The sequence below is a fragment of the Mirounga leonina genome, unplaced genomic scaffold (genome assembly GCF_011800145.1).
Source record: "Mirounga leonina isolate KUSES-001 unplaced genomic scaffold, KU_Mleo_1.0 Mir_366, whole genome shotgun sequence".
In the NCBI taxonomy this organism is placed as follows: Eukaryota; Metazoa; Chordata; class Mammalia; order Carnivora; family Phocidae; genus Mirounga; species Mirounga leonina.
Window position 1 is genome coordinate 9,218,461 of NW_023270709.1, and position 60,948 is coordinate 9,279,408.

General features: G+C 46.3%; 1 long non-coding RNA gene across 1 annotated transcript; it reads right to left on the minus strand.

Annotated features, from left to right (window-relative positions):
* Positions 1-25,012: 25,012 nt before the first annotated feature.
* On the minus strand, positions 25,013-60,707 carry LOC118027430. The gene is made up of 3 exons (XR_004683822.1): positions 60,520-60,707; positions 53,902-54,016; positions 25,013-25,506 (listed from the first exon to the last, which is right to left on the minus strand). It is a non-coding gene; the product is annotated as an uncharacterized LOC118027430 (long non-coding RNA).
* Positions 60,708-60,948: the final 241 nt, after the last annotated feature.

The following is a 60,948-nucleotide window of genomic DNA, read 5'->3' on the forward strand; positions in this document are numbered from 1 at the left end:
CCCTCATCTCTTTCAGATAAAACATCAGATATCACACGGTTTGTGGATTTGAATGCATCCTTTTAGGAATACTTCCCGGTGAAAGGGACACACTCTGGCAGGCATTCAGTCCTGACAAATGGCAGGTACTTTTCCCCTTTGGACAATATGCCCAGCTCTGAGAGCCACGGGTCATGTTACCCGGGGACATCCACAGCAGCAATTTCCCTGTGGCTTGTTCTCAGAGGGACCACTATGTGAAATAAAGGCTGCCAGGCCACATGAGAAGGGGTAAAAAACATGCCCTCTTTGTTTGTTTTCTTGTTTTGTTTCTTGGTTGATTCACAGAAGTGGTGATGACCAAATGTATAGGCGAGCTGCCACGGCACATGTTCTCACGAATGTGAATAAGAAATAAAGCAATAATTCTGGGAACGTGGTTTGTATTATGCCTATTGTGCTTGGCTTCACATGATCACCACTGGGCATTGGCACGACTCGAGGAGGAGAAGAAGCTGGCCGGGGTGGGGGAGAAGGTCCCAGGCACACTTGGTTTGAGTGGCCCAATGCCCAGGCGCTGGTAGCCATGAGCTGTGCTAGGATTCCTTGTCCTTGTTTGTGAATCCATAGATTTTATTTTCAATCTTGTATGCCATCTAGCCTTTCCTCTGTGATATTTAGGATTGCTTTTGTCGGTCTTAGTTAAATAGTTCGGAGTTTAAATTTTCAATAACGAAAGATATTTTTGAAATGCCTTTATTACTGAAAATCCTGCAAGAAAAATAATTTAGTTACGGTGAGTAAGACAGCTTCTAGCTTTTTTTTTTTAACCATCAAAACAATTCTTTTTTAATTTTGTTTTTGATGACCTGAGGCTTCTTAGGAATGCTGTTATAGCTTTGTTGCAAAATAAAGTGTACCGTGAAATCTCAGTTAACCAGATATCATTTTCTTTTTTTTTTTTTTAATTTATTTATTTGAGACAGAGAGAATGAGAGAGAGAGAGCACATGAGAGGGGGGAGGGTCAGAGAGAGAAGCAGGCTCCCCGCCGAGCAGGGAGCCTGATGCGGGACTCGATCCAGGGACTCCAGGATCATGACCTGAGCCGAAAGCAGTCGCTTAACCAACTGAGCCACCCAGGCGCCCATCATTTTCTTTTTAAGCAAGTGTTCAATGTACTATATGTACAGAGGACTGGGCTAAGGGTCAGGACACCTGACAATTAGGGCACCACTGCTGATGGAAATATTCCTTGCAGAGACTCTGTCCCTTTTGTTCTAATTCTCTGTACATCAAGTCACCACCTGCCCTTCTCTTTAGCAGACCAGGATCCGCCCACTGGGAGGAAGGGCCTTGGGCAAATGACTGGCCCTGATTTTTAAGCCATGTTCCTTCAGTGAGAAATAATTAATTTCATGGAGAGATAGTCCCAATATATTGTCAACTAAAATATCAGTTTGGAAAACAGTAAAAAAAAAAAAATTGTAACAGGTACACCCCAGCCCCAGGATTGGATCAGGGAAGGAGGCTTGGTGACGAAAGGAGAAAGTACAATTGATAGTCACAATTATCCAGAGATGAAGGTGGCTGGGACCAGCACACTGAAGAGAGTGGGAAGTACACAAATTAATTGGATTTTGATTAGTTGGCTTACAGGTCATTGAGATTTTAATGAAGGTTTTAGTAAAAACCCTATTTGGCCTCAAGCACCCCACCTATTCCCATGCATGGACTAGATTCTATCCATCAGTATAAGAAGGGGGGGGAGTCGGAGGGGGAGATGAACCATGAGAGATGATGGACTCTGAAAAACAAACTGAGGGTTCTAGAGGGGAGGGGGGTGGGAGGATGGGTTAGCCTGGTGATGGGTATTAAAGAGGGCACGTTCTGCATGGAGCACTGGGTGTTATGCACAAACAATGAATCATGGAACACTACATCAAAAACTAAAGATGTACTGTATGGTGATTAACATAACATAATAAGATAAAATTAAAAAAAAAAAGGAGTGGCCAGTTTATTGTATCAGTCAGAATAGGCAAGGCTATATACCTAACAACCAAGCCCATCACCTCTGTTGATTCAAGAGCAAGCTTATTTCCCTCTTCTGCTCCTGCCCAGTCCGGGTCAGCTCAAGAAGAGTCACCCAGGAACCCAGCTGATGGAGGCTCCCCAGCAACACATGCCTCCATGATCGCTACCGTGCTGGGAAGGAAACTTGGTGAATTGTATCACTTTTGTTCACATTTAATTGCCAAAGCAATACCTGTTGTATCAATCAGTTTGGTTGGCGTGAGTCAGTCCCCTAGATAACATTTCACTGATACAATCTATTTTCAGAACCTAAGAATTTGATGACTCCATTAAGGGAATGCCTCTAGCAAGGTTCTGCCTGCAGTAGGCAATGTCAAGGAACCCCTTAACATTCCATGCCACCTGTGCGTAAAAATAGATGTGTGTGTGTGTAGACACATAGGTACACCTGTAAAAACCATAGAAGATTCAGTTAAAATGTTTATGGACAACGGACGGACTCTATAAGAGAGTTTTCTGAGGCAGAGTTGAGCAAAAAGAAACAGGGGCTTTGGAATCAGATAGTCTTGGCTGTTACTAGCTCTACGACTCCTCAAGAAAAGTTACTCAGCCTTAGCATCCTCATATGCAAAATGGATACAATACCTACCATGTGGTTATTGTAAAACTAAGTACGTAGAAGCATAATGGGCAGTCAGCAAATGGTAGACGCTGTTTAGTTCATTTTGTTTCCAAAAAAAAAAAAAAAATAGTTTTGGGATTCTTTGCCTTGTCTTCTAAAACATGGCATATGTAAACATTCCAACTAATCCACATTTCTGATTAAATGGATGCTGATTAATAAACACTTTGTTTAAACTGTATGTATGCTGGCATCCAAGAATACCTTCTCGGATTTCCTTCTGCTGGGACAACTCTGGCTCTCCAGAGTAACTGATTTTATGGAAATGTGGAGGATAGCAGTTCTCCTATCACCAGCTAAGCTTTGGAATTGTGAACAAATTTCAACTTCAAGAGCTATTTATATGCTACCCTAAAGCATTTGACTTTGGACACTGAGTGCTGAGTCAGATCTTAAGATCAGTCAGCAGTGTGCCAATTTTCTACTCTAAATTGTCTAAGACATTAAAAGATTCTGTATCCTGTGTCACTAGCAACTAATACTTTCATTCAATTTCAATTAGTACTTTCTTAAAGTGTTAATACTCATTCATTCTATCATGCAAGCTAACCCCTCTGTCCCTTATCACCCACCCCCCTACAATTTGGTAAGCAATGTGTTTCGATTGCCAATTCCAATTTCAATCAGTCCACGGCTTTGTGGGTGGTAAGTGCCTAAGTCCATTGCATATGACTCTTCAATGCACTTACAGGAATATGGATTCCTTAATTCTCACAATGATACATAAGGAGCAGATCCAAATTTTAAAACTTCCTGCTCTAAGTCCCTTATAGTGTTAGAAGTGTTTGCTTCAGTTCCTAAAAATGCAAATCTAAATCTAGAATGAGCATTTATCTATCCCAGTCAAGATACATGGGTATCAACCTGGAGCCATGGATAATAGGCCAATATAATCCACCTGTCTGCTGTGGGCCATCCTGGATTTTCTCAGTAAGTGGTCCATGGCTGATTTTAGTCTCTGATGTTTTTGTTGACAGGCAGAACACTGTGAGTTCCATTTCTAGTTTATGAGAGAGAGAACAGAAAACATATCTTTTCTGTCCTTAAGTGGTACATTTATGACTATGATTATCTTCATTTCTATCCAAAAATTCTTGTTACATTAAATAGGAAATGTAACCTAATAACTGAAACAAACTGAAAATGACAATGACCATAACATTTATGAGTTCAAATTTCATGTGAGCACATGGAAATATTTAGTGAGTGTATATTGGCAACCTCCAAATTACACCTAATAAGATGGCCAAAGGACAGAAAGGTAATATAAGATGATTTATTTTTTTTTAAAGATTTTATTTATTTTTCAACAGAGAGAGAAAGACAGTGAGAGAGGGAACACAAGCAGGGGAAGGGGGAGAGGGAGAAGCAGGCTTCCCGCGGAGCAGGCAGCCCGATGTGGGGCTCGATCCCAGGACCCTGGGATCATGACCTGAGCCGAAGGCAGACACTTAACGACTGAGCCACTCAGGCGCCCCAAGATGATTTATTTTTCCTGCCTAATGGGCCATTTTATTGAAGTCCCTGACTGTTCCCAATTGGCCAAATCAAGCCATTCTGTTCACTTGATAATTTTTGATAATGGCCACCAGTGTTGTCTGTTGGTCGTCAGTTTGTTTTCTTTGGCTGGTCAGAAATCTTGCAGGTGTGATACAGGGTCCTGTTCCCTTTGCATTCTTGTTGGTCTTCTGGGTGGAGGTAAGAAAGATCCCCAAGATAAAGGGCGTTCGCACTCATTTAGCTGAGTAGCACCCTGTGTCTGTACAGAGATGGGAGAAGGGCTCTTGGGTCAGCTTCTCCTTAAAGAAAGAAAGAAATGACTTAGGCTGGGCGCCTGGGTGGCTCAGTCGGTTAAGCGTCTGCCCTCAGCTCCGGTCATGATCCCAGGGTCCAGGGATCAAGCCCCACGTCGGGCTCCCCGCTCATCGCGAAGCCTGCTTCTTCCTTTCCCTCTGCTTGCTACTCTCCCTCTCTCTCTCTCCTTCTCTCCCTCTCTCTCTCTCTCTGCCAAATAAATAAATAAAATCTTAAAAAGAGAGAGAGAAAAGAAATGCCTTAGGTTGACCATGGAGTGGGGTGATCCCCTCTGGCAAGGGTGAGGCTCACCATCTCGTCAGTACCCCAGCTTCTCCCCCCCAGGCTGCGTCCATGTAACACTGAGCTCATCATTGTTCTGTAAAGCTGGACGTTAGAATCTCCCTGCTGACATGTAGGACACCCACAGACTATACCCCTGCCACACAAATATCATCTAATGAAGAAAGTAAAATACTTTTGATACTTATGGCACTCTGTAGGATTCTATCATGAAAACAGATCTGAGCCTAAACTCCTCAACTGTAAACCGGGATGAGGAACGCCTACCCTGCCTACTACGGACAAGTGTTTTAAGGATCCAATCAAATAAGAATGAGAGCAAATGTGAGCGGGCTTGAGAAACTTGTCAACCCTGCCCAGATGACAGTCAGTATTATTGAGGCTTGAAACACGCAGTACGCTTCAGCTGACTTTTCAAGCCAAATTTGCTATGAACATAGAGAAGATCTACTTGGCTGTGATCATGTGCCGAAGAGGCAAAGTAACAAAATTACAGGATGGGGGGCCCCAAGATCCCTTCCTTTGGCACCTGCCTCTCCAAGAGCCAGAAGGTCCTGCCTTTGAAAGCGTACAATGCCAAGTTAAACTGAGGACCCTGCCACCTCCTCTCTGCCCACTGCCCTCTGCCCTCCCCTCTTCCAACAACACAGAGAGCCCATCCCAACCACAGACCTTCCTGTTCTCTGCTTTCCGCTCCTCTCTGCTTTGTAAGAGACCCGAGCAGTGAATCTGTGTCTCTTCACATAGGCATTTGACAGGTGGTCAACAAGGGAGCAGAACAACCAGCAGGAGAGAAGAAAGGAGAAAAGACAGCTCCCCCCAAATCACCAAAGCAGAATCGGGAGAGATTCTCCATATCTCCACATCCCCTTCCATCCACAGTCCCCACAAGGCCCTAGTGTGATGTTCCTGTCCTTAGGGGCAGTCTGGATTCTTTGGGAACTTTGAGACCCAACAAGGCATGCATGTCTGATACACAGCCAGGTACAAGGAGTGCATGGCATGGGAAACCTGCCTTCTCACCTGTCCTGTGCTTTAACCCTCAGCACCCCTGAAGAATTTGAGGCCATGGGGAAGACGAGCACGTTTCAGTCCTACTGTTCCTCAGCCAAGAAGAGGGCTTGACTCTAAGTAACATCGGCATTCTCTTCTCCGTTGTCTTTTGTTTTCTTCGGGCATATAAGATAGGACTCAGACACATATGTCCCACCGTAAAATGTAGGTGACTCACCATTAGACAAGAACTGGTACTAATGCCTAACTGCTGACCCCGGATGAAGTTATAGACCCACATTTCTGAAACATCAGCCTGAAGAGGGAATGAAGCTTTACAGAGAGAACATGACACATAAAATGGGTCCCTGCCCAGAAGAGCTTACACACTAATACATATACAGGCAGGAGCAAAACATGTTTTTCCCATATGGCATGTTGTTGAGATCTTGCTCTTAATGGTATAAATCTTTGTAAATCCTCCAGATTGAAAGATGAATTGAGGGAAGCTGGTGTGTATAGCAGGAAGCATTTCAGGCTGCCTGTGGATAATGTGACAAGCCCAGAGACTCATGCTCAGAGTAGCTGCATGGAGGGTTCTGCCAGGAGGGGCAGGTGTTGCTACTGTGAAGGATGTCCTCTTAGACTGTCCTCTCTGAGAGCCACTAAGCCTAGGCAGCCACCTGGCCCAGCCCAGGCCACAGCCCACCTCCATGTATCTTCCCTTTCTAAGAAGAGCATGCCAAATGTGAGTTCTGTTGAGACCAGGCTTGAGTTATCATTGTGTTCCCAGCACCTGACACCAAACTGGGCACACACAGTTTGTGCTCAATAAATATTTGTTGTATGAAGAAATAAACTAATTAATGCATCTGCAGGAAATAGCCTTCCTCAGAGAACTTTCCTTACAGGACCAACATGAGCTGCATCCTTGGTCACCTTTATAAATGAGTGTCTTAATCATGGCACACTCACAATGTGTGATCACTGAGTTGTCATTGGTCAAGCGGAAAGAATCTTAGATACCAGCTAGTCTGTCCACTTCCTCTTCCACAGGAGAAACCTGATGGATTCCACCAAGCAAGGAACATCATTATTTGCCAAAAGAGGACCTTATAACCTGAAGGCAAATGATGTCCACAAGCTAGAGTAAGGACCACCAAAAATCTGGCTAAACCTGATGATGGTCTTCGGTAAGAGGTTTTTCCCAAGTCTTTACATTGTAAATCCCTGTCTTGTGGTAAATTCTACAAGGTTAGAGAGCATATTCATAGGTGAGAAAGAGATCAGTTTGGATTTTTTTATTTTGGGGGGTTATAAAGATATATGTAGCATCAAGCAATTCTTTTAAATTCCTTTTACTTTTTTTAAAAAGATTTATTTATTTGAGAGAGAGAGAGAGAGGGAGAGATTGAGGAAGGGCAGAGGAGAGGGAGAGAGAGAAGCAGACTCCCCGCTGTGTGGAGCCCTACGTGGGGCTCAATCTCATGACCCTGAGATCATAACCTGAGCCAAAATCAAGAGTAAGTCACTCAACTGACTGAGCCACCCAGATGCCCTTAAATTTCCTATAAGCTTAACATTTACTGAATAGCTGTTATGTGTAAGGTGCTCTGTTAGGGACTCCAGAGGGATCCAAAGGTGGATCCAACATCCCTGCCCCCAGAGGCTCTTGATTTCATGAGAAGACAGACAAGTAGGTACAAATGATCCAGATACATCCTGATACAGGGTAGACAAGGGCAGTCACTATAACAGAGGAACAAGAGAGCAAACAAAGTGGATGGATATGGGCCCAACAGGTAGACAGGGAAGGTACCTTGAAGGGTGGGCGGAAATTCAACAGACAGATGGAAGAAACCAAAGGTATTGCACAGGAAGGAATCCACATTAGCTAAAGCAACAGACGGAGGGGAGTATTTTTTATTTTGCACCAACTGTGTGTTGGGCACTTTAAAGTAGAAGCATTTACGCCTCACAGCAAGCCAGGGAATTAGGTGCTTCCATTTTGTTTTCCTTGGGAAGATTAATAATGTGCCAAGTGAGGGTCAAGATTATATAACAATATGGGGCAAAGCCAGGATTTAAACCCCTGAGTGGCTGACTCCAATGTCAGTGCTTTTTCTACCTCAGGAGGCCGGCTTGTAGGGGGGAGGGAGACAGTAGGCATATTCCAGGGACACTAGCTCAGCGTGGTTAGTTCCTGGGGACAAGGGGAGGAATCCCACTTGCGGGAATGAAGAAAATGATAAAGAAGGTTGGGGGGCAGGCAGGCGGAGGGCAAAGTCAGGGCTTTGTGACTGCTCGTTCCTTATGGCAAAAGGAATTAGGATGAGTCTCAAGACTCAGGGCCCAGAGGAAATGGGGTTCAAGTTAGAAGACGTGATAGTGGAGCAAGATGGCAGAGAAAAGAGATGACACAGTGGGGGGCGCAGGTGGAAGGCTCAGCCTTGGAAAGAATAAAAACTGGTTCTTCCCCAGAGTGGGGGTGGGGGGGGCAGTGCAGGAAGAGAGGGAGACATGATCTCTGTTAAAAGGCAGAAGGGAAGAAAGAAGTCCCTGCAGCACGCAGGGCCAGATTTCTCAGCCAGTCCGGGGAAGAGGCCTGTCCCGGGGAGGCGAGGCGAGCGGGGTCAGTCCAGGCTGGAGCCGAGTGGGAAAGATTCGCAGCAGCTGTCGTGGCAATCTGATAGGGAGCTAAAAATGGAGCGAAAGGAAGATGGCCGAGGGCACAGAGTCCGACGGCAGCAACAGGCTGTGGGTCCGATTACTTCACGAGCTCGGCATCTCCTCCACAGAACGCAGGAGTTTGGGATCCGGAGGGGATGAGAAGACACACTGGAAGGTCAAGTGGGGAAGGGAATGGGGTACCTTTGAGAACTTCGCCAAAATGGCTCACCAGGCCGCCAGGGAATCCAAAGGCAACAGGGAGGGAGGGAATAGATGCAACCAGGGTGGGTCCAAGATGCCCCCCGAAAGAGGGAGGGCTCCCGGGGCCCCAGTGCCAGCCAAGAAGAGGTTTAGTAGGAGGGAGGAAGTGGGATCACAGAAGGACACAGGTCCTGGTGACAGAGGGCATTTCAGAGATGAAGACTCCAAGGATGGAGCCTCCTGCGGGGAGATGAGGTCCAGGGTGTGGCTGGGCACTGCGGAGAGAGATGCAGGCGACAAGGAGGTGAGGGAAAAGGATGACCAAAGGATGCCCCACAGGCTGGGCAGGGAGGGAGCATGAGAAGGACCGGGAGCCACGTGTTGACACCATGTGCCAAATGCCCAGCAAGGGAAGTGGCTGAATGCGCCCTGGACAAATTCAAAAGGGCGAAAGAAAAGTCGCCTTGTTAAAAGGGAAGTTCAGTTTGATTTCTAGTGAAATAGTGTCATAACACCCCGAAAAGGGTAGGGCAAGTAAAATAGGCTTCCTAGGCGTCTCACAAAGCAGACGAGGTACAGTAGGAAACCACACAGTGCAAAGGGAGGTGAGGGGCAGTGAAGGTGGGGTGCAGTGACAAAGAACAGTACCGTGGGGGCCGCAGGGGGGCAACCGCAGAGCTGAGGTTCAGAATTGGAAGGTATCCATCCACTCGTCTGACACTCTGCCTTAAACAAAGCCAACCTATCCATCTCTGTGGTGTCCAGAGCTCAACTGAAAGAGCCCAGAGGCATACCAGCGGTATTCCCTGCAGGCATCCCAGACGCAGACCCTCCCACCCTCGTGGCTGGCTTCTCCATCAACTCCTGCCCCAAGCCTGCCTGGCCCAGCCTCACCTCCTTGACTCGAAAACAGGTTTGACTCCACCTGGTTTCACCTTGGTCCTCTCTTCAACACAGCTTTAGACTCACCTAGGACGTCCCCACCAACCCTGCACGTCCTCATCCACGGCAAGAGAACGTCCAATAATGGCTGACATTCGGTAGTACTCAGGACACGCCGGGCACGGCTGGAGGAGGTCCTGGGGCGTCATGTAGTTCCATCGTGATTCCTTTTACAACATCTCCACCAAAAGCTCTCCCCCTCCTGCATGAATACTCCCAGAGTCTGGGAACTCACTCCCCATGACACAGTCCCATCTTGCTGCTAAATGGCTCTGTTGGAAACTTTCCGTTCCTGAATCTGTGTTCTTTCCTTCACAGTCATGCAAAACCAACCACATTCCTTTTCCATCTGATAGGAATCTGAAGACAACCATCATATTCCAACAAAGCCTCCTCCTTTTCAGGCGAAATAGTTCCAATTCTTTATATCTTTTCTCAGGTTCCCGCACCGTCCTGCCCATTCCACTTGAGACATGCTCCCCAGCATCATAAATGGCAAACCCTTATAAAACCCTCAGTGCCTATTACCTCACTGAATCCTCGCACCAACCCTGTGGGCTCCTGCGGCTACTGTTATTATTCCCACTGCACAGATGAGGAGACTGAGGCAGAGAGCAGTCCCTAACTTGCCCCAGGCTGGTTCCAGCAGCAACAGAGCCAACGGTCAAGTCTAGGCCATTGGATATGCTCATAACCCCATGCCAGCAACTCTCAAACTTGGCCCCCATTGGAATGACCCTGGGAAGTTCTAAAATCTCCTGAGCCTGGGATCCCCCCCTAAAGAGTCTGCTGTTATTGGGCCATGTGTTATCGGGCACCTGATGGTGCCTGGTGATGCCAGCGAGCAGCCGGGGTTGACGACTCTCCGCGGTGACACTACAGTACCCCGGGGCGGTCTGGCCAATTAGAGGGCAACGATGGAAACTTCCAAGTTCTCCTTATGAAGGATAACCCAGGGACAGGCCCAGACGTGAGTGACGAGAGCCAGCCTTGCAGGAAGGCTAAGTCAACAGTCACTCAGCTGGTGTGAGTTTAGAGGTACTGGGAGGCCCTTATTCTCAAAAAAAAAAAAAAGACAAGGGAAAGAAGACACAAAAACCTCCCCTGACAGGACACTTGGCTTCAGGGGCTTCCTCTGGGAAGGACTTTGACCCATCACGAAGCCCACCTTGGGCACAGAGCCATCACTTTCTCAAAGGGACAGCTTCCTCCGTGGTCGCCAAACGACAACCCCTGACCTCCCTTCAAGAGCTGGAGGCTAGAGAGGGGCCGCCGGTCCTTCTTGCCCCCTACCCTCCCGTGCTGATTTCGTGAATTTGTTCAAGAAAGCACTGGGGCTGCAGGCTTCACAGGCTGAGGAAGAGCCTGACCGCAGCCTCCGGCCCCTGCCTCCCAGGGCCTCACGGGCCACTCTGCACTGGGGCTCTCCTAGCCCACCGCTCTTGGCTTTCCTGCCCCTCCCCTGGTACTCTCTGCTGACCCTGAACTTGGATCATTGCTTTTAAAGCATGAGGGGGTTTCACTGGTTAAAGACTGGCCTCCACATGTTCTCTGGTTGCTGCTGGAAACTTCCATGTCTTTCAGTTCCTCGGACTTGCTCTTGATGGTCTGGGCCACAGCGTGAGGGCGCAGGACGGGGGCCTGAACCCTGAGCTGTGTGCAGGGGTGTGGCCGCCCTTTTCCTCCCTTCCACCTGCCTTCCCCGCTCCTCCCAGAGCCAGCCCTGCAAACCCCAGACAGCCATGGCAACCTGAGTGTGAATAAAAGAGAAACTACCCTCACCCTCAAGCCTGATTAATATTTAATGCAAACATCTGAATGCAAATTGACTCCACTTTTGTTTTATGCCTTTTCCTCCACATCCCTCTCTAATGTGAACCGCCTTTCTTGCAGACGGGGCGAGGTGAGGTGCTTCCCTCTGCTAGAAACGGGGAGTCCCACCACTGCAGAGAGAAGCATAGAGACAGGGCTGAATATGGTTGGAGCAGATTCGGCAGCTCTGGACTCCATATTTTTAGAATATTTCCAAATGAGAGTGCATCTCAGGGACATTGATTCTCTGTGGAGGTCACAGTGACTCCTAGGAATCTCAACCCTGGTGAGGAATTATGCAAACAGGGATAGAATATTAGTAGCCTGGAAGCCCCTAAAAATAATCTACCCCCAAACCTGTAAATCCTCTTTTTCTACCGCTAAGAAACAGCAGATGGTTCAGCAGACAGCTTTGTTCCGAGCCCTCCACAGCCTATGAACCAGGCTATTTCCTGGTCTGTGTTGCAAGACTGAGAGAGGTTCACAGGGTTTAAAAGGGGGGTATTAAATTTTTAAAGGAGCGCAAGAGAGGCAAATGTTGATATAGACATATTTAATTGCTTGGGATGGCAAAAGAATAAGTAGGTGCCTGAGGAATAAGAAAATTGAACAGATGTGGAGTATTTATTAATGAGTTACTTCAATTTCTTGGGACTGGCTAGAGGCAGTATTTTTGCAGAGATGGGGATGACAACAAAGAAGCAGCTCTGGGCAAAAGCCTGTTGACTGTTGATGCGTTGTTTCTGCGTGTCTCTCTGTTTATGAATACACCTGTGCCTGCCCACATGCACAGATCTGGGAGCTGAGAGACTAGAGCCTCTCTCATGTGAGGGGTGTGAGTTTGAAGAAACAATGTGCATAAGGAACAGAGACCAGATCTGTTAACAGAGTTCTTCCTACATCCTCACTGAACATCTATGGAGACAAAGAAGTAATCATTCTTTGGGAACGGCTTTCTAGATTTATAGCGGACGGGGGTACTCATAGCCAAGAGATTTAGCCAAACAGGCTAAATGGCATACCCAAGGTCACACAATGAGCCAGGGAAGTAAGCCACGGAGAGAATCCCTTCCCACTGACCCCTCACCCCAGCGGATGTGTTCACGCATTCATAGGAGGTGCTGATCACCCACTAGCATGAGCCTGGGATCGTGGTGGAGGACCTCACTTTCCAACGGTCCATCAGAATGGTTCCACAGCAACATGGAGCTAGGAACACAAAACCGGGCAAAGAGAGAGAAGGCTGGGGGAAGAACAAAATGAGGCAGAGGTAAAGAGGCGATTCTCAGATTGTTAGATCTAGATGCTCATTTTTAAATTAGAAAATATTATCAGTAACCAAAGCAACTTATGCAAATAGGAACTGAATGTACGTTCTGGATACTTTTTTTAAAGATTGGTTTTATTTATTTATTTATTTTTTTATTTATTTGTCAGAGAGAGAGAGAGAGAGAAAAGAGCACAAGCAGGGGGAGCGGCAGGCAGAGGGAGAAGCAGACTTCCCGCTGAGCAAGGAGCCCGATGCAGGACTCAATCCCAGGACCCGGGGATCATGACCTGAGCCAAAGGCAGACGCTTAACCTCCTGAGCCACCCAGGCATCCCCATTCTTGATGCCTTTTTAATGGAAGTGAGGGAGAGAGAATAAAACCAAAACACCTTGACTTATAACCATAGTAGAAAGGTTTTCTTGGTTGACATGTGCAAAATACGGTTATTTTGGTGGAAACGAAATGATGTCTGAAAAAGGAGGCTTTCTAATGGCATCGAGAATAGATGCCATTTCCTTCCACGGGAGGCTCGTTCTACAGCGAGACCCAGCTGACAGGGTGCCTGACTCAAGCTCTGAGAATCATGGAAACAAACAGCAAATGCTAACCTTTGGTGAGGACCTGTCTCCTCTGTGGTGTAGTGGAATCACACCAGGTCACCAAACATTATCTGAAACTCTACATTATCAAGGCCCTGCATCACCTCCACAGGTCCTTATAAAAATTCATGAAGTTGGGGGCGCCTGGTTGGCTCAGTTGTTTAAGCGACTGCCTTCAGTTTAGGTCATGATCCTGGAGTCCCCGGATCGAGTCCCTCATCGAGCTCCCTGCTCAGCGGGGAGTCTGCTTCTCCCTCTGACTCTCCCCCTCTCATGCTCTCTCTCTATCACTCTCTCTCTCAATAAATAAATAAAAATCTTTAAAAAAAAAAAAGAATTCATGAAGTTGGAAGGATTCAAGGAGAATTTTAAGTTTCTCACATGAAGATAGTGTGAGAACTACATGATGATAATCAGAGAAATAATTGTGACTTGGAAACAAAAGCGGCAGTAATCGTATACGGTTTGAAATTCTTTTCCACACGATAATATTTATATCAGGAACACTAAAGGTATCATTTTTGGAATGCCTATTCTAAGAAAGGAAAATTCAGCCAGCTCTTTCTGGCTGGTAGAGATGCCCAGAAGATACTAGGATTCTCGACCAGAGGGCCAGCACTCTGTCAGAGGTGTGTCAGAATCTGGAGGCTGTGGTGGGTGACAAAGAACATGTAATTGGCACATTTGTCAACAGCAGGTATGTTTTAAAAGGTGTAAAAAAATAAAGAGCAAACAAATAATCCCACTGATTAATTGGCTATTCAGGGGGCGGTCAAGCCCAGCAAAGTTCCCATCTTCTGGGATGTTGTTCAGAATTGGAAGTCTTAGGTCCCTCCCAGACCCAGAGCAGCAGAATCTGCATTTTATCAAGATCCTCCAGGTGATTCATATGCACATGAAAGTTTGAGAAACTTTGAAGACCCTTTGCTGTTGTGTCAGCCAACAAATTCCTCCCAAAACCCACCACAGGGTATCGGAAAAGGAGTTTCATTACCAACTAAGAAAAGCCAAGCGGCTTTTCCCAGCAGACCCCCCTAAAATAAGCTGCCATCCTCCTTCTTTTGTATTATGCATTGTCCTAACCATTCTAGGTACTTCGCAGTAACATTTGTGACAAATTCAACCAGAACTTTGCTATTTTCTCTTAAATTCTGGGATATGACCTTTGGCCAGTGTTTCTTTCTTTCTTTCTTTTTTTTTTTTATAAATCACATTTCTTTTTTTTTTTTTAGATTTTTTTATTTATTTATTGGACAGAGAGAGAGACAGCGAGAGAGGGAACACAAGCAGGGGGAGTGGGAGAGGGAGAAGCAGGCTTCCTGCAGAGCAGGGAGCCCAATGCGGGGCTCAATCCCAGGACCCTGGCATCATGACCTGAGCCAAAGGCAGACGCTAAATGACTGAGCCACCCAGGTGCCTCTTGGCCAGTGTTTCTTAGCTATTGTGAAGGTACACGACTTTAATCTCTCCCTTTATAGGACCCATCTACACTTTGTGACAAATTTATAATCAGCAGGATTGACTTTTGTCACTTGTTATCCTGTGACCCCATTTACATGTGTAAACAGAGGCCACCCACACGTCCGGGGCAACTTGCTGGATTCCTGCCCTACTTGGGGGCATTTCTAATCCTCCACTATTATAAATGGTGCTGTGAATTGCTGTGCACATTACTGACTTTCCCCCTTTTATGTTATTTCCTGGGGATAGATTCCCAAAGAGATAAGGCATGGTTCCCAATTTCAAGGATCTTTTGTGAGAGTGTGGGATGCACATATGCGGGGTCATACAGTTGGGCAGGGGCTGGACAGGAGAGGGCTAAATGCTGGACACTCTGCCCTCCAGGTGCACGCCCCTCCCCTCTTCACCCTGCTCTGAGCTCCAGGCTGCTGGCCTTTCGGAATCCTGCCCTTGCCTCCTGGCTTCCATGGTGCTGATGAGCGGGAGGATCCCGCAGGAGATAGGAGAATGAGGAGAGGCCACGGAGTGTCAGCTTATGTGCCCCCCTACCAACGCTTCTGTCAGGAGTCTTCTCTGCACCCCAGGAACCCTTCTTTTCCTTTTTCCTTCAGGCTGACAGCCAGTTGTGGTTTCCCTTATGCTAGCCCGGAACCCTCTGCCTTCCCCTCTGGGTTTGCTGTCACCCTGAACGCAGTGACAGATACACAGGGACAGGGTGTATCTGTCACTGCATTCTCCTCAATGACCTGTTTAGACTGCACCTTCTGTTTGCTGCCAGGAGCCTGAGTGATATTGCGAGAGTGCTACAGGACCACCGATGAAGGACTCGAATCAATGGGGGGTGGGGGTATGGCAGACTTGCTAGAAATGTCTGCTAAGCTAGACTCTAAAAGGCAAGGACAAGTTACTGAGGCGGGGGGTGGGGGGCAAGGACAAGGTACTGAGGCGGGGGGGCAATTTACTGAGGCAGGGGGTGCAAGGGGGCAGGGGGCGGAGGACACAGCAAGTACAAAACAGAAAGAGTAAGGAGAACCCGTGCACTCCGGGTCCTCCTAGACATTCAGGATGGTTGAGGCATAGGAAGACACGCAGCGGGGGAGGAAGATGGTCTCAAATGCTTCTGTAAATTAGGCCACGTCTGTAAGAACTTCGTGCAGCTATTCAAAGTTGTGCTCACAAAGACTTTTAATGACCTAATTCACACTCATTCAACAAATAAGCTCCTTGGGTATCTGCCAGGCATTGTGCTAGGTATATTCCTGATCACATACCTTAATCACACAAGAAAATGCCTATGGCATGACAACGATGAAGAAGGCAAAATAATTACTTATCTATACAGATTCTATATGCTCTCGGATCATGGGGGGAAAAAAAGGAAGAAAATACACTAAAAAGTCAATTGGAGTTATCCTGAAGGGATGGAATTTTTAGTTGTTCTTATTTATTTCTTTATATTTTTCTTTATCTTCCAGGGCAGATTTTTTTTTTCCAGGTCAGATTTTTGGGTCAACATTTTGTTTTTCTTTTTAAAATGAGGATTATTTTTAAAATAATAATAAAAAATAAAAATTTAAAAAGAATTATTTTTTAAAACTTTGGCTTAAGATGATTCTTCCCTTATAAAAGATGAGAGCACCAAATAAGAACTGAGAAATACTGTGGGCGCCTGGGTGGCTCAGTTGGTTGGGCGACTGCCTTCAGCTCAGGTCATGATCCTGGAGTCCCTGGATCGAGTCCCGCATCGAGTCCCGCATCGGGCTCCCTGCTCGGCAGGGAGTCTGCTTCTCCCTCTCCCGCTCCCCACTCTCGTGCTCACTCTCTCTCTCAAATAAATAAATAAAATCTTTAAAAAAAAAAAAAAAGAATTGAGAAATACTGTTGTGTGTCTTATTCAGTAGTTTTCACCCTGCTTATTATTCACAGATGCCTATCAAATTCTGTCTTCAAGACAAACCAAAAGAAGACAAGGAAGCAAGTTCTTGGGTTTTTAACAAGGAATGGTAAGCCAAGGGGATTACACTGGACCACCCATATCTGCTTCTCAAGCTCCATTTCTTACTACCTCATTCACCTGGTCTGGCCCATGACCTCAGCTGCAGTTTACCTCCAGATGCTGGTATCTGTTTCACAGGTTTCTACCCAAAGCCTGGTGAGGGATCTTACTGGCTTCCACTCTCAACTCCACCCTTGTCTTTCAGGCTCACATTGACATTTTGATTGATGACAACTGGTAATCTGCTCTCCTCACCCTACTTCCTGGACTCTACCCGAGTGCTCGCCCATATCCTTCAGAAATGACACGCTCACCTCCACCCCTCATTGTAAGGCCCCAGTTTCCGTCTTGCTGTGCCCTGCCCCATGGTGTATAAATGACATCTCCAAGCTGACACCCTCCAGGGCCTCCAGAGGATACAACAGGTTATCAAAGTTGGACATCCATGGTGAACTGTGGAATTTTCATTACCAGCTGATAGCAACAATTTTAAAGTGGGGCTCTTAAGGGGCACCTGGGTGGCTCAGATGGTTAAGCGTCTGCCTTTGGCTCAGCTCATGATCCCAGGGACCTGGGATCGAGCCCCACCTCAGGCTCCTGGCTCAGTGGGGAGCCTGCTTCTCCCTCTCCCTCTGCCTCTCTCCCTGCTCATGCTCTCTCTCTCCCTCTCTGTATCTCTGTGTCTCAAGTGAATAAATAAAATCTTTAAAAAAAAATAGAATAAAATAAAAAATAAATTGGGGCTCTTAAAAGAACAATCTGGTGGTTACGAGAGGGGAAGGGAGTAGGGGGACGGGTGAAATAGGGGATGGGGATTAAGGAGTGCACTTGTCATAATGAGCACAGGGTGATGTATGGAAGTGCTGAATCACTCTACTGTACACCTGAAAGTAACATAATGCTGCGTTAACTAACTGGAATTAGAATAAAAACTTTAAAATTTTTTTAAATAAATAAAATAAAGTGGGACTCTTAAAGAGAGGTTTATCTGGAGAGGGGCATATACTATTAATATTGGAGAAAAACAAGCAGTTGATAAAAATCAGGAGCTAATCCTAATTTTTTAAAGTGTGATAAAAACCTACTTACCAAAAGCCAACAACAAACATTGAAAACAATGAAATACCAAAGCTACTCCATTCAGATCTGGACTAAGACATACACATGCCTCCCTCATCAAAATTATTCAATTTACTTTTACAAGTTGTCGCTAATATAATAAAACAAGAAAATTAACTAAGGAGTATAACTATTAGAAAAAATAAGAATATATATAATGACTGTACACCTAGAAGACCAAGAGTCAATTTTTAAAACCTATTATAAGTACTAGAATTTGACAAGGTAACTAGAATTTGACAAGAGCACAAAATTCAAAAGCTCTTAATTATGCTAGCAATAACCAGTTTAAAATGGAAATGGAGTTGCAGGATATAAGATTAATATACATAAATCAATCATTTGCCTATGTACCAGCAATGAATAAGTGGAATTTGAAATTAAAAACACAGCACCATTTATATTAGCTCCCCAAAAAGAAATACTTAAGTATGAATCTAACAGAATATATGCAAGATCTATATGAGGAAAACTACAAAACTCTGATGAACAAAATCAAAGAAGAACTAAATAAATGGAATGATATCCTATGCTTGTGAATAGGAAGACTCGGTAGTATTAAAATGTTAGTTCTTCCCAATTTGGTCTATAGATTCAATACAATCCCAATTAAAATCCCAGTAAATTTATTTTGTGCATAACAAAACAGATTCTAAAGTTTATATGAAGAAGCAAAAGACCCAGAATAGCCAACACAATATTGAAGGAAGAGAACAAAAATGGATGACTAACACTTCCCAACTTCAAGACTTACTATAAAGCTATAGGAATCCAGATGGTGTGGCATTGGTAAAAGAATAGACGAATAGAGAGTCCGGAAATAGACCCACATAAATATAGTTACCTGACCTTTGACAAAGAAGCAAAGGCAATACAATGGAACAATGATAGTATTTTCAACAAATGGTGCTGGACCAATTAGACAACCACAGGAAACAAAAAGAGTCTAGGCACAGACCTTAAACCCCTCACAAAAACAAACTCAAAATAGATCCCAGACAAATGTAAAATGCAAAACTATAAAACTCCTAAAAGATAACATAAAACTAGATGCCCTTGAACATGGTTGGATGACTTTTTAGATACAATACCAAAGGCATGATCCATGAAAGAAAGAACTGATACACTAGACTTTATTAAAATTAAAATTTTTCGGGGCACCTGGGTGGCTCAGTTGTTAAGCGTCTGCCTTCGGCTCAGGTCCTGATCCCAGGGTCCTGGGATCGAGCCCCGCATCGGGCTCCCTGCTTGGCGGGAAGCCTGCTTCTCCCTCTCCCACTCCCCCTGCTTGTGTTCCGTCTCTCGCTGTGTCTCTCTCTGTCAAATAAATAAATAAAATCTTTAAAAAAAAAATTAAAAATTAAATTAAAATTTTCGGCTCTGCAAAAGTGTCAAGAGAATGAGAAAGCAAGCCACGGACTGGGAACAAATATTTGCAAAAGACATATCTGATAAAGGACTGTTTTCCAAAATATACAAAGAACTCTTAAAACTCAACAATAAGAAAACAAACAACCTGGTTTAAAAATAGGTCAAAGACCTTAACAGACACTTCACCAAGAAAGATATCTAGTTGACTAATAAGCATATGAAAATATGCTCCACATCATATGTCATTAGGGAAATGCAAATGAAAACAATGACTTATGAGACTGGTCAAAATTCAGAACATTGACAATACCCAGTGCTGGTGAGGATGTGGAGCAAGAATTCTCATTCATTGCTGGTTAGGAATGCAAAGTAATACAGCTACTTTGGAAGACACCTCGGCAGTTTCTTACAAAAGTAAACATATTCTCACCATATGATCCAGCAATTGTACTCTTTGATATATACCCAAATGAGTTGAGAACGTATGTCCACACAAAAACCTGCACATGGATGTTTATAGCAGCTTTATTCATAATTGTCAAAAGTTGGAAGCAACCAAAATGTCCTTCAGTAGGTGAGTGGGTAAATAAACTCTGGTCTATCCAGAGTGGATAATAATGGCATATTATTCAGCACTAAAACGAAATGAGATACCAAGCCATGAAAAGATGGAGAAACCTTGGATGCATATTACTAAATGAAAGAAGCCAATCTGAAAAGGCTACATCTTATATGATTCCAACCTTATGATGTTCGGAAAGACATCACTGGAAATAGTAGTACTGGAAAGAGTAAAAAGATCAGTCGTTGCCAGGTAGGGGAGGGGTGAATAGGCAGAGCACAGAAGATTTTTAGGGCAGTGAAAATACTGTGTATGATACTATAATGATGGATCCACGTCATTACACATTTGCCCAAACCCATAGAATGTACGACACTGGGAGTGAACCCTAATGTAAACTATGGACTTTGTGTGGTATGACTTGTCAGTGCAGGTTCATCAGTTGTAACAAATGCACCACTCTGGTCGGGGATGTCCATGATAGTGGGGCAGGCTGTGCATGTGTGGGAGCGGAGTATATGGGTAATCTCTGTGCCTTCCTCTCAATCTTGCTGTGAACCTAAAACTGCTCTAAAATAAATAAATATATAAAGTCTTAAGGAAATGGAAAAACCACCTTATTCGTTATAGAGAAGAAAACACAAGATATCTTTGAATGAAGGTAACAAGAAACATGTGCAGCTTAAACTAAATAAGCTACAGAATTTTATTTTTTTTTAAGATTTTATTTATTTATTTGTCAGAGAGAAAGAGGAGATGGAGAGCACAAGCAGGGGGAGCGGCAGGCAGAGGGAGAAGCAGGGTCCCTGCTGAGCAAGGAGCCCCATGTGGGACTCGATCTCAGGACCCTGGGATCATGACCTGAGCCGAAGGCAGACACTTAACCAACTGAGCCACCCAGGTGTCCCCAGAATTTTACTGAAAGACATAAAACAAAATGATCCTGGATGGGAAAACAATGAAATAATATGTATCTTCCAAAATTAGTATAATGATTTATTAAGAATACCCATCAGAACACCAAGAAAATGTTTACATGCTAGATAAATCATCTTAACATGTCTGTGGAAGAATACATGTACAGAAATTGCCAAAAATGGTTTGAAATAAATGGTAAGGGAGCTTGTCATTCCATGTATTAAAACTAATGATTAAAGCCATTACAAACACTGTAGAATTGGCACAGGAACAGATAAATAGATCAGTGAAAGAGAAGAGAGGGTGCCTGGGTGGCTCAGTCAGTTAAGCATCTGCCTTCAGCTCAGGTCATGATCCTAGGGTAGTGGGATCAAGTCCCTCATTGGGCTCCCTGCTCAGCAGGGAGTCTGCTTCTCCCTCTGCCTCTGCCCCTCCCCCTGCCCCCTGCTCATGTGCTCGCATGCTCTCTCTTGCACACATGCAAAAATAAATAAACTATTTTTTAAAAAAATGAAAGAGAACAGAAAGCCCAGAAGCAGAGTCAAGGGGTATATGGGAACTTACTATATGATAAAGAAAGTACATCAATTCAAATGGGGGGGGTGGATTATTTCATAAATGATATTGGCATAACTGGAAAGCATCTAGAAAAAAATTTAATTAGATGCCCCTTTCTCCACACCATATTAAAAAATAAATTCCAAGAGGGAGCCTGGGTGGCTCAGTTGGTTAAGCGACTGCCTTCGGCTCAGGTCATGATCCTGGAGTCCCGGGATCGAGTCCCACATCGGGCTCCCAGCTCAGTGGTGAGCCTACTTCTCCCTCTGACCTTCTCCCCTCTCATGCTGTTTCTCTCTCGCTCGCTCTCTAATACATAAATAAATAAAATCTTTAAAAAAAATAAAAAATAAAAAATAAATTCTGAGAGAGAATAGAATTTTAACTTATTGAAAATAAGCAATAAAAGTTTTAGAATCAAATACCTACAGGGGAAGTTTGCTTGAAATAGAGAAGGTGTTAAGCAAAACAAAAATCTCAGAAGCCAAAAAAGAAAGATTGAGAGATCTGACTATGAGAAAATTTTGCCATGGCATCTGCATGACAGAAGACATCACAAAGTCAAAAGATGAACAAAGACTGGAAGAAAATATTTGTATCATTATGACAGCCTCAGGGTTAATTTCACTAATTTTTTTGATCATACAAATTAACAATAAAAATAGAAGCAACCAAAAAGTATGAAAAATAATATATAGGCACACAATTCACATGAGAGGAAATGCAAAACAACCCATAGTTGACAGAAAAAAATGCTCAATCTCACTAGTAATCAGAGAATTCAAAATGGAGCTGATAATGAGATACCTCTGACAAGCCGGAACAGCATCAGTCTTTGTGAGAATGTGCAGAAGTGGGCACTCTTGTACATTGCTGGTGGTGGTGTGAATTTCTCTATCTTTGGAAAATTAAACTGTTTCAGCATATGTTAAAGTTAAAATTGGGCATACCCAGCAATCCCACTTCAAGATATTTATTCTGCAGAAATAAAAGCTTCAGTACTTATATATACAGGATTTCAGTTGCAGTATTGTCTATAACAGTAAAAAATGAGAAACAACTGGTAAGTCTATCCACAAGAATAGATAAATCAAATTTTTGCATGTAATGTTATGCAACTCAAATGATTTAAGTCTCAATATACAGATCTGGGAAGATAGCCAATATATATTGCTAAGTGAAAAACAAATTGCAAAAATAATAGGTAAAATACGACTCCACTTCTTTAAGATAAAACAATCTGACAGATGATTTGCATTTCTATATAATCAGAAATCAAAAGGATTCACATCCAATTCTGTGATGATGGGGGAGAAACCCGAAGAAAGGGAGAGGATTAAGTTTTTTATGCTGCTCTGTATTGTTTAAAATTGTCTCAATCAACATGTGGTACTTTTGTAATAATAAAAACAAATTCTAAAAGGCGTAGAGGATTGCGTGGCAGGTAGAAAGAGGACTGCATGGTTTTTATACCAATGGCACAAAGCAGCAACCCTGAACAGAGGGTAGCCCCAGCTCTGGTATGGGAGAGGGAGGCACTGAAAGCCCCTGGGCTGCTGTGAGGGTTCTGACTTAGAGATGGGAAGTGTGCGGTCCTGCGTGGTGTCATGAGTCAGTGCCCTATGGTGTCACACAGCACCAAGCCACCAGGCCACTAGGCCACCAGTCCCAAATGCACTATTATCTCCAAGGTCTGTAGGGCAGGGAGGGAGATCCCAGACCAGCACTTGAGATCCTGCTCTTCACTCCAAGGTCACTTATTCACTCCCAAGGTCACATTGAAGCCTATGCCTTTGGCCTCCTAGTCTACCTTTCCCATAACTTCTGTAAAGAAAAATTAAACCTGCGCCACCTGACTGGCTCAGTTGGTAAAGCATGCAACTCTTGATCTCGGGGTCATGAGTTCGGGCCCCACATTGGGTGTAGAGATTACTTAAATAAAATAAAATACCACCTTATACCCGTCAGAATGGCTAAAATTAACAAGACAGGGAACAACAAATGTTGGCGAGGATGTGGAGAAAGGGAAACCCTCTTACACTGTTGGTGGGAATGCGAGCTGGGGCAGCCACTCTGGAAAACAGTATGGAGCTTCCTCAAGACGTTAAAAATAGAGCTATCCTATGACCCAACAATTGCACTACTGGGTAGTTACCCCAAAGATACAAATGTAGTGATCCGAAGGGGCACCTGCACCCCAATGTTCATAGCAGCAATGTCCACAATAGCCAAACTGTGGAAGGAGCCAAAATGTCCTTCAATGGATGAATGGATAAAAAAGATGTGGTTCATATATATAATGGAATATTACTCAGCCATCAGAAAGGATGAATATCTACCATTTACATCGACATGGATGGAACTGGAGGGTGTTATGCTAAGTGAAATAAGTCAATCAGAGAAACAATTATCATACGGTTTCACTCATATGTGGAACATATAGAATAGTGCAGAGGACAATAGGGGAAGGGAGGGAAAATTGAATGGGAAGAAATCAGAGAGGGAGACAAACCATATGAGACTCTTGACTCCGGCAAACAAACTGAAGGTTGCAGAAAGGGAGGTGGGTAGGGGGATGGGGTAACTGGGTGATGGGCGTTAAAGAGGGCACATGATATGATGAGCACTGTGTGTTATACTTAACTAATGAATCATTCAACATTATATCAAAAACTAATGATGTACTATATCTTGGCTAATTGAATTTATAATTTTAAAAAATTAATTAATTTCAAAAAATAAATAAAATAAAATATTTTTTTAAAAGAAAGAAAGATTAAACCTTAGGATCTTACAAACTACCCTAATAAACTCAAACCCATGCTATGAAATTCCCTTGGAGAAATAAATAATTAATATGTTGAGACTTGGAGGCATTTTGTTTACCCAAAGCTGTGTGTTGGTTAATGACCTTTGGCTTATCCTTGACTTGTTTGAGGACTTGCCAGTTAACCTACTATAGATACAGCTACTCATAAACTGAGGAGGGAGATCGGAATTCACAATAGCACTTAAAAAAAAAATACATATACATATATGTACATATATATATGTATTTTTTTTTTAGTATTACAATTTACCTCATCCATTTGATTATTCACTTGTTGAATTTTAATTGAAGGGAAATCTGAGACTCACACAAAGAGAGGAGCCTTCTATGGAGACTTCCATCTGGGGAGCAGATTTATGAGGCCTTTTGAGACCCAGAATAACTTTACTATGATGAAGAACAAGGCAGGGCTACCCGTCCTCTTCCACCCCAACAAAGCGCACTGCGGAACGATACCCAGATGGAAGGGTTCATGAGGCATTATGGTTAAGACCTGAATAAAGCCAAAGTTTTTAGAGTGAGTTCAACAGAACTGAGCTATTCTCTAAGTACTGATTTCTCTCTCTCTCTCTCTCTCCCTCCCTTTTTTTTTTTTTTTTTTTTTTTGGTTTAATGACTTCTCAACCAGGCAGCTGCTCAGGGCTTTGGAAGCTCAATCTGAAATACAGAGAAGGAAGTGACAGAGCGTGATAGAGCAGGGCAATTGCCAGGCTCAAGCGAACATGTGCAGAATGTTATAAAAGGAGCGAAGAGCCAGAAGCCCCACATCGCGCAGGAATGGACCACTCCACCCTCCACAAACCACATGGTGGCAAGTAAGCAAAAAGATCAATGGCTTGATGTGCCCTGAAGTGGAATTAAACGTGGACAATTAAATTGCAAGATTCAAAGCAGGACACAAAATAGCTTTTCCCACAAGTTTATTATCAGAAACATTTCTCCAATCATTTTTTTTGTTGGGCTTTACAAGAGAGCATTGAAAGAGGACACCCCCCCCCCCGCCAAGTGCTATTCCAGGAGACTGGAAAGAGTAGGAATTCTCAGGGTGAACGATGACACAGGATATGAAGATAAGCAGACAAGATGGAAAGCGGGGGCTTGAGCAGATATCTGGGCACCCACATCCATAGCAGCATTATTCACAACAGCCAAAAGGTGGGAACCCCCTGAGCGTCCATCAACCGATGAGCGGATAAACAAAATGTGATGGGTACATACAATGGAATACGATTCAGCCTAGAAAAGGAAGGAACTTCTGGCACGCACTACAATGCGGATGCATCTTGAGGGCATTATGTTCAGTGAAATAAGCCGGCCACAAAAGGAGGAATACTGGATGGTTCCACTTCTGTGAGGTCCCCATGGCAGTCCAATTCGTAGGGGCAGAAATTAGCGTGGTGGTTACAAGGGGCTGGGAAAGGAAGAGAAATAGGGCATATTAGTGTTTCACGGGTACCAAGTTTGGGATGATGAGAAAATTCTGGAGACAGATGGTGGTGATGGTCATACAACAACGTGAATGTACTTCATGCCACTGAACTGTAAACTTAAAACCAGTTAAAATGGTATATTTTATGATATTTTAGCACCATAAAAAAAAAAAGCAGGCAAAGTGACATTCTTCAGGAGTTCAACAAGCCCAGCTTGATCATCTATTCCATGCTAAGCACATGTGTGTGAATAAAGCTCTACATTGAGGAAACAGGATTAATGATCCAATTCAGGTTTGCCTCCCTGCAGCCAAACATCCCAATGAAAACAGAAGAAAGTAAGTACACTCAGGTATTTGAATATCTCTATTCCAAGGTCCGGAGTCCCGAAGACAGGTTATATATTACAAAACTCTGACTTGCTTCTGCCTTAACTCAGTATCCCCGCTCTCATCGCATTTGCCTGTGGCCAAAAACATGTTTGCAAATAATCACTTCAAACGTTTTCAGGATAGCAAGCTCGTACTGTATTAAATATAACCTTGACCCTGAGCACCTTCAGAAGACGCCAAAGTGTAGCTTCCTTGAGCCCTCCTACTGTTCAATCCCAGGGAATGCGCCCCCAGGCGAGAGGGAAAAACCAGCAAGAGACTGAGAAGGTAAGACTCAGCTGAGGGTGATGCCCTAGCCAAAAGTGAGGTTAAAAATCAACCCAGTTCTCTTGAACTTTCAGTGCACAAAACAGCGTCTGGTGGTATCGGGTAGTGGGAAAAGCCAGACAGAGGTGAGTTTCAATCCTAACTCTGCCATGGAGATAATTATGTGATCGTGAGCCAGAGCAAGGGTCTGACCTTGTACTCTCAGACTTCAAGTGGGGGAAATCACTGTAACTGCATAGGGCAGAGTTCTCAGTGGGGAAGACTCGGGGAGGGAGGCTACCCTCTCACCCTCCCCGCCCCTTCACAGACTCCTGCTGGGGGTGGAGGGACAGATCACAGGTGACACAAGGGTACTTTTTCATTGCCTCTAGTAATTATAATACACTCTGCATCCAACAGAGGGCCATTATCATTGTAGCTTTGGGAGGCTTTAATAAAGAAAAATGTTGAACTCATCTGGCAGATTAAGATGCAGTCAATATTATTAATATTAGCTTCCCTCAGGCCTCTAAACAAAGAGGTTTTGGGGGTGCCGGGGCGGCTCAGTCGTTAAGCGTCTGCCTTCGGCTCAGGTCATGATCCCGGGGTCCTGGGATCGAGCTCCGCATTGGGCTCCCTGCTCTGCGGGAGGCCTGCTTCTCCCTCTCCCACTCCCCCTGCTTGTGTTCCCTCTCTCGCTGTGTCTCTCTCTGTCAAATAAATAAATAAAATCTTTAAAAAAAAAAAAAAGAGCCTTTGATTTAAGTCCGTTCAGATCAGGGTCTATAATTTTTTTGCATCCTTTGAAATCTTCGTCTTCAAAACTCCTACATATAACACGTAAAACACGGAGCTTTGCCTTTATCTTGTATGCATTCACTCTCGGATGCTATTTCCTGATTCCTGAGCATCTTCTATGTGCAAGGGAGGTGGGCCTGGCAGGCTGCCTTTGGCTTCTGAGGCCGTGGAAACTAGACCAGGAGCAAAAGGACTTGCTTCCGGGGGGGGGGGGGGGGCGGCAGGTGGACCCAGGTGTGCAGATGTGGCCTAGCCCCCAGCCGAGTAGGTGGAAGATTGCTTACTTGCTGAGGGCTGAAATGACCCCAGATCTGAGGGAAGAAGGCCCTGGGAGCTTGTCCACTGACTCTCTTGTAGCCACAACTCCTATTTCCTTTCAATTCTTGCATGGCCTGAAAGTAAGCCAAACTGTTGGAAAGTTACCCCAAGTAACTCCAACAGAGTCTGAGAAGTCGTTCCTGCCTGCCTTTAGATCCAGCGCAGAGCCTAGGCCCTATAGGGAGCAGAAGCACGAAGAACCTGGGGAGTAGCTCAGCATAACGGTGATAAGCACAAACATAAAGGTTAGCAAGACGTGGATGTAAATATTGGCTGTGTCACTGAACAGAGGGCAACCTTCATCAAGAACCTCACTTCTCTGGGTCTCCATTTCTTTTTTTTTTTTTTTTTTTAAGATTTTATTTATTTAGGGCGCCTGGGTGGCTCAGTCGGTTAAGCGACTGCCTTCGGCTCAGGTCATGATCCTGGAGTCCTGGGATCGAGTCCCACATCGGGCTCCCTGCTCTGCGGGGAGCCTGCTTCTCCCTCTCCCCCTCCCCCTGCTTGTGTTAGCTCTCTCGCTGTGTCTCTCTCTGTCAAATAAATAAATAAAATCTTTAAAAAAAAAAAAGATTTTATTTATTTATTTGAGAGAGGATGAGATAGAGAGAGCATGAGAGGGGGGAGGGTCAGCGGGAGAAGCAGGCTCCCCGCCGAGTAGGGAGCCCGATGTGGGACTCGATCCCGGGACTCCAGGATCATGACCTGAGCCGAAGGCAGTCGCTTAACCGACTGAGCCACCCAGGCGCCGTCCATTTCTTTATCTATAAAACAGGGAAGAAAAAAAAAAAACTTGCAGTTTTGTGAGGATTAACTGGGCCAAAGCAGGTAACACAAGGCTTACCATACAGTAATTGCTCAATGCGTAATAATGAATAATATCACGTGGGAGTAAGTCTCAGGCTTTCTGCTCACAGTAATAATGCCTACCATTTACTGAGCATTGGCTAGATGAAAGGCACTGTGCGAAAGGTTTTATATATATATATCAATCATACATATTCTCTCAGGTCTCACGATAACTGCATGTTTTCGTAGATGAAAACCCCGGGTGTGGAGAACCAAAGTACCCTGCGTGCAGAAGGCCATGGATGGAGCGGCGAGCGGTGCCGGGATCCCAAGCCGCTGCAACATAGAGCCCAAGCAAGGAGTTTAATCCATACCTACTAAATGGGTATGTAACAGCACAGCCCACTTCGCCTCCCTCCCAAAGTGTGAGGGTCCCCCGGTGTGATGTCTGTCTAGGAAGATGGCCAAGTACAAGTCAAAGTTGTTATTAAAAAGCACGGATCCTGGGGTGCCTGGGTTCCTCAGTCGTTAGGCATCTGCCTTCGGCTCAGGTCATGATCCCAGGGTCCTGGGATTGAGCCCCGCATCGGGCTCCCTGCTCAGTGGGAAGCCCGCTTCTCCCTCCCCCACTCCCCCTGCTTGTGTTCTTTCTCTCGCTGTCTCTCTCTCTGTCAAATAAAAAAAATTAAAAAATAGATCTTAAAAAAAAAAAAAAAAAGCACGAATCCTGCTTAGAGACACTGAGCCCAGTGGGGAAGACAGCAGAGTATGCAAATCACTATAACCCAGCATAAGAATTGATCCTCCACGAGAGCAGTACCACTGTGGGACAAAGGGACTTTAAAAGAAGACATTTGCTTGGCCTTTAGTTCACTTCGGTATGAGAGGTCATATAAGAAATAGCTATGACCTACACATATAATTATGTTGCATTCAGACAATTGTGCATCCTAAATGAGTTGCCATTTACCTACAAGATAGCAGGGAACTCGCCAGGACTCTTGTGAGGCCCCTCCTGCTCCTGGCAGCCTGGGAATGGTAGGCTTGATAAAGGCAGAGGCCAGAACCTCTAAGCCATGTGGTGTCAGACAGAGGAGGGGCCTCCCAGACCCCAGGGTCCAACCCCTACCCTGCCTGCAGCCAATGCTTGCCACCCCTGAGCAGGACGGCTGCTCGGGGACCCTTCAGCCTCTGCTGGAATATTCTCAGGGGACTCACCACCCACAGGCACCCCCTCCTATATTGTTATCCTGTGGCTTCTGGCGATGAACCCCACTTAAATCCCCCGGGAAGGAGTCTCCTCTGAAGTGGCTTTAGGAATACGTTCACAGATCAGGTGCTTCTGCCAACACTTGGGAGTTTACAAGTGAGAATGGGTCCCGAAAGCATGTGGTATGTGTGAAGGCCCCTTCTCCAGGCAGACATGGTGGTTTTTGTGGTTTGCTGCATGTGGGTCCATCTGGACTTGTCCCCTATGGCCTCGATCAGCCCATCATGTCCCTGGCCTGCCTATTGTCACAGCTGAAGCCTGCAGACCCTTCCCTGCAAGCCCAGCCCAGCCTCGGTATCCAGGAGCAGGACCGACCCCAGCAGGAGGGGGTTCGGGCCAGTTAGGCCAGCCATCCGACATGTACCACCGTGCCCCTCGACCTTACCGACTCCACCTAACATGTCACCCAGCTATGGTCTTGTGGGTTGCTCCAGATACCACACCCTGACCCTGCCTTTCAGGTCTGGAAAATGAAACCTCATCTCACTCCCCTTGTCTGGAAATCCTGGCAATTTCTGGAAATCTGCCTAGTATGTCAGTTCTTCTCCAATCCCCCTAGGACTGGGGGGTCTGCTTGGCTTTTGCAAGGGATGGGGCGTGCAAGGGATGCAGGCCCTCTGAGGGCCGACCACGCCCACAGGCAGCTCCAACACCTGCTCGGCACCAGATCGCCTGGCCACCTGGGTTTGCTGGATTAGCCTGAGAGGTGGATTGTGACTCCAACCCTTGTGCCCATGCTCAAACTAGGTCGTTATTTTTAAGAATGCTTCATTATAGTACACATGAGGAGCATCACAAGGAATGGAGCAATACGTAAAGTCAGGGCAGGAATCAGGAGCCACAGGACGGCAGAAAGAAGGGCCAGTCTCAGGCAGTGAGAGACCAGAGGCAGACACAGGTGGAGCACCATAATGGTGGGAAGTTGGTGCAGGAAGCCGGGTTCCCAGCCCCCTCCCCATTTTCAAGGGGAGAACAACTGGTTGCTAGAGTAACACTAGACCTTGAAGAGCCTCCCTGTTCTCTTTGAGGCCTATGGAAACGTTCCCCACCTCTCTTCCTTCTCTGGGTCCTCCTCCACCAAACCCCCATCACCTGAGGCAATGCACCTTGGTCTCCTCTCTTCACCGAACTAACTCAGCAATGAGCCCTTCCAGGAAGCCGGTCCCTCCCTGAACCACGGCAGGTCCTTTCCATCCCGCTGCATCCCCTGAGTCATGCCCAGGCCTGTCCTCAAAGCAAGACAACCTGAGGCCCTCACCAGCTTCCAGAAACAGCAGGAACCCCAGAATAGTTCTGCCTAGTTCTGCAGCTGCCCCAGTCTCTTCAGGCAAGTTATATAATTTTCTCTGTGGTTATTTCCTTATCTATAAGCCTGAAGTGAGAGTACCTTCTCCACATACTCACAGGGATGCTGGAAGGGCCAAATGAGGTAATAGAAAGAGGAGTTATTTGAAAGACCAGTAATTATAGGCAAGTGGAAGGAAGCACTACATTTATGATCACTTACTAGCCACTTGTCAGTAGGGAGTGCTGGTCTACCCATGCTGGCGTCATGCTCTGTGCATCTCCTTCTTATCTTGTCCTCCCCGCTGCCCTCTCTGGGGCTCCTGCCCTGCACCTTGGACCCACAAGGCCAGCCCATCCCGCCCTGGTGTGTGCAGGCCCTTCTGCAGCTGCCTTTTTGGACAGTAACCCCTGCTCCACTTCATCAGGGCAAGATCCCAAACCGTGTTTCTCACTGCATCCCTTTTGCAGAAGCTGACCTTTCCCCAGAAAAGTCTAACTTCCCTGGGGTCATCACCATCACTCCAAGAGCTAGCAACTTCTCCCACTCCCGATGGATTCAAAAGTGAACAAGAGGACAAGGACTCAGACTTTGCCAATTTATACCACACTGAGCCCATCAAACTACCTTTCCCCTCTTTTAAACTTTCGCTCCCTGGACTTCATCACAAAAGGCTCAACAGCCCACTCTGGCTCTAACTGACCTCGTTGACTTTCAGGGGATCTATAGCCAGGGAACTGCTCCATTGTTTCTCAAAGCGGGGTCCTGGCACCAGCAGCATCTACATCATCTGGGAACTTGTTGGAGATGTATATTCTTGGGCCCCACCCCAGACCCCCTAAAATTCAGAGGGCGGGGCACACTCTGTGTCTAACAAGCCCCCAAAGTGATTCTGATGTTCACTCAAGTTTGAGAACCCCTGTCCTAGATTATAAACCTTCTCGTCTCCCTGACTGCAGGAAGTCCACCCATGTGCCTTCTCAGCTTGCGTTTAGGGCACAGTTGGAGCCGTCCCCTTAATGGAACAGAGGCTCTCATCCACTGCTGACTTTGAAGGGCCAACAGCAAGTTGGCTCTAATGCCTGCCCAGCCTCTTTCCCCATCCCTTGGCTGATTTCCTATAACAGTGTCTCCAGATGCCCTTCTTTGTCCCTAAGCTCCTATTCCTACTCACTCTCCCTTTCAATAATAACAATGTTCTTTTATGTCCTGGAGAAGGCTGCTGGAATGCAAAAGATCAGGCGCTGTGCTTGGAGTCAGAAGTCCTGGGCTCACCACTTACAGGTGTGTGGTCTGAGGAAATTGGTTAAGTGAGGAGCAGGTGTAAAGTATGTAGCCCGGGGCCCAAAAGGATCACCAAACATCACTGCTCAGGGCCCCTCTCTGCGCCTCTTCCCTTCTCTTGATCTCTGTGTCCTTGTCTGCATAATGAGGATGCTAAGTCCTGCCTGATATGAGCCTCATATCATAATTCATCTGCAAAACAAGATGGTCAACACTTCGTAAACCTTATGCCTTGCCAACCAAAGCGTGGTCCAGGAGCAGTGACATCCCCTGGGAGTGTGTTGGAAATGCAGACTCTCGATCCCCAGCCAGCCTTACTGAATCAGAATTCATATTTTACTAAGATCCCCAGGGGATGCATCTGCACTTTAGAGTCTGAGAAATGCGAAGAAAAGAACTAGAAAAATACATGATATTATGTACGTATTACTATCTTCAATTTCTCCATCAGCCCTCTCTTCCTCTCCACCTCCACTGGAAATAGCAGCCCCTCTCCTAAGCCCAAAGCTGTCTTTCTTAAGCAGCTGGTACATTAGAATCACTCAGACCAATACCTGGACTGAACCCCAGGCCAGTGGGTGAAAGGCCCAACATCAGTCTATTTTTAAATTCCCTAGATGACTGATGCAGGCCTGGGGATGAGACTCCTACGAGCCACCCACACTGCTCTTCCATATCTTCCACTCTATCATCTCTTGGGGAATTTGCTGTCACTCTATTTGCCTAACCTCTTCTCTTCGGAATTGTCCCTCTCTGCCTCTCTACCTGCTCCCCATGCCCCACTTCATCCACGGAGCTCCCCTTGCCATGCCCAGCCCCTAGCTTGCTTTTTCCTTTGGCTCCTGTCACTGTGCCCTGTGGCTTTCACTTCACCAGAGTTTCAAATATTTACTGACATGGGTTTTTAACCTGACAAAAGGACAAAGCCCTCCACCTGGAGGCAAAGTCTCCCCTTGATCTCAACCTCCTTCCAACTAGCACTCTGCCCCACTCTCTGTATTAGCCAATCCCACAAACAAGATGTCTCCTCCTGCAGCCTCCATCTCCTCAAAGGGGTGACACCCCACTCTAAGTCAGAGAGCCTCTCCACCACCTCTCTTCTATGCTGGAGAACTCTGGTAAGAAGTGTTTTTTTGTGAAGAGTTCATTGCTATTGGGTAAACAAGGGAGGATTCTTCAAGGGACATCCAGTATCCATGAAACAATAGATCAAAGAGGAGCCCAAATATGCCAAGGGAGGCCAAGGAAAGAAGAAAGGGTTGGTTGTGTCCCACCTGGGAAACACATGCCCTAAGAGGAGGGATCTGAAGGGACCTTTCTCTTTCCATGGCAAATGAGCTAGAAGGGGGCTCTGCCTGGACCTGAAGCAGAAGCCAGACAGAAGCAGAAGAACATACTTACTTCTCCAGGGAACATGGAGAAAAGCCCATAGGCTGGCCTCTGGCTCTGAGCCAAGGAATCAGGAACTTGCAGCTCTCAGAGTCATTGCCGAGACTAAACAGAGCTGCATGGACAATCGCCGCCCCATGTTGTACCCTCACACACACATACCTGTAGCCTGCAGGTGGTGTTGAATTCGAGAAGCCAGACTTGAAAACAAACCACTGTCCACTCTATGTCAGCTTTTCAATCATTCACTCATCAAGTATGTGTTCAATGCCTTCTCCGTGCTTGTTGAGAGAAACACACACGGTCATGACACAGCCCCTGACCTGAGGACCCCAAAATCTAAAGAGGAAGGGCAAAACAGATTACAAAGTGATGCCAGTGGTTTACCAATGTTGTGAGACACAGGGGAGGGACCCACCTGTGGGGTCAGGAGATAAGGCGAGGTTTATGGTCCTGAGGCCACCGAAACCTCCAGGATGAAAGCAGGGACTCCCAGGGGCTCCCGCCTTAGGAAATGTGATCTTTTTCACCTCTTTTTCTCCTTCCACACACAGTTCACTTCCCTGAAATTGGGAAATGAAAGACCACCATTTTTTTAATTTTTTTTTAATTCAATTTGGTTAACATATAGTTATCATTAGTTTCAGGGGTAGAATTTAGTGATTCATCAGTTGCATATAACACCCAGTGCTCATTCCATCAAGTGCCCTTCTTAATGCCCTTCACCCAGTTACCCCATCCCTCCACCCACCTCCCCTCCAGCAACCCTCAGTTTGTTTCCTAGAGTTAAGAGTCTGTCATGGTTTGTCTCCCTCTCTGATGACTTCCCATTCAGTTTTCCCTCCCTTCCCCTATGATCCTGTGTTCTGTGTCTTATATTCCATATATGAGTGAAACCATATGATAATTGTCTTTCTCTGATTGACTTATTTCACTCAGCATAATACCCTCCAGTTCCATCCACGTCAATGTAATGGTAAGTATTCATCCTGCCTGATGCTGAGTAATATTCCATTGTATGTATGTGTGTATATATATATACACATACATACAAACAAATGAATATATATATATATATATATATATATATATATATATATATATATATATATATATCACATCTTCTTTATCCATTCATCCATCAATGGACATCTGGACTCTTTCCATATTTTGGGAAGACCACAATTTTTAAAGTTTCTCATCAGAACTGTGAAATGGTCATGTAAGAAGTTACATCGATTGCGCTGGAGAGCCTAAAAATTGTCCACTTCCCCAGACCCTTAAACATCTCAGGCACGCTCACTGAAATGTGAGAAAGTCACGCTGATTGGTGAAATGGAACCAAACAGTTGCGCTGGTTACTAGTAAAATTAAATCAGTTGAACTAAAATGTTCGTGTTCAATGGCATGGAATTCATCTTTAATTTGTTTCTTCCTTCTTTGTCTTCCCACTCCAAAGCCATGTTGTTTGTCCCTGTCTCTCCTTCTCTGATGTCCCCAGTCCAGTCCAAGAGACATCACTGCTGCCCTAGTTTCCTGGCCTGACTTGTCCCCCTGCCCCAGTCACCCCTCCAGCAGCCCACTGCGTGCATCATGCCTATCTTGGTAACACATCACTTTCACCAGACCGCTCCCTCCATTGAGTCCTCTGCTAGCTTTCCAAGTTCTCTGCAGAGGCCCCTCCCTGTCCTACTGACATCCTGCCACGCAGCCCTCTTCCCGTCCCTGACACCCCCGCCAACATAGCGCTTCTTCAGAGCATCATCCTTCTGAGCGCCCCGCTGAATCTTTTCCTAGTTACTGGATGGGAAATCTACAACTTGTCTTCCTACTCTGCAATGGAGTCAGCCATTTGTCACTAAGAACCCAGAGTCCCATAGAAACATGTGAAATGTTGCTAGGCCACCTCACTAAAACAGCCGAAAACCAGGACAGAGCCGAACCACATCATTGACGGTCCTCCCTGACATTCAGGGTTTGGGGCGGGGTGGGGAAGATACTTATAGAAACAATGCATCACCTCCCAGAGTCCACAGCTCTATCACCCACTAGACCATGACCCTGGGAAGGCTATCTAACCCTGTAAACATTTGTTTCCTTGGCATCACAGGTTGGGGTTTCCAGGATGAAGTTGCTCAGATGGGGTTTGGCTTATAGGGTATTTATTAAGTAATCAACACTTACAGAGGGGGAAGGTGGAGGAATCAAGGTTGGGCAGAGGGAGAAGCAGAACTGCAAACAAAGCCTCTTCCAGGGCGCCTGGGTGGCTCAGTCGGTTGAGCAACTGCCTTCGGCTCAGGTCATGATCCTGGAGTCCCTGGATCGAGTCCCGCATCGGGCTCCCTGCTCGGCGGGGAGCCTGCTTCTCCCTCTGACCCTCCCCCCTCTCATGTGCTCTCTCTCATTCTCTCTCTCTCAAATAAATAAATAAAATCTTTAAAAAAAAAAAAAAAAGCCTCTTCCAACTCCATGGGGAAGTCTGGAGCATGTGTGGCCCATCAGAGTTGGCCCTTGTTGGGATGTGTCATCAATGTAGACAGTGCAGAAGACACATGACATTGAACAAGAGGTCGATGGCTGGTGGTTCCCCGCTGACAACACTCTCTGCCCCAGAGCCACAGCTTTTCCTTGAAGGAGAACCTCGCAGCGCATGCCTGCCACACTCGTTTGTAGAAGGCAGCTGATAATAGCAAGACCTACCCTCTGTTACGGGCATGAAATAAGCTGAGCATTTAGCACGTGTCATAGCTGGTGGCCATGGCAGGTCTCAGCAAGAAGAGAAAATTTGAGGGACGCCTGGGCAGCTCAGTCGGTTGAGCGTCCGATTCTTGATTTCTGCTCAGATCATGATCTCAGGGTCGTGTGATCGAGCCCCGTGTTAGGCTCTGCACTGAGCGCTGAGTCTGCTTGAGATTCTCTCCCTCTGACTCTCCCTCTCTCAAACGTATAAATTCTCAAATATATAAATAAATCTTTTTTAAAAAAGAAAGGGAACATTTGATAAAAGACTTGAAGGAGGTGAGAAATAGGGCACAGGTGGACAACAGCCCTTCAGAGGGAGCATGTCTCGAACATTTAGGGCCAGTGGGGCAGAAACAGAATGAGCAAGACAGACGGGGGTAGGTGAGGTCGGAGAGGGGATAAGACCACTTCCCAGCTGGGGTTGCGGGCCAAAACAGGTCAAACTCGAGTGTAACTGAATCTCACCGACTCAGAGGTTCAGGAACATAGGTAACAGAGCAGCGTGATAAACAACACCCCAGGGATATAATCAGCAACGTTAAGAGTATGGGAAACTCCACAGGGAAAAAAAAGACTTCATTTCTTCAAAAACAACCAAAAATTGGAAAATCGCAAGGGGAAAAAAAAAAAAAGTAAAGGGGAAACCAGAGACTTAAAAAGACAGGCACTTCCACCAACCCCACTGTATAAACTTATATAAACCTTCTCAGACCCTGATTGAAAAAAAGTAACTGTATTATAATTAATAATCATCATCACCATCTTATAATTGAGAAATGGTGAACCCTGGGTGGATAGTTGATGATAATAAGGAATGACTCTGGATGGTTCTGGTGGCCACATGACTTCGGGAAGAGAGATCGGTAAGCTCTAAGGGGGCCTCCGGTCCCAGTGCTGCAGACACGTAATCAGATAATAACTCTGTCTTATGTTCCCAGATTCCTGTACGCTGTGTGCAGAAAACTCCGCCTGGGGCTATGCTGGACAGTATGGCCAACAGGCCCGGGAACATTCCTGATCTTGCCCATCTTGCCTCTCTTCCTTGTAATATTGTGTGAGAACCAAGAAAACTCGTCCACCTCAAATTCCAGCCATGCGGGCAGCAGAAAACCTTGCAGTGACTCTCTCTGCCTTTAATACCCCATACTTTTTCCCCAGCTCTGAGGAAGCTCTGTCCTCGTGCTCAGGTCCTGAAGGGAAGTCCCTGCCTTGTCTCTAACTTGACTTGAAGACTGACTCTTCACGGATCCCTTCCTACATTTTCTTCCTTAAAAGAAGGTTCCCACTCAGTCTTCTCTGCAAGCCAAATTCATTGCATGTGGGAAAGCACACCCCCAAAATCATGTGCGGTATTTTCTCAAGTATTGTAGGAAGGTTTCTGAATCCGACGATTTCTATGGATCCTTCGCAATAGATTCTGAAAGCACCAGGAACCAGAATATACACAACCACTGGAAGCTTCCCATGCAGGCAATGGGCCTACCAGCAGCCTCTCTCCCTTGTTCAAGCAAGAATCCTTTTTCCTTCATCTGCACGTGATACCCCTTTCCCACAAAACCTATTCGCTTCACTCTCTTGATATACCTAAGAAACCAGTCTTGGCTTTCTGCCTTGTAACATGGCTCTCAAAAGCCATTCCCATGTGGCTAATAAAGCTCACCCTCTCCCTCTTATAAACAGATTTGCATTTGCTTTCTGTTAAGTTAATAAAAATTTACTTGGAAAACACAGTACCCAAGAAAAGAGGAACCAATGGTATTCTTCATAAACACTGTTTCATGGAGGGCAACAGGCAGGAAAAAAAAAAAAAGAAATACTTGAACTAGAATCCATTTTCAGACCTGCCATGAACCAGCTACGAGATACTTTTTGCCTCCTGAAAATTTTCATTTTCTCCTCTGTAAAATAAGGCATTTGGACAACATAATCTCCGTGACCCCTTTTCTGCTCCAAAGCACTTGTGATCTTTCTGATTTACTGCATTGTCTCTCACTCGGCCTTCATCGTTTATTTCCAGCGCAGCGTTAACAGGAAGTTGGTGTGTGTTGAAAACAAAATAAGGTAGTAAATGATTACAATGCATACACAGTAAAGATTAAACAAACCAACTTAGAAAACACGAAGGATAAACACATGCATGGCCACGAAGAGGCACAAATGGCTGATAAATACATGAAATGAGGCTCCATCTCAGGAGCATCATCACCTGGGCAGGTGCAATGAAGGGAATGCTGTAGCTAGAGCAATATGGAGGTGAGAACTGACCACATGCAAAGGCATCTGGACTAAGCATCTGGAAAGGGTTCAAAAGGTCATGGGGAGCCCCTGAGCCCCTGAAGGACATTAAGTAATCAGGAAAATTAAAATTAAATGACATGCCATTTTTCCTCCATCAAACTGATAAAAATGTAGAAGATTGATAATGCCAACTATTGGCGAGGACGTGGAGAAACAGGAATATAATTCAGCTCAAACTTTGGGGGACAATTTTGCATCATCCGCCAAAATGTCAATATCTAGGACCCTTTAACCTGGTTCTGTGAACCTATACCTACTTATGTTACATCACTGTGTGTAATTTAAAAAAAAAAAAATGGCACCCAAACTAAATGTCTTTCTATAAAGGAGCGGTTAAACCCAGTACAGCCATGCTATGAGAGAGCAGCCTCTAGAGAGAATAATGCAAAGTTATATAAACTGAGGAAATTGTATCCAAGATCATTGTCAAGGGGGAAAAAACAAGTGACCAGGGGCGCCGGGGTGGCTCAGTTGGTTAAGCCTCTGCCTTCAGCTCAGGTCATGATCTCCGGGTCCTGGGATCGAAACCCGAATCGGGCTCCCTGCTCAGCAGGGAGTCTGCTTCTCTCTCTCCCTCTACCTCTCCCCCTGGTTTGTGTTCGCTCTTTCTCATTCACTTTCTCTCTCGAATAAATTTTTTTTTAAATTTTTTTAAAAAGTGACCGAACAGTATGTAAAATATGGCCCCATTTCTATAAATCTCTTGATTCTCCTCTCTCTCTATATGAGCATGCATGTCAGCGTGTAAATATATGCACATGTACACATACGTGCATAGATAAAGATCTGGCCACCTCTGAAGAGGGGAGTGGACTGAGGGAGGCTTGCAGAGGCACAGTGGCCACATATGGAAGACTAAGCATGGGGACATTCCTACCGTAGACATCACAGATTTGCATGTGTGTTGCTAGGCAATTTTTTGGCAGACAGCAAGAGTGGCTTTTACTAATTCATGCAAACGTTCCCTATAGCCAATGACAATCTTATCGAGGGAGACTTCATTCTGTATGTTTGCGTATTATTTTTACAAGCACAAATCGTTCTTACAATTAAAGTAATTGGAAAATTTGAACATTGCCCTTGACTTCAATCAGCTAACAATCTACTGGAAAACTGAAGAAGAAAAGGACCCCAAATTAGAAATTAGACTCTAGTCTTCCAGTCTGATCACTCTTAGCGATCCACCTTGAAAATAATTTCTGCTTTCTGAAAATCTTCTCTTCTAGTTCTGGTAACTAGTGTGATTTTTCAAATCACAAAAACCCAAGAGAGCTCCATCTTGAAATTCCACATAGTCTCACAGTATTCCAAAGTCTTCCCACATCGCTAGATACCCCTTTTCTTCAGGCTTCAGGCTGTCTTCCATTGCCCACCACCCACCTTCCCTCCTAGAGGCTCCCAGTCCATAGTCCTCCGTCAGTGACGAAAAAGCTTCCTTGAAAGGACTCAGGTTCAGGGACACCCTAGCTTGGGCACCAGCCAACCCGAGTAAGTACGCTTTCTAAGTTTTGGCAGGCGTACCCAAGGCACCCCCCATTCTAAGGAAACACTTTTACATTTATGAATGAATCCTCCCTTCCATGCTGCCCCCATCCCATCCCATTCACCGATTCACTGATGCAGCACAAAATTATTGGTCACCTGCTCTGAACCAGACCTTCAGTTGAATCAGACAGGTCTTGACCCTCTAGTCCCCCAGCCTAGGTAGGGCACACAGAGGTGTCAGGAAAAAATCATGAGTCGAGATAGTAATGCAGGCATGGTGTTACAGAAGCCCGGAGGAGAGACGCCCTATTTAGAAGACACAGAGGGCTTCAGAGAAGAAGGACTGCATCCTGAACAGTAAGTAGGAAGGCAAGAAAGGGGATCCTTGGCAGGTGCAATGAAGGGAACGCTGTAGCTAGAGAAATATTGAGGTGAGAACTGACCACATGCAAAGGCATCTGGAAAGGGTTCAAAAGGTCATGGGGAGCCCCTGAGCCCCTGAAGGAGATTAAGTGGAGAAAAAACACAAGAGGCCCTGGTTTGGGGGAAATATAGCTCTGGCAGTGGTTCAAAGATGACCTAGAGGAAGCTGGACTAAAGTCAAGAAGACCAGCTAGGAGGCTGGTGCGCTAGTCCTGACACACATCCCTTAAAAACTGACGGGCTCGGGGCACCTGGGTGGCTCAGTTGTTAAGCATCTGCCTTTGGCTCAGGTCATGATCCCAGGGTCCCGGGATCGAGTCCCGCATCGGGCTCCCCGCTCGGCGGGGAGTCTGCTTCTCCCTCTGATCCTCTTCCCTCTCGTGCTGTCTCTCATTCTCTCTCTCTCAAATAAATAAATAAAATCTTTAAAAAATAAAAAACAAAAACTGACGGGCTCGGGGCACCTGGGTGGCTCAGTTGTTAAGCATCTGCCTTCGGCTCAGGTCATGATCCCAGGGTCCTGGGATCAAGCCCCGCATCGGGCTCCCTGCTCAGCGGGAAGCCTGCTTCTCCCTCTCTCGCTGTGTCTCTCTCTGTCAAATAAGTAAATAAAATCTTTGAAAAAAAAAAAAAAAACTGACGGGCTCAAACCAGAAATGATGCTCCCAGGTGAGCCAATCTCATATAGTCTGAAATAAACTGCATTATATTGAATTTCCAATGTCCTCTTTGAAACCAAGTGTGGGTTTGAAGAGCATACAGAAAGTTAAAATGCTGGTTCCATTTACACATCCTTAAGACATCTACCAGAAGAACAGGAGTTGGCTTGATTAGGCTTCATGCAAAGACTGATGAAAGGCACTTAGCTTCCCTTTAGGACTCCGCACACTGGACTCCAGGATTAAAGAGAAGAAAAAAAAAAAAACTGAGTTAATTATTCTCACAGCCACAAACTATACTTTGCATTTGGCATCAGTCACTTTAACCTCTTTCCTTGCATCAAGCACACAGCTCAGTTTTACAGTGGAAATTCATTTCTCCACCTTCCATGCCATTCCTCAGTGAGATATAGGAAGGAAATCAGAGAAGTAAAAGGAGAAAGCCCATGGAAAGGCTCTCTGTCTCTCCAGGTTAGAAGTTTCTTTCATGTCTGCAAAACAAACCTGGGAGTCAGCCTGAGAAATAGAACATCCGAAACAATTAGAAAATTCAGTATGTCCTGCCTACAGGTAACTTCAGGCTTTACTATGTCCTAGTGTCAAAAAATCCAGAGCAGGGACACCTGGGTGGCTCAGTCAGTTGAGCATCTGCCTTCGGCTCAGATCGTGATCCCAGGATTCTGGGATCAAGTCCCGCCTCGGGCTCCTTGCTCAGCGGGAAGACTGTCTCTCCCTCTACCCTGCTTGTGCTCTCTCTCTCTGACAAATAAATAAACAAAATCTTCAAAAAAAAAATCCAGAGCAGAAGGGAGGAGATGCAGGTCAGCTGTAGCAGGAGGAAGCCTGGCCAGAAAACCAGTCCATTGGGACGGAGGATGTTAGTGGGTCTTGTGTTTAAATAAGACCCTCGCCCTTTCAAAAGGGGCACCGCCTGCTGACGAAAGAAGCTGGGGAACCTCAATAGTTTTAGGAAAAAGTGTTTCAAAGAGAAAGGGAAGGGCATTCAAAGAGTTTTTGAGATGATACATACTTCTCAACCAAAACACAAACTCTTTAGCTGAAAATGTGTAGCTTTTCCAAGTATAATTAAAAATTAACCTAGAAGAGTGGTGTTCGGCCCATTCTCTTTATATTTGAGATGTCTTGTGAACCTGAAGTTTGATCTAGAGAATGTGCTATTCTCTATATAAATAAAATAGAAGAAAGTCTTTATAAAAGCAAGCTGCAAGTATTTTTATGGAAATAAATTAAATACAGGGCGCCTGGGTGGCTCAGTTGGTTAAGCGACTGCCTTCGGCTCAGGTCATGATCCTGGAGTCCCAGGATCGAGTCCCGCATCGGGCTCCCTGCTCAGCGGGGGGTCTGCTTCTCCCTCTGCCCTCTTCCCTCTCGTGCTCTCTCTCATTCTCTCTCTCTCAAATAAATAAATAAAATCTTTAAAAATTAATTAATTAATTAATTAATTAAATACAGATTCTAGGCTGAATAATTAATCATTAAGTACACACACACACACACACAGCATACCCAGTGACCACAGCCACACCAACTAAATGCCTTTAACAATCAACATCCTGGAGGTTTGAACTTTTCCTCCAGGAGCCCACTGTTTTCACAAACACCATCTTGTTTCTCTACACAACATCCCCAGGATGTGCTCAGAGGCAGAGACTATCCCCATTTTGTAACTATAAAAAAGTGGGGTGCCCACAGGGGACCTGGCTGGCCCTGGGTCACAGGGTCATTCATCAGCACCTATGTGCCAGGCAAGCCAACCGAGTTCAAGAGGAAATTAGCTGTGCCTCTCTGGGCTGAAGCCATCAACACTAAAACTGTGTTTTAGTATTTCCACAACCATTTTGGACCCGATCATTCCCCCAACAACACTGTAGTAGAGTTGTCGCTTTTGTTCCAAGAATGCCCTTTCATGGTGAAGAGCTCAACAAGCTCCTTCCTTGATCCAGACTGGTCTGCCCGGAACTCCTTGTTCCACAGGTGGGAGGAAGTACAAATCTGGGAACAGGGACCTGCACACAGAGCCAACTCCACACAGCATCCAACCACCGCCACCGTGAGTTTCCCCAAGCTGGGCCTAAGGCAGAGCCTTGACACGCGCTGTAGATAGCCACCAAGCAGGGAGACCCCTAAGACATGTTCTCGGTGTCCCCAGAGTTGTTCACTCATCCCCGCAAGGCCTTCGGGATTGGGGCCCCTTCAGCAACTGTAACCATACATGCTGTCTCTCACCTCTGGGCCTGCACCTATGACATGCCTTCACCACTCCTTATCTACCCCACTCACACCCCATGCTATATGTCACTTCTTCCAGGAAGTCTTCCTGACCTCTCTAGGTTATGTGTTCCCATAGCACCCGGTCCCACTCCTAGCATAGAATGTAAGACCACCCTCTGCATGGGAATTACCTACTAATTTGCCTGCATCCCCTATTTAGACCATCAACCCCATGAAGGGAGGGGCCGGGTCTGTCTCCTTCGCCAGAAAGCTCCAGCAGCCGGCACAGTGTCCAGCTGCGAGTAAATGAGCGAGCGTATATTTGAAATCAACAAGCATGTGGGGCTTACCATTACAGCAAGCGTGTGCCAGACACTGAGATAGGAAGACAAAGCTATGTCGTCAGCCCTGGGATAAATTACAATCTAGGAATCTGCGATGGCTTTGATCCTTATTCCATGTAGAGAGAGATTTGTACAAAAACACAACTACCCAGGGGGTGACTGGTAAGAAGGGGCCCAAAGAGCCAGGGGAGCTGGTTACAACTAGAATAAGAATGTTCTTCTCTTTGGTGACAGTGATGTTTCCGAAATGTTTCGACTGAGGTCTGGCCTTTAAACTGCTGCTTTGTGAGAACTAACAGATGAGAGTACTCTCGGCCAGAGCAGTGCCCTGTCTTCAGGCCAACTGGACAGCCAGCCCCCCAGGGCAGGGAGATTCCAAATGTTGATCTAGTCAGGGACAAAAGCAGAGTGAGAGGTGAGGGAGACCAAGTCTTCCGTTTCTTTGCAGCTGTCCCTTCTACAATATAACAAAACAAAACAAAACAAAAAAACCCGCAGATAACAACCAGCCTCCATCCTCTCTGCCCCCAGCTGACTAAAAGGAACTCTGACCCCATCTTCCTGAGTGCTGTTTCTAAACCAGCCCCCACCCCATCCCTTCCTACCCAGAGGGAGTCAGTGGTTCTCAAAGTGTGGTCCAGGGACCGGCAGCATCAGCATCCCCTGAGAACGCATTAGAAAGACAAATTCTCTAGCCCCTCCCTGGACACTGAACCAGAAACATCGAGGATGGCGCTGGGCCATCTGTGTTTTAGCTGGCCTGGCCAGTGAGTCTGAGACTCGCTCAGGTTTGAGAACCACAGCATAGTTCTTCATCATCCCAGCTTACTGCCCGCCAAATGCTCTTGTTTATTTATTTAAACACCTGTTTACTTCTTGTCCTCCCTCCGTGAAATGAGGCTGCCTGCAAACAGGGAACCTGTCCGTTCAGCTCAGGGCTCTCTGCATCTTCTGTGGTTTAGAACGGGTCGTCACATAATGGTGCTCAGTAAATATTTGCCAAGAAAATAAACAAATCTTCCTCTTTTTTGTGTGTTCCCCAACTTCCTAAGAGCTAGCCATGAACCATCCCAGAAGGAGTTAAAACCACCCTTGTGAGTCAGCTGGCTAAGACTCTGGTTATCTGTCAGTGGATGATAAGCCTCCAAGGACAGGAGATGCAATGCCCGACTTCATGACCCTTTTGCCCACATCCCCGAGGCTGCACAGTGCTTGTTCACGGGCTTTCTGAACTCACCTTTCCAAATGCCGGAGGTCCGATGACATTCCATAATCAAGACATCTTGGGCCCACAAACGGATTTAGGATCACTAAGGAAATCCCCACTAGGGTGAATCAATGATTTACAGCCCCCACCCAGCACCTGTGATGAGTCAGTGCAGCCCCCACCCCCTGCGTGGTTCCCCCCACCTCTGTGCCCACGGTCACCCTCCTCGGATCACTGAGGGCAGCAGAAACCAGCTGCTCCTCGTGGTGCCTAAAACCCCAGCTCCAGGTTTCACAGCAGAATCGTTTGAGAAGCTTTACTCTGGGCTGTTGTGGCAGGAAAGCCAGAACTTGGGGGACGTGTCAAGGGAAACAGCCATTCATAAAAAAGAAACTAACAGGCGCCTGGGTGGCTCAGTCAGTTAAGCATCTACCTTTGGCTCAGGTCATGATCCCGGGGTCCTGGGATCGAGCCCCGCGTCCTGCTTTTCCCTCTCTCTCTGCCTCTCCCCTTGCTTGTGCTCTCTCTCTCTCAAATAAAATAAATAAAACCTTAAAAAAAAAAAAAAAGGAACCTAACAGCTGCCGCTTACTCAAGTTCTCTCCCGTGAAATGTACATGCAATGAGGTCTTTTTTCCCCCAACGAGGAGAGCAAGACTTAGAGGGCAACCCTTCCACAGTCCTAGAGCCATCAGCGGTGGACCTTGAACCTCTAATCCAGCTCTGGCCCCAAAGCCCTTCCGAACCTCTAAAAACTCACGAGTGTGCTATGGCCCTCGGCCCCCTCCCTACATGGGCCACACCAGTTGCAATATCTCGCCCAAACACACGGGCAGTAGGGTAAGAGAAACCAACTTTCAGGAGGGGGGATAAACTGGGCAATTTGAAGGGCCCAGGTTGAGAGGACTCTTGGCTCCTCCGCCCGGTCCATCCACCCTGAGGACACCACGCCTCTCTTCCTGGATTTGCCTTGGACCTGCCTGGACAGTTAATATTAACCCGAGGTGATGAGCACCCTTGCGGCGTTCCCAGAGCCTCTTAGAAAGGTGGGATGCTGACTCACTGCCGATGTGGCAGCCACGTGTTCCCACAGTTCCCAGCCAGCGGGCAGCCTCCTGTGCTAAGCAGAAGGGCCCCTTCATCCGGGCAAGGAAGGGGAAACGCGGCTGGTTCTCAGTGTTCCTCCCTCGGAGGAGGAGGAGGAAGGGTGGGGGTGCGTTAGCACTGGAGGGAGAAGGAAGTTCTGGGCAGCTGAGCAAGAAGCCCCTGCCTGGCACCCTTCTGCTCTGTCTGCCTTCTCCCTTTCCCGGGTGTTTACCACTCTCATCCCAGCACGCCCAGTCACGTGCAACAGGAAACTGGGGGCTGCGGAATGAAGATGTGCAGAAAGATCACGGGCACACACGGGGAAGGGTTAAAGGCTACCTGTGAACACACGGCCTGCAGAGTGCTTAGCCCCTCCAACAAGCCCCCGCGGCTCCCACGCCAAGGCCAGTTCTCCCTGTCTCTCCGCTCCGCCCCCACCTGTTAGCCCACATGCACCTCTGCCCCAGAGACAGAGGCACCCGAGGCTTTCGCCCACCTCGAGTGCTAAGGATAGAGAAGCCGGGCTTGGCACACCTTTCTTTTTTTTTTTTTTTTTAAGATTTTATTTATTTATTTATTTATTAGAGAGAGAAACAGCATGAGAGGGGAGAGGGTCAGAGGGAGAAGCAGGCTCCCCGCTGAGCCGGGAGCCCGATGCAGGACTCGATCCCGGGACTCCGGGATCATGACCTGAGCCGAAGGCAGTCGCTTAACCAACTGAGCCACCCAGGCGCCCTTGGCACACCTTTCTTTCTGGCCCCGTGTGCCTCTCAACAAAAATGAAATGAAAAAGCCATGGGCAATTGACACGTGCAGCCGCAGACAACTATAGACTCGGCACACACACGTGGAAAGACTAGGAGAGAGCGTAGGACCTACAGATTTTAAATTCCATTATTCTGAATGGAGGTGCTCTTGCCCAAAGGAAGCTCGCCCTGCTGTTTGTTTCTCTTGACACCTTCAGCCCTAAAAACAGTGTGACAACGCTAAGACCGATTTGGGTATTCGGGTGAGTGCGCATCCATCCAGCCGCTCAGCTCCGATACCCTCAGGAAGGCTTGAAACCCCCAAGAAAGACACTCTCCACCCCTGAGAGCTTGGATCTGGGGAGCTGGAAACGTGGCCTTCCCAGCCACAGCAAATCCAGCCCTTGGCCACAGCCCCGAAATAAAGCCCTGTTGAGCTGAAGCATGCCTGGGTGCTACATGCTTGTGGGTGCTGGCTAATCACCCTCTCTGATTCACACCATTATTAAACCGGCAGCCGGGGCAAGAAGCCAAATCGCCCAGGGTCCAGCGCTCTGGGCAAGATCTGAAGAGTGTACGCAGAACACACAGATGAGTAAGTCAAGAAATGGGGTCCCTGCGCCAGACGGGGCTACTCCATTTCCCTTCCCGGGGGGGAAGAAAGCCTTGAGTAGAGCAGCGTCACCCCTCTGGACCACATCGCCCCCGGCCGTCACACCCCGTGTCCACATAGCAGAAGGAGCCCGCTGGGCGCGGACACCCCTCACCAGCCCGAGCCCCGCGCGCAGCTCAGAGCGCGCAGGGGACATCAGACCCCAGTCGGCCTCGGCAGCGCTGGGGGCCCAGATCCCATGGCTCCTGCGCATGACCCCAGTTGCAACAGCGGGTTAAAGTGCACAAGCCGCCTGGCGAAACCATCGGCGGTGATAAGCTGCACCCTTCTTGGCAGATAACCCCGGCAGGAGAGAACACATTTTACAATACCTCTGAGCTGTGCTTCCAGCGGCCTGGCGTTCAAAAGGCCCCTAACCGGTCGTTCTGGTGCTGACCCCCGATTACACGGCATTAACAGAATTTTAATATTTTTCCCAAAATAAACAGTGAACCCAGTGCTTGGCGTTTCAACATGCTACTTCAACATCCAGCTTGTTTTTAGCAAAATAAACACCTGGTTTTCCAAGGGGTGTTTTCAGAGGTGAGGCCAAGGAGGTTCTTCTCCTTCCGAGCCGCACGTGCAATCGGGTTTGGGATCCACCAAGCAGACCCGAGAAATGTTGACTCAGTGAGTCAGCCCTGAGCCCCAGGCACCGGCAGGAGGGACACGGGTGTAGGGCTCTTCGAGAACTGAACTTTGTCCTCTAGTGGAGTGTGCAGCTGGACCGAGGATCTTCAACTAAGGATCCCAGGGCCCTCTGAGTGGGGATCGTTACTGGATTGAACTGATGTAGAGTAAGGTGGGGGAGAAGATACAAAAATGGAGCCCTTGCCTGAATGAGCTTATCGTGGAGTCAGGAAGACAAGAGAGAAACACAGAGACGTTACCAGAAATACAGAGACTTGTCAGACCCCAAATGTTTCCGGAATGGTGACTGTTTAGCCAGGGGTTTTGACTGCAAAAGGAGGGCTGGATGGGGGGCACTGCCGGTGGGTTGCAGGTTTGGAAAGGATGCTGGGGGAAGGGCACGCGAGCAGGATTTGCAAGGAACGGAAAACAGGATTCCGTCCTATGAGCTCCATTCTTTCTACACACCCCCCTGGGTAATCTTACCCACAGCTCCAAGCACCACCTCAACACAGTGACTCACAGATATATGTCTGCAGCCTGGTCCTTTCTCCCCAACCCCAGATTCCAATGGTCCAAGAGGTCATTTCCCCGCCGTCCCAACTAGGGACTCTAGCCATCTTTGTCTTCTAGCTGTACCTGCATTGGTTCTTCTCTTAGCTCCCACCTCTGGGCACCTACAAAAGGGAGATACCCAAACCAGACAACCCCGGGTTTCTCCTGCACCGCCCCTTTGCCTTCCCGGGCTCCCGGGCAAGCCTGGCCAGTTATGCCTTCGATTGGCCCACAAGCCAGCATCCCCTTTCCACCCTGGGTGCATTGTGTCTTTGTCTCAGGTCTTCATTGTTTCTGTTGCCTTCTGTCTGGTCTCCAGCCGGCAGCCTCCGTGCCCTCCTATGTTTCTCGGGAGGTTGTCTTGCTATGACAAGGGCCTTCTCGTGCAACCTTCCACGCTGGCTCCTAGAGAGAACACATGAAGTCCTCCCTCCAGAGCATGACCTGGACTTTACCCCAAGGCACCAAACTTTAGGGTGCAGTATTTTAAAATGAGGATTTTTAAAGCTTCGAGGGTACTTAGCAAGACACATTCGTTGTAATAGGAAGCTGCCAGATGGTGCATATTGTTAATGACACCCATTGTGGGCTACCCAACAACACCTCTAGTTGATTATGTAGTCCCGTGCCCTGTTGCCAGAGCAGAGTTTGTGCTCTACTGGTGAGACTTTCAAAAACAGGCCCATTTATCTTTTAGCCTCCGGGTGTACGGAGTTCCACCCAGTTCCAAAGCACTAGAGGGTGCCTGGATGGGCCGGGCTCTCTCCCACCTCTGTGCTGTGCACAGGAAACCCTTTTCCTCTCAGATTCCACTAGTGACTCCGTGAATCTCAACCAGGGGCAATCTTATTCCTCAGGGCACAGCTGGCTGTGTCTGGAGGCATTTTTTTATTGATACAACCTGGAGAGAAGAGGGTTGCTACGACCGTCACCCGGTAGAGAGGCCAGACTCCACATCCCACCCTGTAGAGGACAACGAAGAATGATCTGGTCCAAAATGCCAACAGTTCCAAGGATGAGAAACCCTGGTCTAGATTCAGCTCAATCCTCATTCGCCCCGCTTCCCAAACGCTGTCCTTTCCTCCATGAAAGAGAGAGAAGCAGTCTCCCCAAATCTCGTCCGAATCTGTACAGTAACAATTATCACGTTGCATGTAACTATTCACTTCTCAGCCTTTTCCCCAAGCTTCTTGAAGGCAAAGAATTTGTCTTCTTCTCCTTACGCCACCAGGACATGGTAGGAGGTCTCAGGGAATGATAGGCCAAAAGAGATCCGAGTCAGATCCAGGCCACAAAGTATTGTACAATGCACCAGAATAATGTCTACCCTGCCTCCCCAAGAGTCACATCATCTCTTATTGACACCACCATTGGCGGCATTTGATATACAAACGCCACAGTGTGCTAAGTATCACAGAGAACTAGAATGTAGACATGGGTTGTTTGCTTCAGCTTACACAATAAAATTCGCTGGCAAACCAGTACACCAAGGTCAAAAGAGTATTTTAAACACCAACAATCACCCTCAACCAATCATAAAAATATATACATGTGCACTCTGGGTACTTGGGCTACCTTCTGAAAAGTGAAGAAGTAGAGGAAAGAACATCAGTCAGAAGAATAAATTCCTGGAGAGATTGTAAAAACAGAAAGAGCCCTCAGAAGCTCAGGAGGTATGACCCTGCTTCTCGGCCACAGAGCTGTGAACACTTAGGTATAAAATGTGTGGACAGAAAAAGGCAAAATCTCCTTCAAGCAGAGTTCCTCCACCCAGCTAACTCACCCAGATTCCAGAAAGCTAATGAAAGTCAGTTGGTAGAAAAGCAAATGTGTGAAAGTGTATGAAAAAACAAGGAAAACATTTTCGAAAATCTGCTTTGGTCCCACCCAGCTCAACCAAGTGTCTTCTGGATGCCACCCCGAAGGATGCTCAAGAGGCCGGGCACCCACACACCCCCATCACAGACACTGTCATTGTCGGAAGGTTCTTTATCCAAGAGCTGGGCAACCGCTCAGCCCGCTGGAGGAATGGAGCTCACAATAAGAAAATACATTAATATCAAAATGTGAAGCCAACAGGCTATAAGAAAAAGAAAAACAGACTCGATACCAGAGAAGCTCATTGGAGATCATGGACCCCTCAACTTTACCGCAAATGGATTTCCTGTTCTGTTTGCAAAGGGATCAAGAAAGATGTCCATGCCAAAAGTGTGTGTGTTGAGAGCCTCAGGGTCACTGCTGACTCCGAGTGGCCCACATGGGAGCACACAGAAGGGCAAAGAGTGGGGGCACATGCTCTCCTCCCTGAGGAATGCAGCTTCTTCACAGAACTCTGCTCCTATGGTAACCACCACAGACCACCAGGAGTCCCTTCAAGATGAATGGATGTGTTAGCAAGAGATTGATGTTGTGCTGCGACGATTGTGTTGGATAGAGTGTCACATAGGAAGACTGTATCAGATAAGAATATCCCTTGTGGATTAAAATCGTAAATGAGCAGGGTTGCACCCAGCATCAGGATTGCATGGAGAACAAGCCCATGCCCAATGCCCGGGGCAGGGCAACAGGTGCGGGGAAGGGTTGCCCTGCTCCTTCTCCCCAGCAAGCCCAGGATTAGTGTTTGTTCCTCGTGGGTCTTCAGTCCTCTCCCACTGGCTTCTAGACTATCTTGTCAGGACAGAAGGGTCCCTCTTAGGGGCTGGACCTCCCCAGGGCTCAGCCAGACAGGACCTGCCAATCTCCACCTAGTCCAGGAGGAGAGTCAGCTGCTTCACTGGACCATAAACATAGTTGGTGCTCTGGGCAAAGCAGAGAGTCACTGTAAAGACTAGCGTTCTGCTTGTCACTGGCAAGTACTACAGCAATCACACTTCAAAATCTAAAACAGCACATGGAAGTAAATTCTCCCGCCCCACACCCTGCCCAGATTTGCAAGGGGGAGAGTAGCTGATACACCAGTGGTTGTCAAACCTAGGCGGAAAGCATCTGTTTCATTCTGGAAAACACTTACTGAGCATCTTCTATATGCTACTCTCCAAACTTGGCACAGTTTATAGAATTTTAAGTTAAATAAAAAGGATATACTTATTTGATTTCAAGCACAAAGAGAAAAAACTTAAGATTTAGGAAGAATTTTCCCTAATAAGCTCAACAAACTCTTGTGGAATAAATCAGGAAATAATAGATTTTGTTCCTGGATGTGTAAATGGAATATCATGTTTGGGCATAAGGACACAGTCTTTATCAGAAGAGAAGCTCACTTTCAATAGAGCATAGAGTTTGGTTGTCTTTGATCAAATATTTTTTTAAATTTAAATTCAATTAGCCAACGTATAGTACATCACTAGCTTCAGATGTAGTGTTCAATGATTCATTAGTTGCGTATAACATCCAGTGCTCATCACATCATGTGCCCTCCTTAATGTCCATCACCCGGTTGCCCCATCCCCCACCCACCTCCCTTTCCGCAACCCTCAGCTTGTTTCCCAGAGTCAAGAGTCTCGTATGATTTGTCTCCCTCTCTGATTTCTTCCCCTTCCAATTTTCCCTCCCTTCCCCATTGTCCCCTGCACTATTCCTTATGTTCCACATATGAGTGAAACCGTATGATAATTGTGTTTCTCTGATTGACTTATTTCACTTAGCATAATCCCCTCCAGTTCTATCCATGTTGATGTAAAAATATCTGTATATTTACGTATTCGATTTCCTAAACCCAAAACTATTTTACTTCCTATCTGGTTGGATGTGAAAATAAGAAGAAAATACATCTTTCAGGGCGCCTGGGTGGCTCAGTCAGTGAGGCGTCTGCCTTCAGCTCAGGTCATGATCCCAGGGTCCTGGGATTGAGCCCCAAGTCAGGCTCCGTGCTCAGTGGGGAGCCTGCTTCTCCCTCTCCTTCTGCGCACCCCCATGCTCTTTCTTGCTCTCGCTCTCTCAAATAAATAAATAAATAAAAATCTAAAAAAAAAAAAGAAAATATATCTTTCTAAGGTGCATAATGGCCCATGTGCTGTGGTATTTTTAGAATGTGTACCTGACATTTAATTACAGCTTTAATTGAGCATCTGAATGTGCCAAATAAATCACCACACCCATGACAAAGATGCCTAGTATTGCTGGTAAGAAGATAAAATGATTCAGCCACTGGGAAAAAGTTTGGTGGTTCCTGAAAAGGTTAAACCATCGAGGTTCCCTATGACCCAGCAATTCCACTGTTGGGTATCTACCCAAAAGAACTGAAAGCAGGGACTCAAACACTCATAGAGATTTTTATACACCAATATTCACAGTAGCATTACTCACAACAGCCAAAAGATGGAAACAACCCAAGTGTCCATCCACAGAGGAATAGATAAACAAAATGTGACATACACATACGATGGAACATGGTTCAACCTGAAAACAGAAGGAATTTCTGACACACGCTACTACATGGATGAACCTTAAGGACATTATGCTCCGTGAATAGCCAGACACAAAAGGATAAAGCTTGTCCTTTTCCCACAGATATGAAGTACTTAGAAGAGTGAAATTTTCAGATTCATAGAGACAGAAGATAGACTGGTGGTGGCCAAAGACTAGAAGGGAACAAGGGGGAGTTAGGGTTTAATGGGGACAGAGTTTCAGTCTGGGAAGATGAAAATGTTCTGGAGACAGTGGTGGTGATGGTTTCATAACACTGTGAATGTACTTAAAGCCCCCGAAACATATACTTAAAAATGATTAAGATGGTAAATTTTATGTATGTATATTTTACCACTAAAAAAAAGAGAGAGGGCGCCTGGGTGGCTCAGTAGTTAAGCATCTGCCTTCGGCTCAGGTCATGATCCCAGGGTCCTGTGATCGAGTCCCGCATCGGGCTCCCTGCTCGGCGGGAGGCCCGCTTCTCCCTCTCCCACTCCCCCTGCTTGTGTTCCTGCTCTCACTCTCTCTGTCAAATAAATAAATAAAATCTTTAAAAAAAAAAAAAAGAGAGAGAGAGAAAGAGAGAGGAAAAATGGTGCCTACCCTGAGGATAATCCTCCCTCCCGTTGAGAACAACCCACCAAACCATTAATGCCTGTGGCCACACTGGCCCTCATCTTCCCACCCAGACCTTTAAAACCATCACTCTCAAAGATAGGTGACAGGTCAATGCTCAGAAAGAGGATGAGATCTCACCCCAGCTAGGTCAGATTAACATATTTCATCACGGAAAGAGAAAAGACCAGAAGAGGGCTCATTTTCCATCACTGAATTAGTAACCCCAGCAGCACTGGTAGAAGCCAAAGTGCTTGAATACCTAGTATAGACCACCTCCAGGACAAAGGGGATGCTCTCTTCCTAGCTTCCCAAGGCCTTTCTGGGTTAAGACAACATGAGGCAGTCCCTCTTGACCTCAACTGTTAAAATTACGAGGGAGAGGTGGGGTGTCGGTGTGGGGCTGGGAGAGGAAAGGGGTTAGCAGGGAGCGAAGAGGAGAGGCAGAAAGACAGATAAACTCATGTCAACCCCTGAGAACAACAAACTGGAAGCAGAGCATAACCATTGTGTCCGTGACTTACTGGTCCAAGAAGTCAGGGTCGCAGGAAGGAAGGAGGGCATTCGTGTTTCTCCGAATCCTTTCCACAGAATTGTAGCCTCTTATCTTCAACCAGCATTGGACACCACTTATCACAGCTGGGAAAAAAAAAAAAAAAAAAAAAGTTTGTATCAGCCCCAGAGGCTCTAACAACATATAGGGAGAACGGATGGGGCAGTTCAGGGTGAGAAGTACAAGGAGTTTTTTCCAAAGACTACCCATCGTGGTGCACTTGTACCTTTTCTGCTGAACTCTCTGGCATTTCCACCTGCTTCTAGAATGCAAAGCAGCAGGAAGACAAGACCCAAGCCTATTCTCCACACTTCATGATGCAAACAAATGTGTGCACTTAATTAAAACAAATTTCTACACGCTGTTTTTGTTACCCCCTCAACAAAAATATAAAAATTTATAACAAGAAGATGCCCGAGAAAGCATTCTCTAAGTTGTACATTGCCATGTAAACCTTGATTTTCTTCTGTACTGGTCTGCTGGAACTGCCATAACAAAAGACCGCAGACCAGATGACTTAAACAACAGACATTTCTTTTTTCCGCACTTTCTGGAAGTCCAAGAGCAAGGAGCCAGCAGGGTTGGTTTCCAATGAGGCCTCTCTTCCTGGCTTGCAGATGGCCACCTTCTCACTCTGTGCTTAAATGGCTTTTCCCCGTACTTATGCAGAGGGGGAGAGAGATCTCTGCTGGTTCTCCCTCTTCTTACAAGGACACTAGTCCTATGGAATTGGGGCCCACCCTGATGACCCCATTTAACGTTGATTACCTCCTTAAAGGCCCTTTGTCCCAATACAGTCACACTGGGGGTTAGGGTTTCAACATCGGAATTGGGGAACATAATTCAGCCCAAAACAACTTTGCATAGAAGTCTACCACTTTCAAAGCACTTTCGTGTACATTATCATTTTTAACCCTCACCACAAACCTGGAGATAGGCAAGGCAGGTGTCACCCCATGGTACGGAGGAGGAAGCTGGGTGTTGGGGGTTCCACACCTCACCTGGGGACATGAAACTGCTAAGTGGCAGAGCTAGAATTCAAGACCAGGGCTGCGGGACTCCAGAATCCTTAACTGAAGTAAAGAATTTCACTGGTTCAATTAAAAACATATATATTTAGTGCTTTCTACGACACTTTGTTGGGGCAAAGTCCAAACACGAGAGGCCTCTCATAGAACGAAAAGCACGTGGCCTTGGAAGACAGAAATGTGTGCATGTGCATGTGTGTCCAAGGTGTATTTCACTTTCCTGCCCATTCACCTCTGTTCGTATACTACTTTTCCTCCTGGACCTACTTTATGTGACCTCTTCTCCCCCAAAGCCTTGTAGCCCATGGTGAACTTGCTCTCCTCTGAGATATTGGTCTCTAACACTCTTTTGAGAACAAATCCCTTTCTGTCTAGAAAGGGATTCTAATTTGCACGTCTTTATAGCCTGTTTCCCCAGCCTCAGCCATTCCCGCCTGGATGTAAGACTGACTCTGCTCTGCAGCTTGCCCAATCACAACAGTGCAAATTTGTTTTTAAAAGTTTTCCCTGAGGGGCGCCTGGGGGGCTCAGTAGGTTAAGGGTCTGCCTTCAGCTCAGGTCATGATCCCGGGGTCCTGGGATCCAATCCTGCATCAGGCTCCTTGCTCAGCAGGGAGTCCACTTTTCCCTCTCGCTCTCCCTCTGTGGGCTCGCTCTCTCTCGCTCTCTCTCTCAAATAAATAAATAAATCTTAAAAAAAAAGTTTTCCCCGAATCTCAGATATCTGCTGAGAATAAATTATTTTATTGCTAACAGCCTAAATCTCAGTGACATAAAAATGTCCTTCTCCCAAGGTCGAAAAAACACAAAACAAAGGGCTATAAATCCCCACTGTCCCTGAATCAAGATGCCACCTTCTCCACCATCCAGGACATGCACTCCCATATGAGAAGTGTTGAGAGTGTTCCTTCTCCTTGTTTTTGCTTTCTTCTAAGAGATTTTCCAGAATGAAGAGTTCCTGCAAGCTGGAAGCTCCTGAGTGTGCACAGAGTAAATGTCCCCTCCCATAGTGCATTATTGTGTAATTATATACAGTCCAAGAACAAAGTGCCTGAAGCTTTAGTGATCTGACAATGTGTTCAATTCCAGACACGAACACATGAATCCCTGATCTCCTCCAGGGAGGTAAGCCCTGTGTGCGCGTCCTCGCTCTGGCCTCTACCAAACGCTGGAGTGCTGAAGAAACAGACGTGCAGTTATCTAATACTGGAGTTGGGTATGCTCTATAAAAGCTATCTCTAAAAGTTTATCTCCTTTGGGTTAATAAATGCTCTTTGAGAGGGACGCCTGGGTGGCTCAGTCGGTTAAGCGTCTGCCTTTGGCTCAGGTCATGATCTCAGGGTCCTGGGATCGAGTCCCGCATCAGGCTCCCTGCTCAGCGAGGAGCCTGCTTCTCCCTCTGCCTGCCGCTCCCCCTGCTTGTGCTTTCTCTCTCTCTCCCTAATAAATAAATAAAAATAAAAAATAAATACTCTTTGAGATTATAATATCATCAGGTAAACGAAATGCAACAGGTTCTTCTGATTAAAACAGGTTATGTTTTCAAAGTTGTTTTTAAGTTTTAGGTAAGGCAACTATCCTGGTTTGCCTACAACCGTGGAACATCCCAGGATGCAGGAATTTCAGTGTTAAAACTGGCGAGAGTCCTGGGCAAACCGAGATGGTGGATCACCCTATTAAATGATGTGAGACTGGGAACCTATTACAGAAAGCATAACCTTTGTGGGGGGGGGGGGCGTTTTGTGGTTATTTCATTTTTCTGTACTCATTCCTACGTTCGTCCTGAGACAAGGACACTATCAGCAGCTTCGTAACTCTGTAGTGAGAGCTTAGGTATTCGGTGTGAGTGTATAGTCAGTGGAGCGTTAGGAGGGGCACCAGGCAAGTGACCCCTGGGGTCAGAGCAGAGGGGAATCTGGAGCCCAGAGACCCAAACTGTGCCAGAGGGTACAATCTAGGAGCCATTCCAACATCTGGAACATGGCTGAGAACCTAGAAATATGAAGGGAAATAAAAGACCTCGGGGGAACCAAAATCAGTATCACAGTCTCACGTAAAAGAGCTCCTGCCAGACCATTCCTTAGAGCCTGATTCTAGGACAGTTGGTTTATCTATGTTCCCCTGAAACACAGAATCCAAAATCAGCAACAGAAATGCCACAAAGCAGGCACAATGTGGGCAGAAAGGTGTGTCTACCATCAATCTAATGGCAATAGAGAGAACATAACGATAAAAAGAAAGGATCAGTCTGGTGTTATTTACCATAAGTAACGCCTTGACCTTGTGGGTCCCTGATAAGAGTCAAATGTTCTGCTCTCACAGATGCCACCCTCCAAGGTCACAGGATGCCTTAATGCCTCTCAGATTTTCAAGGTCACTCACTCATACTTGGAGAATGGATGTATGAATTGTCCTACATTAGAATACTTCTGAGCAATGAAAGGAACAAGCCATTGCTAAGCGGACGATCTCAAAAACATTATGACATGAGGGGGGAAGGCAGCTACTGAAGAGTTCATACTATATGATTTCATTTATAAAAAATTCTAGAACAGGCAAAGTTAACCCGTGATGATAGACATCACAAAGTGGGTCATTCTTAAAGGCAATGGGCCTTTCTTTGACTGGAAAGATGACATGAAGACTCTTTCTGAGGTGACAGAAACATTCTGTCTTGGTTGGGGAGGTGGTTACACAGGTGTGTACCAATTGTCTAATGTATCAACCTAAACACTTCAGACCTGCACATTTTATTATTTATTAAGTATACACCATTTAAAAATAGTTTCTGAAACACATTTATTGATAGCATTTTTTCTAAATCAGAAGTAACACATACCATGTCAACTATCTGCTTAAAAATCAAAAATCAAAACAGTTTCTTAAAATAATACAGTCAGGGTGCCTGGATGGCTCAGTAGGTTAAGTGTCCGACTCTTGATTTCGGCTGAGGTCACGATCTCAGGGTCGTGAGGTCAAGCCCGGCATCAGGCTCCATGCTGAGCGTGGAGCCTGCTTGAGATTCTCTCTCTCCTTCTCCCTCTGCCCCCTCCCCACTTGTTCTCTCTCTCTCTCTCTCTTTGAAAAAAATAAATAAACAAAAATAATACAATTACTCAAGGTTCATTCACAAGTACATAGTATGTCTCATCAGCCCCTCCTACATGCCTGGCATTGTGCTCGCCCCTGGGAATACAAAGAGGAATAAATATTATCCCTGCCTTCCTACTACTGACAGGTAGATGCAAGGCCAGATGCTCCCAATATAACGTGATAAGGTGTGAATAAGAAGAGAGAGGTAGGGAAGGAGGTAGTTGGGAATCTGGGAAGACTTACCAGCACCAGCAACATTTGAGCTGAGATGTAGAGAATGCAGTTACCACCAAGAGGATGGAGAAGTGTAAGATGAAGAATTGCAGGCAGAAACGGCATTTGCAAAGAGAGGCACAAAGGGTAGTTTTATTGGAGAACAGGGAACCCAGGGCAGCTGGTGCATGGAGTACAGGAGAGAAACAAAAGATGAAATTGAGAAGACACAACGGGGCCAGACAGTGAGAGGCATTTGGACTTTATCCGATGGCCAACAGGGAGCCCGTGAGAGTGAATGATCGGGATGGTTTTATCATTAGATCACTCTCTGCAGCAATGTGGAGGGTAGCTTGGAAGGGGCCAATGATAGGGCAAAGACACTGGTTACCCTGTGCCAGGTGATGGATATTAACTGGACTAACTGCGGTGATCATTCCAAGGTGTAGACAAATACTGAATCATTATTGTTGTATACCTGAAATTCATATAATATTACATGTCAATTGTACCAAAAACATAAAAATAAGATTATAAAGGTCCCCTCTTTTTAACACACCAATTAAATTTTGTAAATGTAATTATAAGAGAGAGTGTTACTGACTGAAAACGCCAGAGACACACAGAGATGAGTGTGTGTGCCCAGTGAGCACCGCTGTGAACTCCAGGAGAGCTAAGGGAGGAACACACTAAGGCAGTAGGTAAGGGGATGGGGCTTTTCTGGCAGAAAACAAAAATCCACAGGATTTAGCAACATCGAGAATAAGAAAAGGGGAACAGCTGGAGACAACTTTAAGACACTCAGCTAGAGCATTTAGCCCAGAGGTGACTTTTTTTTAAGATTTTGTTTATTTATTTGTCAGAGAGAAAGAGACTGAGCACAAGCAGGGGGAGTGGCGGGCAGAGGGAGAAGCAGGCTCTTTGCTGAGCAGGGAGCCCGACATGCAGGGCTCGATCCCAGGCCCCTGGGATCATGACCTGAGCCGAAGGCAGACACTTAACCTACTGAGCCACCCAGGCGCCCCAGCCAGAGGTGACTTCCTTTAACGAGATCACAACTACGGGCAGAAGGGTTCGCCGTGAGAGCGAGGAGGGCTTGAGGTGCCTGCAGGACTTCAGCTGCACCTGTCTGGCTGATGTCCGGAATAAACATCGGAAGGAGTTTGGAAGGCAGTGATGGACCAGACGAGAAGCTGGAGATTCATCCCCCCAAATGCCACCCAGTCCAGCCAGAGCTCAAAATGTTGATGAGGGTGGGGTGAATCTGGCCTCATCAAAGTCTTGCTGGGGACGCCTGCATGGCTCAGTTGGTTAAGCAACTGCCTTCAGCTCAGGTCATGATCTCAGGGTCCTGGGATCGAGCCCCGCATCGGGCTCCTTGCTCAGCGGGAAGTCTGCTTCTCCCTCTACCTCTGCTCTCTCTCTCTCTCTGACAAATAAATAAATAAAATCTTAAAAAAAAAAAAAAAAGAAAAAGAGAAAGACTTGCTGAAGCATTTGGAACTGAGAACACCTGTCCGTGCACAGGTAGGGCTAGCAAGGAGAGCATGGGCTTTGGAATCAGGAGACCTGGGCTCCAATTCTAGCACTCCACTGGGAGTACGGGGAAGGCTAGCAGAACAGGGGAGGAAGGGAAGAGCAGACAGAGAGAAAGGAGAAGGGTAAAGCCATCCCCGAGAGGGGTGCTCCTTCCACCACTGTCCTCCACCTGAAACCACTCCTCCTCCGGATGCAGGAAACACAGCAGAGTGGCCCCGCCAGCTTGTTGAGCACTAGGGAGTTGAGAGCAGTCACGGGCCCAGTAAAAAGAGACACGGGCATTGGATAAGCCCAAGCCTTAGTGCTTTTGAACAAGAAAAGCTGCCGAATTTCTGGGATCCACTACAAAAAGAAAATGTGAGGCTTTCTTTTAAAAAAAAAAAAAAATTCAGAATTTCAAGCTGTTAATAGTGCATTAAACCAAACACGGGGCTTTTCTAAGCTCAGAGATCAGTGCAACCGCACAGACCACACATCCATGAACTTGGACAGTTTAATAATCTCTCTGAACATTAAAATACCCCTCTCTACAGCAAAGATAATGGTCCTTACTGCACGACGTGCTGAGGGGGGATTCGATGTTAACCATGTGTGTGAGACGAGCCTGACCCCATCAGTGCTCAGTACCTGGTGGGATTTTTCTCGCCACTGCTCAGCTCCATTTGCCCTCAGAACCAACCGTGGTCTCTAGGCAGCAGGCTTCCTAGGGCACTTACCCCACATCTCCTTAGAAAGTAGTCAGTGGTAGTCCTGGCTTGCCTAGGGAAAAAAGTTTGCAGACGAGGCCCTCGTTAAATGATACGCGTCAGACACTCTTAGCAAATATAACTGCAAAAACAGGAAACAAGGCAATGTTCAAGGAAGCTTCCCTCCCCGAGGAGACACCTCCATTTGTCATGTTTCATTGCCCACACTGTATTGCCAGGCCCTGTGTGTCGTGCTATAAATAACATATTCTACCAGGAGCCCTTGGCTGGGACAGAAACGAGGAGTCCGTTTACCGAGAAGAGCAGACAGATGTCGTACATCGTGAAATTGTCCGCTTCCGCTGCTGATTCAATCCTCATGCCACTCGGGCCACGCAAGGATGGAAGAGAACGGTGTTCTTTTTTTGGTTTTGTTTATGTTTATCATCTAGAAGCTTT